The sequence below is a fragment of the Xenopus laevis genome, chromosome 1L, assembly GCF_017654675.1.
Source record: "Xenopus laevis strain J_2021 chromosome 1L, Xenopus_laevis_v10.1, whole genome shotgun sequence".
Lineage (NCBI taxonomy): Eukaryota > Metazoa > Chordata > Amphibia > Anura > Pipidae > Xenopus > Xenopus laevis.
The window spans coordinates 204,618,756-204,688,071 of NC_054371.1; the positions used below are offsets into that span (position 1 = coordinate 204,618,756).

Sequence of the window (69,316 nt, forward strand, 5' to 3'; positions counted from 1 at the left end):
TTTAAAGGACAGGAGAAATAGTTCTCAAACTGAAGGGCTTCAGATTTAGATATCTTTTGATAGCTTTTGAGACATCGAGGCCCCAGCATTGCTTCATTGCCCTAGGGTTTCTTTTACTCTGCCCCTGAGTACCACTTTGATGTAGGTGTATCTTTTAATAACCTATGTATTCATTTCTTTAGCCTAAAACCTGTGCCATTTCGTTTGTTCATAAGATCATTACTCCCCAATTCTCACTCTTGTTTTGTCTGTGGCCCCTGTGCAGCGGTGGTGTTTGTGATTGACAGCAGTCACCGGGAGAGAGTCACAGAAGCACACAGTGAACTTGCCAAGCTGCTTACTGAGAAGGAACTGAGAGATGCTCTGCTGCTAATATTTGCCAATAAACAGGTAAGGAAGTCAGACAGAAACCGCATAGTTAATATTAACTGCAGTTTATGATCAAAGCATGCCTAGGGACATAAATTATCATCTGAATTGGCTGTATTGATTCCCCCAACACCAAAAGACCTTAGTGCTCATTTAGTACAAAACAATTGCCTTGATTTAAACCACAATGCTGCATTGCTTCCCAGAATTAAACTGGCCTTACACTGAAAAATCATTGCGATCTTTCCAAGATATGTCCACCTTGTTCCAAGCTGTTGATTGGCTTGTTAATGCGGTTCACGCCCCCAACAGGATTTTTAAACAAGTTGCACCATTATTTGAATGATTTTCCAGCAAATGTTGTTTGGGCAGGTTCATCTCAGGGGGCCCATACACATTCAGATGAGCTGCTGGCTAGGTTTGAAGGGGCCGAATCAGCAGTTTAATCTATCCCTGTGTATGGCCAGGTCTGGACTGGGAGTCAAAATAGGCCTTTGCATTCCAAGTATACAGAGGCCCAAACAGTTTCCTACCAGCCCACTAAACAGTAACTTTCTATGGAACCATACAGCAGCCCCTCTGGCATTTGCCAGAACATACAGATTGCCAGTCCTGGCCTGTGTATGGCCACCTTTATTGTGTAACTGTAGTCGCTGCAAACTTGTACACATTTTTGAGGCAGATACAGTAGGGGCAGAGACTTGTGCTGGTAAGTGAATAGCTTGCAAGTGGGTGTAATCTGCACCTGCAACATAAGGGGTGGCACACCTGCAGGATACAATTCTGAGAGAACCTGTAGGCGCAAGATACATCTGGAGACTTGTACTTACTGGGGCTCATTTATAAACTTCATGCAGGGCAGATTGGTTCGCACAGTGAATATATTTGCCCTGCACATGGATATATTGGATAAGAGCAATTTTTTGTTTCGCACTGCGAATGTCCACATCCTCATACTTCTTACACATGGCAAAAAATCGCATGGCAACACTCTGCATTTGAGTTCGTCGAGACTTTGGTCATGGAGAAAATTTTCGCAAAACAGTTTTCGCAAATTTAATTATTGTCAACGCTATTTTCGCGCACAATGACCTCGCACAGTGCCTGCACTCACGCAAACGCCCATCTCATTTGTGAGCAGTGCAATATTTTACACTCAGGAAAAAACATGGGCAATATAACCATTTGCGAAAAACTTTATACATGACTCCCACTGTCTGGTCAAGACCAGTGTTAAAGGGGTGATTCACCTTTGAGTTAACTTTTAGTATGTTATAGAATGGCAATTTCTAAGCAACTTTCCAACTGGCCTTTATTAATTTCTTATAGTTTTTAAATGATTTGCCTTTTTCTTCTGACTCTTTCCAGCTTTCAAATGGGGGTCACTGACCCCATCTGTAAGGCTGCAATTTATTGTTGTTGCTACTTTTTATTTCTTATCTGTCTACTTAGGCCCTCTCCTACTCCTATCCCAGTATCTTATTTAAATTAAAACATGGTTGCTAGGGTAATTTGGACCCTACCTATCAGATTGCTGAAATTACAAACTGGAGAGCTGCTAACTAAAAATCTAAATAACTCAAAAACCACAAATGGTAAAAAGATGAAAACCAATTGCAAATTGTCCCAGAATATCACTCTCTACATCACACTAAAACATAACTCAAAGGACTCACAGGACTCCCTTGCACCATAGTGTTCCAGGTGCCCCTTAATCTTGCAGTGCTCTAATCAAAGGGCAGTTTTACGGTGACAACGTTGCTTTAAGTCAGGCTAAGGGTAAATAATAACCACACACACTTTTAGTAGTGATGCATTGTTTTGCTTTCTTTTACCTGCATGCAGGGTATACCTTGGCATTTTGGGCGCTGCATATTGAATGCTCTGTTCTGTCTGCTTCTCTACACAGGATATCACAGGTTCCCTCTCAGTGGAAGAAATGACTGAGCTCCTGAGTCTTCACAAACTGTGCTGTGGCCGCAGCTGGTACATACAGGGCTGTGATGCCAGGAGTGGGATGGGGCTTTACGATGGTCTCGACTGGCTCTCAAGGCAACTGGTGGCAGCTGGTGTGCTTGATGTTGCCTAACTGGAGCCAGTGGCAAGTAACAAGTGTGTGTTTGTGTGTGAGTAGCGGTTACTGACTGCTAACATAAAGGTGGCCTGTTTGAGAATAGCCTAAATCATGTCTAACCAGCCAGTGGCGCTGTGATTGTTGGCCTTCTGGGAGCACCACAGGTTGGTTACGGCCGGTATAAAAACATAACTTAATTGACAGCTAGAAATCATATCTCTTTACATCACTTTGCTAGAGCTAGTGCAAAAACTCTCTCCGGACTTAGTAGTTTTTGTGATGCCTGACTGTGAAGGTTGGAAATACAACTAATTCGCTAGGTAAGAAATTGTTGCTCTTATTTAATATGTATAACAGTCTAATGTTTACACTACACTTACAGTATTAATTTAAGCGACACATTAAAGCCTTTCCCAAACTAGCCATGGAATCGTAACATCGTAGGTTATACGGAACCCACTGCTGCGGCACAGCTTGGCGATGAATGGGTTAAAGGCGGACCCATGACCAGTCCAAATAAGCTGTGTGTGACATTTCCATCCATGCCTCCAGCTGTATCATCATACAAAGGTCTTGGCTACAGAACTCTATGTTAAATGTGTAATACAAACTACAGCATGATAGAGACCTCTAGTGACCAGAAAGAGGTAAAGTTTCTCTATATTCAAATAATAATTTATTATATCATATTAAAATGACAATAACCCCACATGGAGCCTAACGCGTTTCATGCTTACCCAGTGGGATCGCCTATGACTAAGTGCTGGGTAAGAATGATATGCGTTAGGCTCCATGTGGGGTTATTGTCATTTCACTATGATATAATAAATAATTTTTTAAAACGCATGAATATAGAGAAATGCTTTTGAGTCCAGCTGTATCATGTCTTAAAGACACAGTTTCAGTGTAAGTGGCGTAGCGGTAATTTAACGTTCGCTTGTGGCTTAAGCAGTGGAGCGTGTCGCTTACAAGGTGCACAAAAGTGGAGTAGTTGAGCGGCTTTATTTTCTTTTTTCAGCATTGGCTTCTGTGCTGTGTGTGTTGTAGGCACAATGTTAATAGTGAGGCTCCAGCCCAGCAGCTTTGAGGCGTGACTTAGATTTAAATAGATACAACACAGTGGCGTAGCATGGGGATCATCCAGGGTCCCAGTCATTAATATAGATCTAAATATAGATATAAATAAAGCTTCTCTTAATGTGCTTTTAACTGGAACATCCAGCAGCGGCGGCACATGTTCTGATGACTCCGCAACTACATGTCTATAGTGACAGACACTTTATGAAATAGATGAATAGGCAACAGAGCAGCCCATGGACGTGTAATGTGTGGGAACTTGTGCTCTAAGAGCTACATCCAATTATTAAACATGATCTAGAGCTTTTAGTGGCATCATGAGTCTGGAACCGGAACCCTGGTGATTGCACCTGCTCTATGAACATGAGCTCAATGTCACAAGATAATGGAAAGAGAAGAGCTGTGTGCATAAATCATCATCAAATTGTTAGGACACGGGGCTCATTTATAAACACCGGGCAAATTTGCACCTGGGCAGTAACCCATAGCAACCGGCCAGTTATTCAGCTGCAGGTTCTGTGCTCAGCCTGCAGCTGGCTGAAAAAAGCTAATCACTGATTGGTTGCAATAGGTTACTGCCAGGGGGCAAATTTGCCCAGCGTTTATAAATGAGCCCCAGAAAGTGTTGGCGTGGCAGAGAAAACGTAACGTGTGACATTAGGCTCAATATCTGGCAGTGCCCTAGGTAAGCTCATACCCCTATATGTAATAAAAGGCACCAGTAACCCATAGCTACCAATAAGATGGTTGCTTTTAAACAGGTGACCAGTAAACTACCTGCTGATTGGTTGCTAAGGGTTACTGCTCCTGGGCAAACTTAGTGCCTTTTATTACATAACCCCCATAGCGTTGAAAAGAGATAAGAAAAGCTCGTCATACCCGTCCCTATACCCACAGCCGCCCTGAATGTCTCCCAGTGTTCCCTGATACACACAGGCAGTTTTGGGGCAGAGGGAGGGGCACTAAGCTTAATTACATTGTGTATGACATCAGGCATGTCCAGTTTGCAGCCCCCCTGCTATAGTATAAATGTTCCATATACTCAGCCATGGAAACCCACTGTAGTCTCCAAGCTGATCAGAATGAGGATGAGAACATGGTAAGACTTGGTAATGCGAGTGACAAAGTCCGTCCATTGTAATGTAAAGCCATCGCTCCCATCTCTTGTTTTTATCTTGCAAAAAGTGGCAAGAACTGTGAGCTGGATATTCCTGATTGACATTGTTTTTTAAGCAAAGGCCTCGGCCCTGTAGCATCAACAAACGGCCCCTGTTCTTAAAGGAGAACTAAACCCTAATAATAAATATAATTTTATATACTGAACTTCTTGCACCAGCCTAAAGTTTCAGCTTGTCAATAGCAGCAATGATCCAGGACTTCAAACTTGTCACAGGGGGTCACCATCTTGGAAAGTGTCTGTGACACTCACATGCTCAGTGGGCTCTGAGCAGCTGTTGAGAAGCTAAGCTTAGGGCTCGTCACTAATTATCAAGCAGAAAATGAGGTTGGTCTGTAATATAAACTGATGCTACTGGGCTGATTATTAAATGCTGATGCTAATTGCACTGGTTTCTGTGCTGCCATGTAGTAATTATCTGTATTAATTACTAATCAGCCTTATATTGTGACATTTCTATTCTATATGTACTGTATATTGTGAGTGGGTCCCTAAGCTCAGTAAGTGACAGCAGCACAGAGCATGTGCAGTGAATCAGCAGAAAAGAAGATGAGGAGCTACTGGGGCATCTTTGGAGACACAGATCTTTACTGCTAAAGGGCTGTGGTTGCCTTGGGCTGGGTCGAATTTTGAATTGAAAAAAATTCGAAATTCGAATTCAAAAAGAACAACTGAAATGAAGTCAAAGTTTTTTTTTGGGTCGAATAGGTCCATATTCGGCCGAATTCGAATTGAAGGAATTGCGCATTTGATCGAATTCATTTAGAAGTTTTTCCCAAAAAAAAACCTTAGATTTTTTAAAGTCCACCAATTGACTCCAAATAGGTTCTAGGAGGTCCCCCATAGGCTTAAACAGCAATTCGGCAGATTTTAGATGACGAATGGTCAAAGTTGAATTTTTAAAGAGACGGTACATGATAAATTTGATATTTTGAATAGAATTTGGACTATTCCCTAGTCGAAATACACAAAAAATATTGTGAAATTCAAATTTTTTGCATTCGAAATTCACCTCGACCTTTGATAAAACTGCCCCTTAGTCTAGGGATGCACCAATGCTGAATTCTACGATTTAACCCAATACTTAATCCACCACAAGATTCGGCTGAATCCGAGACCCAATTTACAATTAGCCGCCCTCCCCAGTTCTTTAAAAAAATTGCAGCATGCAAAATATATAATTGTCATTGTCAGTCATCATATGATCTAAAGTCAGGGGGTATTTTAGGATTCCGTTTATCCAGGACCAGAGATTCAGCCGATGCCCAAAGCTAATCTGGATGTGGTGCATTTCTGTCCAGACAAAAGAAAGAGAAGAAATCACAAAGGAGAGAATATTTGGGGCGACAGTTATAAAGTTCCGAGAGTTGATTATAGTTCTGTATTGTTTATTAGGTGCTCAGACCTGGGTTATAACCACAGAGGGAGTCTTTGTCGGTACTAAATTTGGATTGGGTTGCATGGGGAGCCTGTTTACTCTATTGTATTAAGAACTTTTTCATTCTGTTGTTTCCGATCTTTTTCTGGCTCTTGTTTTGTACATCTGAGAATTCCTCTTGTAATTCATGTAACGATTTCCTGCTTCTAAGAATAAACGTCTTGTCCTTGCAGCTCGGCTCCACTCATTGTGTTCCCATGGAAGTTCAAAAGTCTCTCCCCCTTATCACAGGGACCCCAAATTAAACGGGTGGTTCACCTTTAAGTTCACAGCCTCGTTGCACCCCCGCCTAATGGTTTTAAAAATTAGTGCTGAGCACAACTTTCCCTCGTTTGTCACCTTTAAGTTAACTTTTAGCATGTTACAATGGCTAATTCTAAGCAACTTTACAATTGGTCTTTATTACTTTTTTTATATATTTTTTTAAATTATTTGCCTTGTTTTGACCCCATCTAAAAAACAAATGCTCTGTAAGGCGACTAACGTATTGTTATTGCTACGTTTTATTACTTGCCCTTCTATGCAGGCCTCTCCTATTCATATTCCAGTCTCTTTTCCAAATCAATGTGTGGTTGCTAGGGGAATTAGATCATAGCAACCAGATTGCTGAACCTGGAGAGCTGCTGAATAAAAAGCTTAACTCAAAAACCACAAATGACAAACCAATTGCAAATGGTCTCAGAATATCCCTCTCTGCATTATGCTAAAAGTTAACTCAAAGGTGAACAACAACCCCTGGGTATCCGCTTTGTGACCCCCAAAAACTGATTTAAAACAAGCTCTGCACCTCATTTAACTTACTATTTGCTATTGTAGGATTCTATGGAATTTCTGTGTCCAATAATGCACGAGCACTCGATTTTAGGTCCTGACTCGTTTTTGTAATTTCCTTTTTTATAGATTTTAAATTAAAGGGGTGGTTCACCTTTACATTAATCTTTAGGGGTACATTTATCAAAATGTGAGTTTAGATTTTAATGAATAAAAACTCTTCCACGTTCTATTCATTCCTATGGGGTTTTTAGAACTGTATTTATTAATTGTTGAGCTCTAACTGTCACCCGTTGATAAACAAAATTTGAAAAAAACCCATAGGACTTTATTAAGCTCTAAACTCATATTTTGATAAATCTGCCCCTTGGTAATGTTATAGAATGCCTGTTTCTAAACACCTTTTCTATTGGTCTTCATTATTTTTTTTTATAGTTTTTGAATTATTTGCCGTCTTCCTCTGACTCTGTCCAGCTTTCAAATAGGGGTCACTGACCCTATGTAAAAAGCAAATGCTCTGTAAGGCTACAAGGCTGTATTGTTATTGCTACTTTTTATTACCTTATATTCAGGCCTCTCCTATTCATATTCCAGTCTCTTATTCAAATCAATGCATGGTTGCTAGGGGAATTTGGATCCTAGCAACCAGATGGCTGAAACTGCAAACTGCAGAGCTGCTCAATAAAAAAAAAAGCGAAAACCCCCCACAAATAATAAAAAATGAAAACTTTATAACTCTCTACATCATACTAAAAGTTATTTTAAAGGTGAAAAACCCATTTAACAAGTTTGACTGCTGATATGACGGTAACAGTTGTGTCTGGGGGAAGAGCTTGATGTTGTCTTATAAGAGACATCTCTGCTCAGTGTGACAGGAGTGATAGAACTGAACATATCTGAATACATTTAAATTGGTACATGGTGGCTTTAAGAATCCATGCCTTTTGGTACACAAGTCGTATTTATTCACGGATGATGTTGCCCATAGCAACCAATCATAATATAATTTTAATATTATATTAAATATATTAAAATAATAATAATATATTAATGGAAACCTCCACAGGTGTTTTTTTGCCCCCTAAAATCCCATTACAGTATGTGATTATTGGGTCCAAACCAGGACAGTGGGAGGAGGCACAGGGGCATATTTATTATGTGATGCTAAAAACAGCAGGATAATACATCTCACACCGCCGTGTAAAAATCAGCATAACATTTTCGAGTGAATTGTGCCGGAAGCAATGTAAAAATAGCGACAGCAAAATCTGGCGTTCTCGTAAAATTCCAGACACGTTGATAAATTGGCCATTTATTTTACACCGCCTTTTACACGATTTTTTTCGGCGAATTTCGTTTTACACAGCATAATAAATATGCCCCGTAGTGTTTCTTAACCAGCTTATTTCAGCATATTTGGGGACAATCTTACAAGAACAAACGGAGGATATAGAATATTTTGTTAATAATCTTATTTGTTTGTTACTGGGGTTTGTTAGTGTCGCTCATCCGACTTCACTGAGCTGATACTGCCACCTAGGGGTGTCATTTTATATGGCAGTGTAGTACAGGGATGTAGTGATGTGCAGGTCAAGAAATTCTTGTGATTTCCCGACCCGTCCAGTCTCCCTCCACCCATGCCTGCCTGAGCCCGACTTCCGGGGTCCTTTTATAGACCCATGCCGGCCTGCCCCTCTGATGACATCACAAAAAGGGTGGAGCAAGCAGGTGCAGCTTCTATAAAATAAGAACCTGAAGCCGGCATTTGACGGTGGTGGGCGGGGAGAGCAGTAGAAGAGCTCAACTCACACCCGCCTGCGAAGAAGAGTGCAAGATCGGCCCAAACCCGTGGGTATCGGGCCAGCCCACACATCACTAGCGCTCAACCCTAACCCTTCCCCCGACCTGCTATTGCCCCCGTTTATAGACCCGCGTCCGACCCACTGTGACGTCACAAAAGGCTGCCTCGAGTCTATAAATATAAGTGCTAGGTCGCAGGGAGAGCAGGAGAAGGGCTTGAGCTGGACCTGCTTGTGACCTAAAGATTTGGTGAAGAAATCGGCCCCCCATCACTGCACTATAGTTTCAGCCAAATACCCAATCCTCCATGAAAGGCCATGAGGGTTTGGCTGCTGGATGCCTAATTCAGCAAAAAGTCTATGTTTGTGAGAGTCACGAGAGGGGCTCCAGTTATTCTGTCCTTAGGAGGATCTCTAGCCATGTGAGCTCTTCTACCAATGGATTGTAGCTGGGAAGAGAAGTATTTATGTCCATGAGGTCTCCCCTTTGATCATCATCACAAGAGAAATGTCCATTTCTGCCTTTGTTTTACCCAGCGCTGGTTATTAGGGCAACAAGAAACACCAAGTTTGCTCGCTGGAGTATATTTCCTAATATAGGTTCTAGGGTGGATCTTACGGTCTAACAGCCCTATCACTTCACACACAGTAGGGCCAATTCTATCAGGAACCAGTTAAGTTGCCTGTGTGTTTAGGAATGTGGGAGGAAACTCAAGCACAGAACATGGTTCTCTACAATACAGATTGTAAATACAGGTATTGGATCAGTTATCCAGAAAGCTTCAAATTACGGGAAGGCCGTCTCCCATAGACTCCATTATCATCAAACAATTTTTTTTTATAAACGATTACCTTTTTCTCTGTAATAATAAAACAGTAGCTTGTATTTGACTAATTAATCCTTATTGGAGGCAAAACCAGCCTATTGGGTTTATTTAATGTTTATATGATTTTCTAGTCGATTAAAGCTATGAAGATCCAAATTACGGAAAGATCCCATATTCGGGTCATAAGCATTCTGGATAACAGGTCCCATATCTGTAAACAGGATTAATGATCTGCTGCTTTGTTTGGGGTGATAGCAGCAGAAAATTTCTCTCACTCTTCTTACAAGTCTAAGGTGGCTACTGATCATTCATATTGGCACCATTATTCTGTGAATGAAAATGCCCAATTGTAGGTACAATTCAGTTGTTTCCAGATTGTTCCCCAGAAATAAAGACTTTTTTTCAATTACTTTCCATTATTTATTTTTTACTGTTTTTCCAAAACCAAATTTGAAATTTAATGTCCCTGCCTGTGGTGTTTGAGTCTGGCCACTCTAATTCAGGCGCAGACTCTAAACTATTACAATTTTGCAATATTTAGTTGATACATTTCTCAGGAGCTTCTCTGGAGTATTAGCAATAGTGATGCCCGCGGGTCGGGCCGACCTCGCACTCTTCCCTAAAAAATGGCGGCTTCCAGGTTCGTCTTTTATAGACGCTGCGCGGGCCGGCCATTATCAGCAGGTTGGCAGGTTCGGGCCGACCTCACGGGTGGCGAAATGCCAGCTTCGTCTTTTATAGACGCTGCGAATGCTCGCCCCGCCCCTTTTGTGATGTCATCAGTGGGGCGGGTCTATAAAAGCAACGTGGAAGTCGGATGCAGGTGGGCGCGGGCCAAGGGAGGGGAGGTTAGGGCCGGGGAAATCCTGACCAGCACATCACGAATTAGCAACTATTGTATCAATTCTAACAGCTGCCTTTAATGAAACCCAGAGATTCTGCTCAGCAGGGACAAAGGTAACTAAATGTTTCAATTTAGAACAGTTTACAGGGTCGACGACCCCCCCTCCCAGAGCTGCTTTAGAAGGTGAAAAATTACACTTCAAATTAAACGTCAATATTAGAAAAACGGGGACACATAGAAAATAGAAAGTAATTGGTTAAAGTCGTTATTTCTGGTGATCTAGCTGAAAACAATTATTTGTTTGAAGCTGAACAACCCCTTTAATTGGGGAGAACATGGTGCAACACAGACTATAAACACAAGTCCTAAAACTAAAAGCAGACGTAGGAACCCACGTTGGCACATATTTATTGAGGAGAGGACGTGTTTCGCATTGTGTCGTTTAGTATAAAATCATGAAAATATGTACAATGTCTGCAGATTAAACACAAGCAGTGACAAGTCCTATTTAACAGTGATGCTGATTATGGCGATATCTTCGTAAGGTTTGTCCGTCTTAGGGTTAACCTTGGAGTTGGAGATCCTTTGTACAACTTCCATCCCTTTTGTTACTCGCCCGAAGACCGTGTGTTTGTTGTCGAGCCAAGGCTGGGAAGGAAGTGAGAAGAATACGTGAGATACTGCAGCAGGGACCTGCACTATAATCCTTTGCTGTATTCTTGTACTAAACAATGAATTCTTGTTTGTCCCTGGAGCATCGTTATTCACAGGAGAATCATGGGGGTGGAATGTCGTCTGAACAAAGATGTAAGTGCATTTCGGGTCAAGGAAAGGCTCAGTTGTTAAGTAACTGGACGACTACTCACAGGCAGGATTCATTGCAGGGGTAAGTAATACAAAGGCTATAACTGCCTGCATAGGACTGTACCTTGTGCTGGTACAGTGGGACCTGTTATCCAGAATGCTCAGGACCTGGGGTTTTCCGGATAATGGATCTTTCCGTAATTTAGGTCTTCATGCCTTAAGTCTACTAGAAATTCATTTAAACATTAAATAAACCCAATAGGCTGGTTTTGCTTCCAATAAGGATTAATTATATCTTAGCTGGGATCAAGTACAAGCTACTGTTTTATTATTACAGAGATAAAAAACCATTTTTAAAAATTTGGATTATTTGGCTAAAACGGAGTCTATGGGAGACAGCCATTCAGTAATTCGGAGCTTTCTGGATATCGGGTTTCTGGATAAGGGGTCCTATACCTGTATAGGCATGGGACTCTCCTGAGATTAGCGCACAATTATTCCACGGCTTGACATCACTTCCTGTTTCACAGGCAACAGGTCGGAATGTAAGTGAACTAAGTGTGGGTGGTTGGGTAGCGGGTCTAGCTAGGCGGGGAACCAGGAAACGTTAAAGGGGAACTATTGCAAAAATGAAAATTTAAAGGGAATGTAAAGTCAAAAAATGTAATTCCTTTAAAGGGTCCACTGTCTAAAAATAAACCTATCTTGTGTATGCTTCCATAAAAAATTCTGTACCTTTTCCATAAAAATCATGATTTACTGCGATCCAGCTCCCCCTTCTCTATGTGCACGGACTTCAGCCTGCAATGAATTCCTCAACACGGCGGGCCGGCCCACGACTGCTTTACTTCAAGATGATAAGAGATACTTCAGGTTAATTTATCTTTTCGTTCCTAAAGCTGACCTCCATGACAACTCCACACGCTTTCCCTGACACTACAGAAATTGGAGGAGGGGGGAGTTTGTTTTGAAGTAAAGCAGCAGTGGGCCGGCCCGCCATGTTGAGGAATTCATGCAGGCTGAAGTCTGTGCACATAGAGAAGGGGAGCTGGATCACAGAAAATCATGATTTTTATGAAAAAGGTACAGAATATTTAATGGAAGCATATTGAAGCATGCAGCAGTTGGGTGTCAGATATTCATTGACAGATCCAATATATCTTATAGGGGGCTTCCTTTCCTAGCACATGTATTAGAGCTCACTCAAATAACTGATTCCAGTACAAACAAAATAACTGCCTTTTGCATGTAGAGAGACTGGTGATTGGTCTGGTGATTTTAATAGAGTGAGCTCTAATACATCTTCTAGGCAAAAGGAGCCCCCCTATAAGATATATTGGATCTAACTGTCAATGAATATCTGACACTCAACTGCTGCCTGAAGACAGAATGAAGAGAAACAGATGCTGAGAGAGGAATAGTGAAGATAAAATCGATTATTTCATAAACAATGCAGAATTTTTAATTGATAATATTTAGAATTTTTTTTATTTCAGTATGCTTAAGCTAAATTTTCATTTTCTCGATAGTTCCCCTTAAATCCTCATACCTTACGCCTACTAGAAAATCATGTAAACATTAAATAAACCCAATAGGCTGGTTTTGCCTCCAATAAGGATTAATTATATCTTAGTTGGGATCAAGTACAATCTACTGTTTTATTATTACACAGAAAAAGGAAATCATTTTTAAAAAATGAATAAAATGGAGTCTATAGGAGATAATAATTCAGAGCTTTCTGGATAATGAGTTTCTGGATAACCTGTACTTAATTTAAATTTTGATGGTGCTAAAATAAATAAAAATATCAGCAGTGTCAGACTGGAGCTAAGACATGAGCCTAAGGCCTGTCTGGAAAGCAAGGCTAGAGGTATTTTGTTTTGTGTGACACCATCTCTTCAATTTCATCTGAACATAGAAAAAACTTCTGCAGCACTGAAGACACATCTGATATCCATCAAACATGACAATTGCAAGTTACTTACTGTAGGCACCACGGTGAAAAAAAACTGAGAGCCATTTGTGCTGGGGCCAGCGTTTGCCATACTGAGAGTGTAGGGACGATCATGTCTCAATGTTGAATGGAATTCATCTTCAAATTCTCCTCCCCATATGCTTTCCCCTCCCATCCCTGTACCAGTAGGGTCGCCGGTCTGAACCATGAATCCCTAGAAAACAAGTTACACTTTTTTTAGAAACAATTATCAAATAGAAGCTAGAATGGAAAATCCAAACCATGTACAGGTATGGGACTGGTTATCCAGAATGCTTGGGACCTGGTGTTTTGCAGATAAGGGATCTTTCTGTAATTTGGATCTCCGTGCCATAAGTCTACTAGATAATTATGTAAACAAACATTAAATAAACCCAATAGGCTGGTTTTGCTTCCAATAAGGATTAATTATATCTTAGTTGGGATCAAGTACAAGCTACTGTTTTATTATTACAGAGAAAAAGGAAATCATTTTTAAAAATTTCGATTAGTCTATGGGAGAAGCACTTTCCAAAATTCTGAGCTTTCTGAATACCAGATAAGTGATCCTATACCTGTAATTAGGGATGGGCGATTTTTTTTGCCTTGTTTCGCAGCAAAAACGACGCCAAAGACACATATGGCGTCGCGCATCAAAAAAATGTTGACACCCATTAAACAACTTTAATGGGCGTCCGCGAAATTTCGATGTTGGGGAATTTTTGGTGAAGCGAATCGGGACAAATTCGCCCAAGCCTACCTGTCATACTAATCAATAAGTCAAAGAAAAGAGACAAAACAGTAGAGTCCAAGCTTCTGATTAAAAGAAAAAGGAGCAGGGAATCTTCTGTACTTTATTTTGACAGTTGCTGTTGCGATTCTTTACCTTAATGATACGATGAAACGTGTGTCTATTGTAATAGCCGTTACGACTATGGACACAGAAGTTCTCCACTGTTTTCGGGCACCTGAAAGAGACAAATGCAAAATATAAGTATCCTAGTTTGTGCCTATAAACCTATATGTACTAGGGATGCACCGAATCTACTATTTTGGATGCGGCAGAACCCCCGAATCCTTTGCGAAAGATTCGGCCGAATGACGAACCGAATCCTAATTTTCATATATGCAAATTAGGGGTGGGAAGGGGAAAACAATTTTAACTTCCTTGTTTTGTGACAAAAAGTCATGCAATTTTCCTCCCATATGCAAATTAGGATTCGGATTCGCCGGGCAGAAGGATTCGCAGAATATGAATCCTGCTGAAAAAGGCCAAATCCTGGCCCGAATAGAGTCCTGCAGCAGGTCGGGTAGACGCGGGTCTGTGGTTCTGCGGGTCTTCTCAATAGCAATTTTGACTCCTTTTTTCTGATCATGTCTACTTCCGATGATGTCACGTCCGGTTAACAATGACAGCACTTCCTGTTTTACTCCCTTTTTGCTGATGACACCACTTCCAGTTTACGACAGCGCTTCCTGATTATGGACGGTCAGCGGGTCGCGGGTCCAGGTTGTGGATAAGGTACTTGTGGGTCGGGTAGCAGGTCCAATCGGGTAAGAATGCGGGATGCAGAATGCGGGTTACAGATTGCAGGTTGCGGGTACGGGTTCCAAAAAATGGACCTGCATAGGACGCTAGCCGAATCCCAAACCGAATCCCAAACCGAATCCTGGATTAGACGCATCCCTAATATATACACCAATACAAAGCAGGTGTGGTAGGACAGGACATTTGCCTCCAGCTCAATGGCCGCTCTACTTTCTACCTCCTCATTTATGCCTGTTAGCCTCTTACTATAGACTGTACAGACTGTGAGGTTCATTTATACACATTTGCATGGAATGGAAGGCACAGAAATACTTACTCGACAGGAAATAATTTGACATGAATATCTCCCATGCTGGTGTGTAGAATAGCACTGTCTGACACACGCTTAGATCCCTCTGCCTGAGTGGCGGCCATCACCTCTTCTTTGGATGGTTTCTCGTTGAATACGTCTCTGTCTGACTCTGCACTTTTGGTGTCTTCTGGTTCCCTTTTGGTGAACTGGAAAAGGATTCCCAATGAATGAAAAAGATATATCCTTTAAACCTTACATTGAATCACCTTTGCAATATTAGCAAACGCGCAAGACATGATTTTATAGTCACTTCCTCTCATCCAAAAGGGTGCCGGCCCCTCCCCAAGCAACCGTTTGGTTGCATCCCCACTACTACTACTGCTGTTTCCCGCATCAAACCAATCTCTCTTTTTCACTCTTGCAATGCCATTCCTGAAACTCTCCGGAGAGAATCCTCCTTCAAAGTTTTTAGATCTAAACTCAAAGGGGAGAATTCATAAAAGTGTCGGTAAAAGAAGTAACCCAGAAGTGTCGGTCAACAAATTCTAAAATGTCGTACGAACGGCAAATTCACAAAGGCAGAGGTTACCGTCTCTGAATGTCTCTTAAGTCCGACAATTTTCTAAATTTTCGTATATCTTTTCGTTGGACAGACGTCAATTTGACCGACATTTTCATTTTGGAGAGCCTAATGTGTCGGAAAAAATTGTCGGCAAAGCAATGAGTTTACGAGCAATTCATAAAAATGTCGGGAAAAGTGGCGCTGAAAAAACCATGCCCACTTTTAACGACACTATTTCAAAAGTGTTGTACACGTCAGAAAATTGGCAGGTAAATGCTCTGTGAATTTGTTGGCTGTTACTACGACACTTTCTACGACATTTAAAAGACATTTTTTCGTTCCCGACACTTTTGTGAATTCCCCCCAAAGATTACCTCTGGGAGCACCTGGATAACACCTGAACTCGGAACTGGCACTTATATGGCAGTGTCACTCATTGTAATCTACAGCTCTGAATATCCCTCAGAGTCCGAATTGTGTCTGTATGTTACCCTCCCATTTACACTGTAAGCCCTACAGGACAGGGACCTCCATCCTTTTGTCTCCTTGACACTGAGCACTTAATTTGTATTATAATTATGTTTTATATTTATGTGAATTGTATTTCCTAATAATGCACATATTATTACTTATTAATGCAGTGTTTGTTTGTTACTACTAAGTTATTGTTCTGCTGTGCAGTGCTTTGCCCTCAAGGAGCGCTATACAAATAAAAAATATAAATACATATTTCCTACACCTAGATTTGGTCATTGCAGCAATAGCAAATCCCCCCCCCCGCCTCTACATTGCCACAATGGCAGCTGAAAACCCCAACATGTGGCCCAGGGAGATCCAACCTATCAACCACGTCACACAGAGACCAACCCATTTTACCACTGACCATATAAAATCGATTCTTTTTATAGGCCGTGCACACGATGGTTGGGTCAGGCTGGATGGACAACAGCACAGGATTCTCGGAGGCTTTCATCTCCACTGTGGAAGCAGCATGGTGTTTCTTTGCTACTCCTTGGAACACGGCAAGTTGCATCACCCTGATGTTCTCCTGCTTGCCCAGAATACGGACACATCTGCAAGAGGAAGACATGGCAGTGAATCAGAATTTAAAAGCAAAGCAGTTTACAGTAGAACAGCTAGAAATACTGAATAACTGGCTTTGCATGGCGCCTGGATGGAAGAGAGATTCCACAAGAGAGATTCTACCCCTGAGCACAACTTCGGATTTTAGTGAATTTGCGTAGCGCTGGCGAAACTACGCCTGGCGAAGTTGCGCCTGGCGCAACTACGATTCTTAGTGAATTTGCCCCCTAGACTCCATTTTATCCAAATAATCCAAATTTTTTTAAATTGATTTCCTTTTTCTCTGTAGTAATAAAACAGTAGATTGTACTTGATCCCAACTGAGATATAATTAATCCTTATTGGAAGAAAAAACGGTATATTGGGTTTATTTAATGTTTACATCATTTTCTAGTAGACTTACGGTATGAAGATCCAAATTATGGAAAGATCACTTATCCAGAAAACCCCAGGTCCCGAACATTCTGGACAACAGATCCCCTACAGCAGTGATTGTTGGGTTTCTTTAAGTTAAGGCCCCTGGAGGACCAGCTTTAGGTCAAGGACCCTCTTACCTCCTAACATACATTTTTACCCCAAAACTCACTCTCATTGACCTCTATTTGGATGTCTCATTTTTCTTCTAATATCCTTGTGCAATATATGAATGATTCTATTTTCATGAATATCTAGGAAAACAAATTGTGATTCATCCCCAGATCTCACCCAAATTGACATTCAGATTAAAGGGGTGGTTCAACTTTAAGGCCAATTTTAGCATGTTATAGAACAGCTAATTCTAAACCGCTTTTTAACTGGCCTTCATTTTTTCTTTTCCATAGTTTTTTCATGATTTGCCTTCTTATTCTAATTTGCTTTCAAATAGGGGTCACTGACCCCATCTAAAAAAAAAACTAATTTAGCAAACGTTATTACTATTTTGTATTGCTCATCTTTCTATTCAGGCCTCTCCTATTCATATCTCAGTTTCTCATTCAAATCAATGCATGGTTGCTAGGGTAATCGGGACCCCTAGCAACCAGATGAAATTACAAGCTTGAGAGCTGCTGAATAAAAAGCTAAATAACTGAAAATCCACAAATAATAAAAAAAGAAAACCAATTTCATATTGTCTCAGAATATCACTCTCTACATCACACTAATAGTTAATTTAAAGGTTCACCCCCTTTAAAGGAACAACCCCTTTAAGTCTCCTCTGCTACTAATCAATGCTCTGAATTGGGAAACCACTGGCCATGAGAGACTCCAATGGCATAACATGCCAAAATACCCAGCAAACAACTACACATTGAGTACACAAACAATAACCATTCATATGTGGCACAAGGATACTAGAAGAAAAAGGAGTCGGCCAAACAGAGCAACAGCAGCAACAACTTCCTAATTCTAAGTGTGCATTGAAAGAGACTGCATGGAACTGGATCAAGAATACAAAGTGAAGAGTACAAAGGTATTCCCTAGTACTACACTCATCTCAGAGAGGACATTTGACCTTAGCATTTATTAAAGAAGAAGGAAAGGTTAAAACTAAGTAAACTTTATCAAAAATGTCTATATAAATACACCAGTAAAGTAAATCTGCTCCGAGTTCTCTGTCAAAAGAAACACAGCATTTCTTTCCTTCTATTGTGTACACATGGGCTTCTGTATGACTTCCTGTTTTCAGCTTAAACCTCCAGGGCTAGGGCTTGAGCATGCTCAGTTTGCTCCTCTCTCCCTCCCTGCTGTAATCTGAGCCCAGAGCTATGAGTGAGCAGGGAGAGACTCAGGCAGGAAGTGATGTCACAGTAAGCGAATATGGCAGCTGCTATACTAAACAAACAGACAGTGTCTAGAGCTGTTTACTCAGGTATGGAAAATAATTTTAAAGAATAAAAATGGCATTCTAGCTTGCACTGTTGTGGCTAATCTATTGGCAATAAACTGCATTGTTAGCTTTTCTTCTCCTTTAAAAGGTAATTATAATAACCGTATCGATTAAGGGAACCCGGCTTGTCATGACGAGGTACAAACCCATGTGGCAGAGAAAGAGCTAATGCTTAGGTTTGTGAGAGATGTATAAAAACCCACCTGTTTGTCTCAACATTGATAACTTTAATACCCAGCATCGTTCCGTACAGTACAAAGTGCCCAGTCTCATCGAAAATGATGTTCATTAGCTTCATTGCATCCACTTTTTCCAGCTCTCTCTCGACTGCCATGCGGCGCCCAAACTCCATGTCTGGAAGTTGTTGCCTCATTTGCTGCAGCTCTGTGAACATCTATCAAACACAACACTTTTAGTTCAATAGGATTCTTTATCTTATTATTTGATGAATATGTACAGTGGTTATTTCACATGTAAATAATATGGCAACTATGGTAACCAATAAAAGTTGATGTGCTTGGTGTCTGAGGCTCTGCTGCCCACTAGTGATGTTCGGGTCAGGATTTCCCGCACTTCTGGGTTGCTTTTATAGACCTGCAACGCCCCGCCCATGACGTCACAAAAGGGGTGGGGCGAGCAGGCGCAGTGTCTATAAAAGACTAACCCGGAAGTCTCCATTTGACAGTGGTGGGAGGGGAGAGCAGGAGAAGAGCTCAACCCGCACCCGCCCACGAAGAAGTGTGCAAGGTCAGCCCAAACCTCGGGTCGGCCCACACATCACGACTCCCCACACCGGTGAGGGCAGTGAGGCCAGCCTAGTGTGGGCAATTAAAATAAAAATAACTATTGTTTTCCCCCAACCAGAATGAAGACAAAAATCAAACATTTAAAAAAATCCATGCTTTGGGGCTTCTCATTCATAATGAACGGATCCACTGCTTGTTGCCTAAGGGGTATAGTTACCAAAGAGTAAAGTTAGAGATCTTCAAAGTCCGCTAGAGTGAAATACCGCCACTCTCCGTTCATTTTGTATGGGATTTTTAAAGGCGTATTTATCAAAGGTTGAAAGTGAAAGTTCACCATTTGATAAATACGCCTTTACAAATCCCATAGAAATTAATGGAGAGAGGCGGTATTTCCCTCTGCGGACTGTGGAGAACTCTAACTTCACTCCTTGATACGTATACCCCTTTGGCTTGGTATATATTTTTTGGGCACCAACTGAGTTAAGATATCTGTAATATATCAAGGCAAAAAAATCAAAGTCTTCCCACATGCTACATTTTTTATTTGTGGTCCCGCCAATTATTAATGCATTTCAATGGGTGCATTTCCCTGATTTTAAGTAATGTTTTCCCGGATTTTACATCAAAATTTTGTCCTGCTTTTTTTCCCCTCTATGAATGTTATTATTTGTGAAATAAAGAGGCTTAAAATACTAACCAGATGTATATTTTGCCTGTAAATGGTCAATTGCAATCAGTCTGCCCCTTATACAGCCCTGCACTAATCACTTATTGCTTTAGGTTGTGTATGTGACTGACAGAGAGTCTTGCACATGTCCCCCATAGTGTAACATTAACACTGAAATGCTTAACCCTTGTTATTAACATAGTAAATATTGTATTTCAAAGTAAAAGGGACTCCTGTGCTTATATCCTTTCAGTACTTGAAGAAAAAGTTACATTTCCCGGATTTTACATAATTTTTTCCTGGTCCCCTGAAAAATGTAAAATTGGGGTTCGACTGTAATCAAACAGGATAAACCTCTCTCTCTCTCTCATTATCAAATCCATATAAAATATCCATGCTGTGGGACTTATTACAGACTCCCATTTTTTAGTTTTGTTTCTATACAGCCTCCATCTGAACTCATTATTAATCAGCTTTGCAGCCTTTATGCTGGAATTATTTATTAAAACAGTGCGTCCGTCCATTTTTTCTGCAGGGGAAGTAATGATCAGCAAGTCGTGAGTACTTACGCTTAAAGATTCATCAAAAACACGCATCAGCTTTCCAGTCAAAAAGCGAAATATTCTAACTTTTCTGTCGGACCCAACAGTGGCCATTTTCTTGCCATCCGAAGAAAAAGAAATACTTGTGAGACAGGCTTTACACTTGGCAAATTCGTACAAGTCAGTGTCAGTCTTGTACTCCCAACTGACATTATTGGGGAATTTGTATCCCCTGGGGGGACCGGTCCAGTATTCAATCATCCCACACTTGTCCGAAGACACGACCACTTTGTACACGGCATTCAGCCGGATGGCAGTTAGAGGGGAAGAGTGAAGCTTGTTGAATACATGCATTGGTTGGTTATCTCCTCGACCGTCGTAAACAAAGATCTTCCCGGTGCTTTTCTCAGAACACGCAACAGCGGATATCGCATCGCCGGGGCAGTAAATCCATTCTGACTGGCCAGGGTGGTAACTACAAGAGAAGCCAGGCAAACACCATTTAGTAGTATGTGCCATTGGTTAATTCTAAATAGAAAATTGCCATTTTAAAAAATAAGGGCCGCCCCTAGGATCGTAGGGTTCACGGTGCACACAAACTAACCATACTTGTTAGGTCACATGAGCCAATTAACAGACAAGAGTTGTGTCTTTTGCTTTCACACTTCTTCCTGTTACAGTTAGAGTTGAAGTATTTCTGGTCAGGTGATCTCTGAGGCAGCACAGAGACCATCACAAAATGGTGGCTCAAGGCAAGAGATGTAAAAGGGCAATATTTACTTAAATATATATACCAGTTTGATAAGATTCTGTAATATGCCACTTAATTTGATATAAACTGTCGCTTAAGTATTCATTTGGGGGTATAGTTTTCCTTTAATGTGTACATGATTTTCTAGTAGACGTAACAAATGAAGTTCAAAATTACAGAAAGATGTTATCTGGAAAACCAGGGTCCAGAGTATTCTGGATAACAGGTCCCATTCCTGTATACTGTATATGAAGAAAATCTTAGTGGCGCATACGCTTTATTTCCCACCAAAGTTGTATCAGAAGGACTACAACATCTATAGTGTTAGTGGACATCAATTATTAGTGGCAGAAATACATACCCAAGCCTCAACATGTTGATCATATCAAAATTCACCACATCAAATACTTTCATAGCTTGGTCATCGCCAACAGTACACAGCAGGGCTCCCTCAGAACTAGCTGCTATACTCTCTATTACTCCTAGAACGGGACCAGAAGAAAAAAGCAGTTACGTAAATGCTACAGGAGATTAAAGTAATACGGATACAGATAAACTCACTGCAATAAGAACGGACTACAGAAATATAACAGTGGGGGGGGGGCAGGAATATGGCAGGCATGGAGGGTGAACAAAGTTATACCCTGGGAAAATGCACCTCTTTATTAAAGGAAGTAGAGCTTGTGCTGATTTAAAGGAGAAGGAAACCCTTTTGCAAAAAACCCGTACCCCCCACCAACGTAGACCCCCCTCCCCCCAAGCTAACAACCCCCCCCCCGGGGAAATGCCCCATACTCCATACTTACCCCTCGCCGCAGATTCTTCCAGCGAAGTTCCACGCGTCCCATCTTCTGGCTCCCCTGTAAGCTGACTGGGAGATCAGTATTTCTGCGCATGCGCAGTTGGAGCAGTTTGCTGGTCTACGACAACTACGCATGTGCGGAATTACACGGAAATTGCCGATCTCCCAGTCAGCTTACAGAGATTGCGGAAGATGGATGCATGCAACTCCGCTGGAAGAATCTGCAGCGAGGGGTAAGTATGGAGTATGGGGCATTTCCCCAGGGGGTAGTTAGTCTGGAGGGATGAGGGAAGTCTATGTGGGTGGGGGGGCGGATTTTTTTTTTTGCAAAAGGGTTTCCTTCTCCTTTAAATTACCAGAGCTCACATAATTCCCATGCATAACAGACTTCTGTTTATATGTGCACCGGGAATCCATCTAACTTGCATGGACCAAGAGCTTTTATTTCCCTGTTTAGCACAAGGAATAAAAAGAACCACAGATTTTTTTGTGATTAAAGAAATACTGACACCAGAAAATAACCTTTTTTTTATATCTAGCATAACATTATCTTTGAATGCTATTTATAATTTTGCCATAGAAGTATTTGCCTAATGCTTTTACATTACCTTCCTTACCCCCATGTTCCTCTATGAGGGGGCTGCCATATTTGTGCAGCAGGAGTCCGTTAGAGACTCTGACAGGTTAAGAAGGGACAGGTTGGCCAAACAGTCAGGTTTAGGAACTTCAAGTAACAATTACTTTTACAAAAGCAGAACTATCAGCAAAGAACGATGTACCTATAGGGAACTTTTTTTGATTTTAGATGTAGATTAATACTTAGAAAAGAAAATTTTTAGTGTCAGTTTCACTTTAAAACAAAAGGCAGAAAGTGTGCTCAGCACAAGCCCTACTCATGCTCAGGTTATGGCTACACAACATTTTTTGTGAAAGAGAGTAATCATCATGTTGGGGAACAAAACATATATATATATAATACAGAACTTATTTTACAGGTGCAAGCAGGTCCAATATACAACTTAAAAAACAACCTCTCACCTAAATTGCTACGGAAATGTTTTACAAATTCTATCCCCTCTTCTATTTTCTTCCAGAACTTGACGTGTCCGTCGTGACTTGCAGTGATGATAAAATCTGTTCTGCGGAGGAAGAAAAAAAAAGGGAAATAGTAGGGACTTATGATACAGGTATGGGATCAGTTATCCGGAAACCTGTTACGCAGAAAGCTCATCTCCCATAGACTCCATTTAAGCCAAATAATCAAAATTTTTAAAGGTGATTTCCTTTTTTTGTAATAATAAAACAGTAGCTTGTACTGGATCCAAACTAAGATATAATTAATTCTTTAACACTGTAAAACACGCATACTAAAGGTTGGCATGCACCAAAATGAAGATTAGTTCTGCTCCTTGAAGCACAAAAATGGGGAGGAGAGGTCGTATATTGGGTGCATTAAGGGATTGGAGGCCTCATAGCCTAATACAGGTATAGGACCTGTTATCCAGAAGGTAGGGACCTGGGGTATTCGGGATAAGGGATCCTTCCATAATTTGGATCTCCATGCCTCAAGTCTACTAAAAAATATTTAAGAATTAATTAAATCGAATAGGATTATTTTGCTTCCTATAAGGATTCATTATTTGTTGGTTGGGGCCAAGTACAAGGTTTTATTATTACAAAGAGAAAGAAAATAAATACAAAAATTTAAATTATTTGGGGCAAAAAAATGGAGTCTACGGGACCTTGCCCATAACTACATGTACAGTACAATTGCTTGGCAAACAATGACATAATAGGGCAAAGACTTTTAAATGCCCATTATTCAACACAAAAACACACTCCGCAGAACAGATCTAGTTATTAAACACTTCTTGCTATGGTGCATTAAAAAGCCAAATGCATTCTGAACTCATTATCAACCATGTTCTTCTTTACATTAAGGAGCAGATTGATCAAGGGTCGGATTTAGAGTTTGTGGGAGTTTTTTTTTTTTTTAAACTCCCATGAACTCGAAATTCGACCAACGGCAATTTATTAAAAAATTCTAATTTCTCAAACTCTGGTGAATGGGATCGACCCGTAAATTCATTTTTTTTTCCTCCAAAAAAACAAACAAACTAGATTTTCAGGAAGGCTGCAAACAACTCCAAATTGATCCCAGGATGTCCCCCATGGGCTAAAACAGCAATTCAGCAGGTTTAAGGTGGCAAATTCGAATTCTGAAAGGGAATTTTGACAGTTTTGGCCATAAAAAAATTGGAATTTTCACTTCGACCTTTGATAAATCTGCCCATTAAAGGTACCAAATATCTATTTCACATTTACAGAAAACCTTATCCTTTTGGTAAAGGGGGTGGGTTTCCAGCCAGTATAAATGATTTATGGCATTTAACGGACACACCAGACTAGGGGCCATACTTACTTTGTGCATACGATGTGGGTGATGATGTCTCTGTGCATGTAGCTGTGTTCATACATTGAAGCACTGGGGAGATTATCCAAGTATACTCTCTCAAATTCAAGAACTGGGTGAGGAAAAAGAACAGAGAAATTGGTCTTTTTTTTCCCCGACAGCATCCTAAAGCTAAAACAATCAATCATATGCGGTAAGCTCAGTTATGTTACTTAACGTGCTGTGCAGTGCTGTTCTTCATTCTGTACAGACACAATACTTGGTAAAACAAGGGTACTGCCACGTCTCATAGAATTACAGTACAAAAGTCATCATACCACTGTTATGTCCACCACTATTTCAGGAGTTTTGTTGGGTGCAGTGACTGTGTAGTGTCCCTAGGTGTCTACCGGCTGAGCTACTCCCTCTCTTATATCTCCCCAGATAAACATTGTATCTCAAGCACAGACAACATGAAAATGATTCCTGCACACACATGTGCTATTGTATCGTTGTAGTGCACGTGCCTGATCAGCCACCCTAAATGAACCCGATGAAGGGAGGCTCATATCAGACAACATACATGACAGAACCCAATGGCAGTCTCTGGACTTGAGCTCAACTGAATAGAAGTGACTGTATCCCTCAGTTTCACTATACAGAATTTAATAATCAGCCATGTAGCATAAGCTTACATTTTACAGCATAACCTAATTTTCACAGACACTTTCCAAGATGGTGACCCCCTGTGAAGTCCTGGATCATTGCTGCTATTGACAAGCTGAAACTTTGGGCTGGATCAGTGTATAAAATATGGTATTTTTATAGATTTGTTTTTAGGGTTTAGTTCTCCTTTGTAAGGCAGAATACGTTGGAGCAACATTAACCGTAACTCCCCTTGCTCAAGTTTATGTTTGTTATACAGGTATGGGACCTGTTATTCAGAATGCTCAGGACCTGGGGTTTTTCAAATTAAAGATTATTTTGTAATTTGCATCAAAATTACTCAAGTCTGCTAAATATCATTTAAACATTAAATATACCCAATATGATGTTTGTACAAAAATACCATGCAGCTTAGTAAGAATCAAGGCACTGTTCTTTTATTTTAGAAAAAAAGGAAACCAATGTTAATAATTAGAATTATTTGCTTAAATTGGACACTATGGAAGATGGCCTTACTGTAATCATTTCCCATGCAGGACTTGAATGGTATGCAACTAAAAAAGGCAATAACTTCTAAAACATGTCTTCCTTCTCACCACTTAAGTACCTATGTTAAACCAACATAAAGGGGCACATTTACTTAGCTTGAGTGAAGGAATAGAATAAAAAATACTTCGAATTTCAAAGTATTTTTTGGCTGCCTAGACCATCGAATAGGCTACTTGGACCTTCGACTACGACTTTGAATCGAACGATTCGAACTAAAAACCGTTCGACTATTTGATAGTCTAAGTACTGTCTCTTTAAAAAAACTTCGACCACCTACTTCACCACATAAAACCTACTGAGCATCAATGTTAGCCTATGGGGAAGGTCCCCATAGGCTCTCTAGCCAATTTGGGATCGAAGGAAAAACGTTCGTTCGATGGATTAAAATCCTTCGAATCGTTCGATTCGAAGGATTTAATCGTTCGATCGATTTTTCCTTCGACCGCAGGAAATGTGGTAAATCCTTTGACTTCGATATTCGAAGTCGAAGGATTTTACTTCAACGGTCGAATAGCGAGGGTTAATTAATTATTCGACAAATAGTAAATGTGCCCCAAAGCGTTAAAGGTTTTAGAACTACTGGCTATTCAAGATTATGAGAATAATAAAGAGCAGTCAGGGCTGGCAATAGAGATCAAGAGGTAATAGATATTGCAGGAAGGACCCCAATCTGAGATGGGGAAAAAAAATAAAGGAGCCTGTCAAAAACAAACAATGCTCCAGCTGTTGTTACAGTACAACCCCCCCTCCCCCGACATACAGGTTTGTCGTATGCAGAGAGTTGCATATTAAAGGGATGCTAAACTGAACCATAAAGGTGTCCCACTACGTCCCCTAGTTCTCTATAGAAATTTACCTATAATTCTGAGCAAAAGCTTAATTACAGATACATTGACCAGTACAATGTGGATCCCCAGTACTATCAGTCATCTTGTTGTTATCTTACATACACAATTTTTTATTCTTTTTTATTGTTTAATGATATTACACTGGGATTCTCATTGGAGAATTGTTTTGCATTTTAATGCAGCTATGGGCCCCGGAGAGCTTGTGGTAGTTTTATTTAGCAACAATACTTTATGAATACAGGTTTGGGACTGGTTATCTAGAAAGCTCGAGATCTTGGGTTTTCCAGATAACGAATATTTCTGCAATTTGGATCTTTATACTAGAAAATCACATAAACATTAAATAAACCCAATAGGCTGATTTTGCTGGATCAAGTGCAAGCTATTGCTTTATTATTACAGAGAAAAAGGAAATCATTTTAAAAAATTGGATTATTTGATTATTATGGAGTCCGTAATTCTGAACTTTCTGGAAAATGGGTTTGTGGATAATGGATACCATATCCGCTACCCTGATGTTGCTGAACTGCCGCTCCAACATGCCTCAAAGGGGTTGTTCACCTTTAAATTAAATTTTAGTATGATGTAGAGAGTAATATTCTGAGACAATTTGCAATTGGTTCTTAATTTTTTTTAAGTTGTTTGACTGTTTTTTCAGCAACTCTCCAGTTTGCAATTTCATCCATCTGGTTGCTAGGGTCCAAATTACCCTAACAACCATGCATTGCTTTGAATAAAAGACTGGAATATGAATAGGAGAGAGTCTGAATAGAAGGATTAGTAATAAAAAGTAGCACTAACAATACATTTGTAGCCTTACTGAGCATTTGTTTTGAGACGGGGTCAATGGCCCCCATTTGAAAGCTGGAAAGAGTCAAAAGAAAAAGGCAAATCATTCAAAAACTATAAAAAATAAATAATGAAGACCAATTTAAAAGTTGCTTAGAATTGGCCATTCTAGAACACACGAAAAGTGAACTACCCCTTTAACCTTGGTATGTTAAAGTATGCTGGGATTTGTAGTCCAGCAACATAAAGTGTGGTTGAGGGTTTTGTGTAAAAAATAAGAACGTACCAGTGACTTATACTCGTTTAGATATAGAACAATTGTGCTTAACAGTAGTGTTTCAGGCTGATTTATTGAACATTTCTGCAAAAACCCTAATAATCCCTCCCTTCTCTCTGAATTCCCAGGCTGTGCAGGGGAGCTGGTGGCTCTCAGCTCACTGCACTGTAGGACAGGAACCAATCAGCAGCTAGCAGGACCTGATAGGGAACTGGAGCCTGTCTGTACTTGTTTGACTGCAGGGCTGTGATTGGCTGTCCCCCTCCTACTGTGCTTCTGGCGAGGACGTTCATTTGAAACACAGACAGGGACCAGTGAACATCTTTAGGGAGCTCCAATAAAGGGGCTATTTTTAAAGAGAATATAAATAGTAGCACGCTAAAAGCAACACCATATATTACTTATCATTGCCTACAAAATTAGGAATTTTCCATTTATCCTATATGTCTCCTTTAACAATAGCAGGACGGCTAACAGTTTGACACCGCTGACCGTGTATTTTGCCTTTCTTTTTCTGATCTTTCTGGTCTAAAATTTCTGTCAAAACAAGTCAGCGGGATTAATTGTTCATGTGAATAAAGAGAATTTGAAAAGAAAGACCATCACTGACCTGCCATTGTATAACAAGCGTTAAACACATTTCTTCCTAAATAGCAGGAACTAGGAAATGTATCCCTTCACAGCTCAATCAGCTGCCTCCTGCTATATTGTTTCAGAGGTCAGAACCAGCAATGTACTGAACAAAACAAAAAAAAAAAGGGGCAGACAGAGGGGCTTTCAATTGCAATTCCATTTACAAACCAGTGTAAAGTTATAATGAATGTATAAGGAGAAGGCATGTAGAATGACAAGTACAGAACACTACATGTATGGGGTTATAATCCACTTTAAGATGCTGTGACGTATAACTCCAGTGTCTCCCAGAATGCTGAGCGGTGTAGTTGAACAATAACTAGAGCAATGCTGCCATTGGGCCACTTCTAACACCCTCATCCTCAACTCACCTTTTCTCTTCTTATTCTGAGAGGCTTCGGCAGGCATTGGGCCCACCCAATCTTCCTCCGGCTCCTCATTCTGCTCGCACCGACGCTTCTCCGGTACTTTATCCTCGCTGCTACTGGAACTACTACTACTAGAGCTACTGCTCCTTCCCCTACGTTTCCTGTCGGACGCCATGTTGCCTCGATTGCGTCATAAACCCACGACGCGCTTTGGGCGCGATACTGATGATGTCACTTTCTTCTAGCAGCCAATAGGATCCAGACGTGCCGAGGAATTCTGAACGGTTTGTACTGAGCGCGGGATCGTGACATCAGCGGACGGAGCGGGAGAACAACAGCCTGTCGCTATGGTAACGTTAGAGTGATTCGCTCTGAGCCTATAAAACATGCGGGACCCTGTGGACTTGTATCAGTGGCAGATGCCCATGTGGTGGCACAATAACAAGTCTACCTGCTGCTGGGCTCTGCCTGCGTCTTATTCTATTTGTCTCAATGTTAAATGTTCTTGTTGTAGTCAGTGAGAGGTTATTGTCTAATAGGTGCAACGTGTGTTACCAATGACATACCTCCCAACATTTTGGAAGTAAAAAGAGGGACAAAATTTTTTTTTCCGCACGTAGCGCAGCAATTTTTGACCACACCCCTTTCTGTGGCCACACCCCCTAATTACCATGTTTGTTTTACAAAATTTGGCAGGTTATGAAAGTTTGAAAATATTTCTCCTTATCTAAACTGTGTTTTTGTATCTCAAAATTGTTACAAAGTATCTTATTTGCACCTGTTAGCTGTTCTGTGCTAAAAGCCAATTAAGTGAGAAACTTTGTTTCTTTTTCTGGCTGTTCAGTGCAGAGAAAAGAGGGACTTTCCAGTACAAATGAGGGACTGCGTGTTGAGCTGTCAAAAGAGGGACTGTCCCTCCAAAAAAGGGACAGTTGGGAGGTATGCAATGAGCAGGTAGCTGGTCGCCTGTTTAACATCAAACATCTTATTGGTTGCTATGGGGAACGGCATCTGGGTAGACATTGTACCTTTTATTACATTTGGGGAATTGCAACACGATAAAGGACAAGTAAATGTTGGTTGAATAGTCCTGGGCAGTTCCAGAGCCTCACTATTTCCCAGTCCTGGACTGAGAATCTAAATTGGCCCTGGTGTTTTATGTACATAGAGGCCCAAACAGCTCCCCATCAGCCCATACCTTCCAACATTTGGGAAGGGACAAAAAAGTTGATGCCTGGTGAGAATGTTTGTGACCACGCCCATTTAGTGGCCACTTCCCTAATTACCATGTTCATTTTACAAAATTTGGCAGGTTATGACAGTTTGAACATATTTCTGAGTTTTTTTTTCCAGTTATTACAGTTTTGCTAATGAAGGTGACTTGCCATTTAAGCTGTGAGTCTAAATTCTCCCAAGGGACCTGTTATCTTTTATTGTTACAATGACTTATTTGCTTATCTAGAAATTGTTACAAAAGTATCTTATATGCAGCTGTGGCTGTTCTGGGAACTCTGCCAAAAGCCAATTTAGTTAGAAACTTTGTTTCTTTTTCTGGCTGTTCAGTGCAGAGAAAAACTGGACTTTCCAGTACAAACGAGGGACTGCGGGTTGAGCTGTCAAAAAAGGGACTGTCCCTCTAAAAACGGGACAGTTGGGAGGTATGTCAGCCCAATAAATAATGACTGTCTATGGTCAATTACAGCAGCCCCTCTGCTATTTGCTTGAATCCACAGATTGCCAGTCCAGTCCTGGTCTAGCCCTTCCAACCTCCCCCACACACACACACTTTTGTGATGGCTGAAACAGCTGGGCCAGTAACATAACTAGCAGGTGGCAGCCCGGGTGCAGGATGTTCTTGATGTGCGGATCAGGTTTTTCCCGACACTAACCTGCCCTTTTATAGATAGGCTATAAAGTTGGAAGCCGGCATTTGAAGGTGGCAGATGGGGAGAGCACCCGTCTACCACCCACGAAGAGGAGTGCAAGGTCAGCCCGAACCTGCCCGACCTGCGAGTATCGGCCGAGCCCCCTCCATAGGCGATTTTCCGGCCAGCTTCATCGGTGCATGAGCTGCCAGAGGGCCCTGAGGGGGTGTGGACCCTGGTCCATCTGCTCCCCCAGTAGTTCCGCCACTAAGCTTGACGCTGGTTTTTAAATACCCTCCCTCGTCCAGTGATGTCAGAGATGGAAGTGGGTCAGCCACGGGTATATAAAATGGTGTGGCGAGCCATGTTGGTATTGAGTTGGGTGCGGGCAAGTTAGGTTTAGCACTAGCGAAAAATATTTCAGCTACATGAATCACTTTAGCCAAGTGATATGCTCTTGTCTAATGACACAGAAAGATTATAAACTCCAAAAATGAATTGGAGTACTTGGAGTGAATTTAAAGGGGTGGTTCGCCTTTGAGTTAACTTTTTGTATATTGCCACATCTAAGTAACTTTTCAATTGGTCTTCGTAATTTCTTTTTAATCGTTTTTGAATTATTTGCCTTCTTCTTCTGACTCTTTCCAGCTTTCAAATGGGGGTCACTGACCCCATCTAAAAAAGCAAATGCTCTGTAAAGCCACAGACGTATTGTTATTGGTATTTTTTATTACTCATCTTTATATTCGAACCTCTTCTATTCATATTCCAGTCTCTAGTTCAAATCAGTTCATGGTTGCTATGGTGATTTGGACCCTAGCAACCAGATTGCTGAAACTGCAAACTGGAGAGCTGCTAAATAAAAAGCTAAATAACTCAAAAAACACAAAAAATGAAAACCAAATGCAAATAGTCTCAGAATATCACTCTCTATATCATACTAAAAGTTAACTCAGAGGTGAACAACCAATTTAATAACATTAAGAGCTGGGGCAGGAGTGCTTTGCTCTGATCACTGTTCTTTTATGCTCAATGGCGGCAGCAGACAAAACCCTGTGTGTGCCAGTAGCCTTTGACATCAGAGTATTTTACAGCTTCCCACTGCCAACACACCGGCTCTATGCCACTGTCATCAGCAGAACCAGGCAAGTAAGTAGGAGCATGAAGGAGAACACAAACTTAAAGGTCATATACCTTTCCTTTGATGGGCACCCTCTAGCTCAACAGTGTAGGCACCCAAATTTAACTGGGTATAAAAGAATAAAGAAAGTCCTACAACGGAGGAAACTATATCCTGGTCTTATAAGCACCCCACCCACGGTGCAATAGACTTGAAATTGAAGAAGTAAAGAAGCAGGAACAGGCAGTAACTAGCTGATTAGGGTTTTATTGGCACAAACACTAATAACAACCAAAAAAGTGCAACTAGAATACTAAGCAACTAGTTACTGCCTGTTCCCGCTTCTCTACTTCTTCATCTTTAAGCAGGGTATATACATCTTAAGGGGTCGCCAAACAAATGGATCTAAGCCTGGTCCTATCATTCAGCTCCTGAATCAACAATTAGACCATCACAAGAGGACCATATCAACAAGAACACCAATGATGGGATTTTTAAACCAGCGCGATAGATATCTGGGGAGTTTTCATAAGGTTTCCGACAGGCAGGCCATTGGCAGGGCTCAATACACAAGCCAGTGAGCTCAGTTTGGAGGGATGAGAAGTTTTGGAGGGACTAGTATTTTTACAGCATTCCTTTACACAATACAGTACAGGGAGTCCTCGAGTTACATACACCTGACTTACACTTACAAACAGAGGCTGTTAAAGTAACATACTATGGTTTGTTTGACATTTATTAGCATTTAGCTTTAATAAAGCACCTGCCCAATCTCCTCTGTTGTCTACTGCGGAGCACAGAAAGGTAAAAATACATATGCACAGAAAGGTAAAATTAAATACTATGTTAAGACAAACATCTGTCTAAGTTGCACTTAATAAGTTAATGTATTTGTTTCAACTTCCATACAAATTCAACAAACCTACAGACCTCATCTCGTACTTAACCCGGAGACTGCCTGTATATAGTGCTTGGGACGACACATTGTTTGCCCCTTTGTGTGGTTTTCTGCTATAGAAAATGCCTCATCCTTTCCCTTTTCTAATGTGTCTTTTTTTCTCATATCCAGGACAAGCAAGATGAACTTCTGAAAGAGGTGAGTTACATATCCAGAGATGTAATGCCTGAGACATATGGTATTGTAGCAGAACTGCTATTGGTGGATTATGTAAGTCACAAGCAATAAAGAAGACAAGGAGAGAACTATTAGAAAGAATTTATATTTCAAATAATAATTATCCAATTGAACACTTAGATTCCTGTGTAACCCATACTTTGCCATAGCAGACGACTATCCATTGTCTTTATAGGCTGATAGGTGGACCAGTACCACAAACACATTTCTTTAGCTGCTTATGTCATTTTGTGAGATTCAAGCCAGGCTTACTGTATATTTGCTTGATATCAGAGTCCCCTAACTTTCTGCTCAGACATAAACTCCTTTCCCTACCCTGAGTATAGATCATAAATGTATGCATACACAGTATCTCTGCTTAGCTACACAGTGCTAATATTATCATAGCAAAAACAGGGCTGTGAAGTCAGTACATAAATCCTCCGACTCACACTCCTCTCTTTTTAAAGGAACAGTAAAACCAGAAACTGAAAGTGTATCAAAGTATTTAAAATATAATGTACTGTTGTTCTGCAATGGTAAAAGCTGGTGTGTTTGCTTTAGAAAGACTACTATAGTTGTTATAAACAAGCTGCTGTGTAGCCATGGGGGCAGCCATTCAAGCTGCTGTAAAAAAGGAGAAAAGGCACAGGTTACCTAGCAGATATCAGATAAAACACCATTGTATTTAAGCTCAAAAATATAAACCATATCCTTTGGTAATTCTAAAACAAAATCTAAGTTAAACTACATAAACCAAACACAACTGGAAAACATAAAACAACTTATATATTAACTGAACCTGGCGTAAAGCTGTAGATTAGCTGTTAAATACAATCCAAAACTAAACTATTGTTCTTAGAAACAGAATTGCTTCTGCCATATCCTCCTTCATAGAAGCTTTAAAATCTGATTTGATTATTTTCAGTGCTTGTATTTAAAGTTATTAGGAGACTGTACATTTTTGATGACTGTGACTCCAGATACCCAAAATTGCTCCTGACTCCATGTTCCGACTCCACAGCTCTGAGCAAAACGTGACCAGATTGTTTACTTTTGCTTGATGTTCTAGTTGTGCTGAGAGAATCTCCTGTATTTTGTTCTAAAATACCAATTTGATTGCAGGCAGAGACACTGGCTCGCTATATGTCAGGATATCAACATGAGCTCCCACCCAATATAAGCAAAACATCACCAGCTCCAGAGGAAGCCAGGGAAGAGTTGTTGCAACAGTGTGAAGCGATATGGAAACAAATGGAAGAGGTCAGTGCACTTTTCTAGAATTAAACTGATAATATGACCTACAGAGCACTGCATTTCACCTAAAACATAAAGATATACTGCAGTACTGACAAAAGAAATAACAGAACGTTCATTTTCTAGACATGCATGCTCTCTACTAGTTCTGCTTTGCTCTTTTCTAAAGCTCTTGTTTATCGAATTAACTCTCCGTAGGCAGAAACGGAACTAGAAGGGGGCGGGCCCTGGCGCAGGATGCGCAGCCTGCCCCCCGCCCCCCTCCGTAAACCCGGAACTGGCCGGAATATGCATGGCGCGTGGACTGCCGGGGGGCCCTGAGGGGGTGCGGGCCCTGGCCCGCTCGCACCCCCCGCTCCCCCGGTAGTTCCGCCCCTGTCCGTAGGTGTGCCCCAACGCAAATTTCCTATTCACGTGCTCTGGGTCACATGATACCCAGAAGGTTAATTTGTTTTGTGTTAATGTATCACAAGTCTTGCGCACCTTGTGATTTTACTCTGCGCAAGACCTGCACTAGGAGAACGTCCTAAGTCAGTGTTAGTCTTAAAGGAAAACTAAACCCTAAAAATGAATATTGAACTTACTGAACCTGCCTAAAGATCCAGCATCTCTGTAGTATTAATCCAGGCCTTCAAAGTTGTCGCAGGAGTTTCCCATCTTGGATTTTTGTGTCAGTGACACTCACATGCTCAGTGTGCTTCGAGCAGCTGTTGAGAAGCTAAGCTTAGGGTTTGTCGCAAATTATCAAGCAGAAAATGAGGCTTGCCTGTCATATAAGCTGATGCTATAGGGTTGATTATTAAATTCGATTATTAAGTTCTGTTACTAATTTTGCTGGTTTCTGAATTATTTGTGTATTAGCCTTATATTGTGATATATATATATATATATATATATATATATATATATATATATATATATATATATATACACACACACAGTAGAACCCCCATTTTACGTTTTTCAGGGGACCAGAAAAAAATGGTATAAATCCAGGAAAATGTAAAATCAGGGGGAAATGTATTGTGCATAATAATAAATAATAGTTTATAGAGTGAGAACCATGGATCAGGATGGAAGAAGCAAATACTTTCAATAGCAATACTGGCAAAAGCATTTTGATATATATGTGACAGTTACTTAGAATTGCATCAACTTCCATTATGTAACAATCAGATTTTTGGGTGAAGTTCCCATATTTCTTTTTATTCTGGAATTGTAGTGCTTGATAAAGAATATGCCGGTGAGTATAGCGTGATGAGCTAAATATATGCAATATATAGGTCAGCAGTGCTTATAGTATTATAAAGTGAAACTGTATTCTTACTGTAACCATTATGTTTAAGTGTTTATTAGACACATGTGGCTAATTAAGAATAACTATTCTGTCTGCTCTGCAAACAGTGCCAAAGCAAACTGACAATGTCGGGACCAGAAACGCTGCCTGAGACAGATGTGCAGGTGAGATTGTTCTTTCATTTATAAATCGGCAGTAATGGACAACCACCTTAGAAAGCAACAGAAATTCTCAGTTAATGATCAGCTCTTTCTGTAAATGAGCAGTACTTTCGTTATTAAACAGATGCGTTTAGCTGCTGCTTATCAGTTTTCAGCAGAGCTTACAATCGGTTTTTGATACCAGGGACTTGCCCAGGGTCACATAAACTTTATACAAAATCAGGCTATTCTAAAGCTGTCCATACACAGGTAACCAATTTATCGCAGTGTTAAATGGTTATCGGACCCCCTGCCTAACCAATATCTGGCCAAAACTTAACCAGGTTTCTAGCAGTCAGGTTTAAAAATCAGGTAAGGAATGCATTTCTCCACAGGTCATCAAACTCGTATTTTAACCCTTTGCTTGCTAGCCAGGTTACATGGATGCTAACATGTAAACTGAAAGTGTAGAATCTACGGCACTGGCATGTTAGTACTTCCGTGTCAGCACTGTAGCTTACAGCATGCAAAGGGTTAATGTAAGGGCAACATTATTTCTTGCAATGCCCATGTTTCAACACACGCCAACTGCTGAGCACAAAGGATATCACTAAGCACTGATAGTGCTGTATTGTAAAGCTATTAGAATACAAAGAGAAGTTCCATGACCATACAGTATATGGTGTTTTTACACAGGTCATGAAATTTAAAGGTTACTTAGTGATGTCATCATTTATAATTGGTGCTTACTGTTCTAGGTTACACGAATCACTGAAACTTGTGTATTATAATATATTATATGTGATATATGAGGATATTAGACGTCACCGAGTAATTGCATGACCTGTAAAAAATCACTTGTCCTCTGGCCTCATGCTTTTATATGGTCATGGAACTCCTCTGTGACTTATATTATCCTTACATTTTAAAATATGGGGTACATTGTTCACTGTATGATACACAAGAGCCACAAATATCCTGTAAATAATATCCTTATTAACGGCGCTTAGTGATGTCATCAGTTAAAAGTGATGTCATTTTTGTCACATGATTCACTTAAACTTGTTTATTATGAAAAAAAAGTACCCCTGATCTAAAATATGGGGGTATTGTAAGCATGCTTATAATAACCTCATATTTTACGATTGGGGTACTTTATTTACACTAATGCGCATGTTTCAGTTACAGCTTATAACTGATCACATCACTAAGAACAATATACAAAATCCAGGAATATTCTGCAAATTCTGTCCTTGTAAACAGTGCTTAGTGATATCATCATATGACTCATGCAAACTTGTGTGTTACAAAAAAAATGTGCCTCCTGTTGTAAAATGTAAGAATATTAAAAGTCACAGAGAAATTTGATGGTCAAAGTCAGGAGGCTGAGGGCCTACAGGGATGGAGTGCCAAACGAGATATATTTTACAATATGCTATATATTACTCCCTATATATTTTAGAGAGTATTTATGGATATAATCTATAGTGATTATTTATTTTTATAATCTAGACTTAATGTGCACAGTTTTTTTTTAAAGGTATACTTTATTGATTTCAACATTTCAATTCCTGTCGCTAAGTATTTTCCCCAGGCTGGTGCAACGAACAGGAGCTGTCCAAGTAGAGCAGAACTAAGGGGCAGATTTGCTAAAGGGCGAAGTGACTAACGCTGGCGAAAATTCACCAACATGACATCATTCAGGCACTTCTCCGATTTACTAACAGGCGCAGTCGTAACTTGGCTAGCGAAAGAGACAGGCACTAGTAATCATTCACACTCTATCGCCTGGCGAATAGACATAACTCCGCAGATTTTACTGGACGTTACCTCTTTCGCCAGACTTGCCTTCGCCAGCTCAGACCAGGCGAAGTGCAATGGAGTGCATAGACCTTCCTCAATTTTTAGTGGAAAACATTTCTAAGTCCCAAAAAATGCTGGTGTCTTTTCCTTTTTTCAGAGTGATAGCCTGCAAAAGTCCTTTTTTTTTGGGTAACTAGGTTCCCCTATATATTTCCTAACATATGGAACATAAACTATACAGTGGGCTCATGTGTAGGGCATTATAACAACTATATTTTCTTTATAAAGGTTCCCTGGACTTGTGTAATGTAATTTGTAATGTGTATTTGCTGCAACATATACGTCCATTCAACTTTATCATTTCCCGCCATATGCAAATTAGCCAACGCTAGAGCATCTTCACTTTGATTGCCGAAGTAACGCTAGCAAAAATTCGCCAGCGTTCGTCGCCCTGGACACAACTCCGCATTTTAGTGAATTAGCGTTGTTGTAGCGAATTTACGCTTGGCGAAGTGTTGTGATCGATGCAAAGCTGTTGCTGGCGAATTTTCGCCGGTTAGTGAATTTGCCCCTAAGTGTGTGAATATGATAGCTAAATGCATTTTATATAGGGTAGCAGGCATCTATATCATAGTAATAATAATGAACATGAAGTTAATTGTGCCTTATGAAACAGTGAATGTAACTTTTAGGCTAGATATACAGTAAACACATGGAAAGGACTCCACCATTGTAATGATTGGTTTATATTTCTTTTAGCTGTACTTGCTGATGATGCAGGTGAAAGCCCTCACTGCTGAATATGAACAGTGGCAGAAGAGAACACCTGAAAGTAAGTGTGAGAAACTGTAGTGATGAGCATCTGTGTAAGGGGCAGCATTTTATTACTCCATCTGAATGTCATCAGATTACCATTGGTTGGTCCATTGCATTGTTACAATTACATACGTCAGAATAGTATCTCTCAGTTTGGACTCTATTATAAGGTTATTTTCTCCTAGCATTCATCTATCCAAACTCTTTCCCAAACCTTGTATAATTCATATGCATAATTTCTTGTTTATAGCATATGAGTGCATCTCTTCTCCTTCCCGTTTACTCTATTCAACATTGTCACCACTATATATTTTGTAGAGTCCATCCTGCTCTCTCTGTACTGATTTATCAGTGTGTCTCTAACTTAATCTATCTCAATCCTTGCCTGACTTCTCAATTTTTCTTTCTCATTTATTCCCATATCTTTCTCTGCATTCTCAACTTGTGTTTTCTCAAATTTCTCCCTCCTCGTTGCTCTCATTTGATTACTTATCCCTCTATAAAACATTCTTTAGCTCATCCCCTGACTCACACACATTTTTTTTGTAGGCTGCTTTTTTTATTAGGTAGGATTAACCAGCACACAGATAGGAAATGTGCAGTCCTTGTGGACCCCCTGAACTCTCTGCTATAGGGTATTGAGACTTAAAGGAACAGTAACACCAAATAAATTGAAGTGTTTTAAAGTAATAAAAATATCATGTAGTGTTGCCCTGCACTTGTAAAACTGATGTGTTTGCTTCAGAAACACTACTATAGTTCATATAAACAAGCTGCTGTGTAGCAATGGCAGAAATTGAAAAAAGGCTGTATGGCACAGGATAAATAGTGGATAACAGATAACACCATTATATTCTACAGAGCTGATCTGCTGTGTAACTTGAGCTTTTTATTCCCTTGAATGGCTGCCTCCAGGGCTACACAGCAGCTTATTTATATTAACAATAGTAGTGTTTCTGAGTAGTAGTATTTCAATCACTTATGGGTCCCTTGAGCTCTTTAACTCAAATAAATGTGAGTCCCCAGAGTCTTGACATACTTAGATCTATTAGCTATAAGCCAAGTGTTTCCCTTTAGCTCCAATGATAAGTTATTGCCAGGATTTTTTCTTCCCAAGTTGGTGAGCTTCTATATTTCTATATTTGAGAGGGGTCAAGAAAATCTTTGTAAATCACAGGTAGGGTTTGATCATTTTCTAATGTTTGGAAGTAGAATGTGACTTTACTGTTTCATGTTTTGCCTTTTTAGAGCAAGTAATAACAAAAACCAATCCATATTTCTTAATTTGAACAACAGATACAAAGTACGTTCAGTATGTTTTTCTATTGGACCAGTGATTAAAAAAGGGGGGTACACTGCCCCTTTAACGAGTTCCTTTGGAATGGAATAGTATGGTAGGTCCTATTTGTGAATCAACAAAAACGTGAAGATAAACAAGGCTCCCTGGGCAGAATAACCTATGCCAGTATGTTGTACTGAATATTTCTAAAAAAATGAAGTGACTGTAAATAAGGTGATCATTTTATACAGGGACAGAAACAAATCTTATGCATTTAGCTTCTCTTTTTTTTAAAAAAAAATGTAATTGCAAATGAGCCTAAACTAGACAAATATATTGGTGAAGCTGAAATAGCCTTAACTGCCATGCTGTTTGTATGCAAACATAAGTAATAGCACGGTGAGTTCTCATTGTGGGCTTATTCCTAACACATGAAGTGGAAACTACCACCGACAAGCCAGTCATTTAGATATCTGTATATCTTTTGGGGTCTGAGGCCTTGGACTTTGGAAAAACGGAAGTGAATTTTCCATCCCTCCTTACGGCATTGGATTAACTGCTCACAGGAATGAGACAGGCCACCTTTTTATTCTTACTATAATATAAATATATACATAAGAGAAGAAACAGACTTGCAGTGTTCTAAAAAAAAAATGAAAAGTACCACATAAATACATATATTTTGCTGCAAATTATAGATCCTCCTTAAATAATTCCAAAATATTTATTCTGATGTAAATATACTATCGCTGTCCCAAAACATTCTGAATTCTTGGTGTTAAACCATATAAAACTGTATTCAGTTCATCCTGGTATCATTCTCATTTTATTCACATGTTTTCAGCCCTTGCACCTCCAGTGTATTTTCATAAACTGCAACCGTAGTGAATGTGTATGTGTGTGTTTGTGTGTGGAACCAAACATAACAAATTTTGTAAAGTTAGTACAGGTATAAGATCTGTTATCTGTAAACCAGTTATCTCATAAACTCTGTTTTATCCAAATAATCTAAAAGTTTAAAATTGATTTCCTTTTTCTCTGTAATAATAAGGGTGGTGGCACATTTGACTACTTGAGATTAGTTGCCCAGTGACAAATCGCCTCTTCTTCGGGCAACTAATCTTCCCGTTGGCTAGAATGTAAATCGCCGGCAGGATGGGACTCGGATCCTTTCGGCTTTCCGAAATAGCCCAAAATTTCCTTGTGAGGCAACTACGGCGATTTCGGGACCTGGGGTTTTCCAGATAATGGATATTTCCGTAATTTGGATCGTCTTACCTTAAATCCACTAGAAAACCATGTGAACAATAAATAAACCCAATAGGCTGGTTTTGCTTCCAATAAGGATTCATTATATCTTAGTTTGGATCAAGTACAAGCTACTGTTTTATTATTACAGAGAGAAAGGAATTGTTTTTAAAAATCCGGATATGATGGAGAGACGGCCTTTCTGCAATTCGGAACTTTCTGGGTAACAGGTTTCTGGATAACGGATCCTATACCTGTACTTACTCCCTGGCCAAGGAAGGTGTTGGCAACAAGGTTACTTTAAATGATTTTCCAGCTGAGGTTGGAGGTAATTCAAAGAAATTGCAACTTTGTGCCAAGGGTAGGGGTATTTATATGATGGAAACTATAACCTGGGGGTCATTTCTAGCAAGGAGTAGGAATACTGTACCTCTAACACCACTATCAAAGGGGAGGGAGCTTTTATAAATGTTTTTGTATTTAGCATATTGTAGAGCTTTTGAATGTTCACCTTCTACTAAGGGGATTATTTATCAAAGGTCGAATGAACTCACAACTCGAAGTGGTAAAGGTGGCCATAGACTCAAAGATCCGCTCGTTTGGCGCCAAACGAGCGGATCTTTCCCCGATATGCCACTAACGGCATGGCTATATCGGGGGTAATTCGAATGTTCGGCCGATTACGATGCGCCAAGGGGCTCCGACGGGTCGGTCGGTTAAAAATCAAACCTTCCCGATCGATTTCGTGGCCAGATATTGATCGGGAAGACCCGTCGGAAGCCCCCATACACGGCAGATAAGCTGTCAAATTGGTCCAAACGACCGTTATCGGCAGCTTTATCTGCCCGTGTATGGCCACCTTAAGCTTTATCAGAAAAGTCTATATAAATACACTAGTAAACCCTCAAAGTAATGCTGCTCCTCTGTCAAAAAAAAAATCACTTTTCTCTGCTTCTGTATCAGATTTCCTTCTTTCAGCTTAAACTTCCAGGGCTAGGGCTTGAGCATGCTCAGTTTGCTCCTCTCTCCCTCCCTCCTCCCCTCCCTGCTGTAATCTGAGCCCAGAGCTATGAGTGAGCAGGGAGAGACTCAGGCAGGAAGTGATGTCACAGCAAGCAAATATGGCAGCTGCTATTCTAAACTAACAGTGAACGTGTCTAGAGCTGTTTATTCAGTTATGGAAAAGCATCTAAAAAATAAAAATGGCATTCTAGCTTGCATTGTTGTGGCTAATCTATTAGCAATGAACTGCCTTGGTAGCTTTCCTTCTCCTTTAATAAATACCCCCGAAATGTATGCTTTTTAATGATTTTCGTGGATGTTTCAACCAATTTTCCATTCTGCACCCATCCAGTTAACACATAGTATTGGAATGTTGGGCGTGAAAACACACGTTGCCTACTAGCTAACATGACGTAACGCTGGAAATCCTATATATTTGCTCATGTCCAACATTGTGGCCGGTGCAGTCATTGTTGGCATTGGTCGCTGTTCTTCATAGACACTCAGGAAATGAGGAAGATTCCTTTTGTCCATTTGTTGCCATGGCCACCAAAACATTAACCACTATTTATTGTATTTTTTTTGTTTCTTAGTAATATCTGACAACCAAGATGTTCTGCTAGCTGTGGGGAAAGAAGAGGTAAGCATCTCCCGGGATTGCCCATAAGCGCAATATGTCACTGGCAAGATGGTGAATGTGACCCAAGCTCTCACTGCTGAAACACTTATTGATTAGTCTGGCTTTTCCACAGAAACCCTTTTATACATCTCCCCCTGTCATACATTAAGCACTTGAGCTCCTTCTTTTCAGATCCCTGTTTTATGCTTTAGTTCTAAATTTAACATCCCGTGGAACATGTTGCGCCATTCATATGAGAGGGAACTAAGCTTGTTTTAGGCTGTGGGGGGAAATGGTGGAGCAGAGAACATCGGGTTTGTCATCTTTCCATGAGCTCATGTCACAGATCATAAAAATAGAAATGGATTACATGACCTGCTCCATTTTGAATGATGAAAAGCATAAATTAGCATTAAGCTGGAAGCACTGGAGGATTATTTTAACTGTAAGCATCACGAGCACAAAGCAAGGTTATATATATATATATATATATATATATATATATATATATATATATATGTGTGTGAATGCAGTTTGGGGAGCCGTGTGCTTAAAGGGGTGGTTCGCCTTTAAGTTAACTTTAATATGTTATAGAATGGCCAATTCTAAGCTCCTTTTTAATTGGTCTTTATTATATCTTTTTTTTTATAGTTTTTGAATTATTTGACTACTTGTTATGGCTCTTTCCAGCTTTGAAATGGGGGTCACTGACCCCATCTAAAAAACAAATGCTCTGTAAGGCTACAAATATATTGTTATTGCTACTTTTTATTACTCATCTTTCCATTCAGGCCTCTCCTATTCATATTCCATTCTCAATCAATGCATGGTTGCTAAGGTAATTTGGACCCTAGCAACCAGATGACAATAATTGCACACTGGAGAGCCGCTGAATAAAAAGCTAAATAACTCATAATCACAAATAATAAAAAATGAAAACCTGTTGCAAATGGTCTCAGAATATCACGCTCTACATCATACTAAAAGTTAACTCAAAGGTGAACCACCCCTTTAAAGGAATGACTTTTAGAATACCCAGTTCATAGCAACTTTTCCTTAACCTATTCATCTTCCCGACTCTCTTTCGATCGACTGCCTGGTTGCTAGGGTAAATTGTTTCATAGCAACCAGATAGAGACCGGGATTCCAAACTGGAGAGCTGCTGAACAAACAGCTAAACTATTCAAAAACCAATTGCATGTGTCATTGCTCTAATTCCCTTTTATTAAACCTATACAAGGGGTCGGTAGATAAAAAAAACTTATTGGTTAATCTTTTTTTTTTTTTTGCTTTCTCTTTTTGTCATTGTTTTGTATTTCTTTCTTTTATGAAACCTGTGTGAATGCCTATGGCTTTTGCCATATACAACTGATGCCTAAAAACCTGAAATTTTCTTTTGCATTTTTGCCTGAAGTTAGAGAAAATAGCCCGAGAGCTTGAGATGGTCCTTTCATCAGTCCAAGCAAAGAACAAGAAATTGAAGAAAGACCTGGAGAAGTAGGAAATCTATTAATATTATATGAAATATATCACTGGTAGCTGACATAAGCATAACTTTACATGGTGGTATCTCTTCAATACCATACATTCTTTCTTATGTGGGCGTCAGGACATACTAGATCCTTTTTCTTTGTTTCTACCTCCCTAGAAATGCAGGGAAGACCGCCCAACCTGAATTGTTTGACATGTTTAATGCCTGTAAATGACATACAGCTGCACAACAGAACTACCTGTAAGAGCCAGTGGAACAGTATCTGATTCTCACTTGCACTTCACATTATCTATGTTATAAAGGAGATAACTGTAGCATAATATATACATGTAGTATTTTAGTGTGCTGTGTAAGTATTTACATGAACAAAGCAAAACAAAGAAGCCGATATTGTTTTATACAGGTATGGGACCTGTTATCCAGAATGCTCGGGACCTGGGGCTTTCCAGATAACGGATCTTTCCATAATTTGGATCTTCATACCTTAAGTCTACTAGAAAATCATGTAAACATTAAATAAACCCAATAGGCTGGTTTTGCTTCCAATAAGGATTAATTATATCTTAGTTGGGATCAAGTACAAGCTACTGTTTTATTATTACAGAGAAAAAAAAAATCAGTTTTACAAATTTGGATTATTCGGATAAAGCGGAGTCTACGGGAGACGGGCTTTCCATAGTTCGTAACTTTCTGGTTAATGGGTTTTCTGGATAGCAGATCCCATACCTGTACATCTAGTTTGTCATAGAGCTATTCCTCCTGTGCCCATCAAAGTGATACTGACACTAAAAAACTACTCTTCAAAATATTCATGAACATCAAGAGGCCATTTATCAAAGGTCGAATTTGGAATTCATGTGAATTTTTTTTTTTAATTCAAATATAATTTCGACTGGAAGGTTATTTAAGAAAAATTTTGAATGTCTAATATTCGATCAAGTGGTACCGACCCGATAAGTCAAATCATATTTGATTCGTACGATCGAGTTTTTCTCTTGAATGTCAGGAAGGTTATTAACATCTCCAAATGGCTCAACGGACCTCTGACGATGACTTGTACATGAACTCGGCAGGTTTTTGGTGGCGAATATTCGAATTAGGACTGTTTCCTTGGTCGAAATGTGATAAATCTCGCATTCCAATTTGCATTCATATAGGGAATTTTAAAACTTCTGATTTATCGACCCTTGATAAATCTGCCCCCAAAATTTACCTATAGGCCATGTTGCTGCACAAATATGGCAGCTCCCTCATAGAGGAACATGGGAAATCAGATGGTTAATGTAAAAGCATCAGGCAAATAAATAGTTTTATGTGCAAAATTTTAAATAGCATGAAAAGACAATGTTATGATCGATGTAAAAAAAAAAAAAAAAGATTTAATTTCTGGTGTCAGTATCACTTTAACCTGTACTGAATGTACCAGGCAGCCAGAGATATATTATGTATGACATAGCCATTACGATTTTTAACAGGGAATTTGTATTACATGTAATACACAGCCCATATGGCCTCCATACTGTATAAGTAGCATAATCTTTGATTTATTTAAAGTAGTATTATCCTGCTGTCGTATCACATCTCCCCCCTTAAGGTTCTAATTACACAGTTGCTCTGCAGTCTACCATTACACTACTAGTCAGTCAAAGTCAGATCTTTTACTCCACAGTATGTAAATGCTTTTGCCTTTGAGACCTTAATGGGAAGGTACTTTTTACCTTAGATCAGATTCCCCTAAAGGTAGAGGCTCGGGCAGTCAGCCAGATTGAAGCACGCTGGTGACAGTTTAAAGGAGAACTAAAGCTTAACTAAAGAAGTAGCTAGAAATGTTGTACATTATGTTTTGGGCTTCTGTACCAGTCTAAGGCAGTAAAGGTAGTAAAGATCTGTGTCTCCAAAGATGCCCTAGTAGCTCCCAATCTTCTTTTCTGCTGATTCACTGCACATGCTCTGTGCTGCTGTCATTTACTGAGCTTAGGGACCCACTCACAATATACAGTACACATAGAATAGAAATGTCACAATATGAGGCTGATTAGTACATGGCAGCACAGAAACCAGTGCAATCAGCATCAGAACTTAATAATCAGCCCTGTAGCATCAGCTTATATCACAGGCCAACCTCATTTTCTGCTGGATAATTAGTGCCGACCCCTAAGCTTAGCTTCTCAACAGCTGCTCAGAGCCCACTGAGCATGTGAGTGTCACAGACACTTTCCAAGATGGTGACCCCCCTGTGACAAGTTTGAAGTCCTGGATCATTGCTGCTATTGACAAGCTGAAACTTTAGGCAGGTGCAATAAGTTTAGTATATAAAATATGGCAATTTTCTAGAGTTTAGTTCTCCTTTAAAGGAATTGTTCAGTGTAAAAATAAAAACTGGGTAAATAGATAGCCTGTGCAAAATAAAACATGTTTCTAATATAGTTAGTTAGCCAAAAATGTAATGTATAAAGGCTGGAGTGATTTGATGTATAACATGTCCGTCAGAACACTACTTCCTGCTTTTCAGCTCTCTTGGTTTACACTGACTGGTTACCCTGGTTACCAGGCAGTAACCAATCAGAGACTTGAAGGGGGGCCACATGGGTCATATCTGTTGCTTTTGAATCTGAGCTGAATGCTGAGGATCAATTACAAACTCACTGAACAGAAATGTACCATGTGGCCCCCCTTCAAGTCGCTGACTAACTCAGAGTTATAGAACTGAAAAGCAGGAAGTTGGATTCTGGCTGTTTTATTAGACATCTGTTCACTCCAGCCTTTATATATTACATTTTTGGCTAACTAACTATATTAGAAACATTTCTTATTTTGCACAGCCTATCTATTTACCCAGTTTTTATTTTCACACTGAACTATTCCTTTAAGGGAGAGACTGTGGAATAATTAACTTGTACCAATTCCAAACAGTGCATGGAAAGAGTAAGGTCTTCATTCAGAAATCAGAGGCAGCAGAGAATAAAGGATGAGGCATGACATAGTGAAGGATGAAAAAGTGTTTATAGAATCAGGCACTAGTATAAGATAAGAGTGAAGCACAGTGAAAAGGAATCTGATCAATGTAGCTGCCAGACCCCATATATGAAACAATGCTATTTTCTTTTGTTTCAGAGAGCAAAACTGGTTGGATGGTCAACAGAAAATAGTTGATGCTCTTACCTCCAGACAAGATGAGCTGAAAAACCAACTTACTGCATTTTCAGAGAAAAGGTAGTTTTATACAATTATATATATATAGTGAATAAAGTACCCCCTCTTGTAAAATATAAGGATATTAGAAGTTACAGAGGAGTTTTATGACCATATAAAAACACGAGGCCGAAGGCCGAGTGTTTTTATACAGGTCATGGAACTCCGAGGTAACTTCTAATATCCTCATATTTTGCAGCAGGGGGACTTTATTTATTATAATACACAAGTTTTAGTGAGTCATGTGACAGAAATGACATCAGAACTCACCGTTTATAACTGATGACATCAGAACTCACCGTTTATAAGGATATCATTTACAAGATATTCATAGCTTTTGTGTATTATATATACACACACACACACAGAGTTATATAGGTGCACGGCACATACAGAGTCTGTGACCTGGGTGCCAAGTGAAAAATGAAAAGCAAAAGGTAAAGACTGGAACACTCAGGGTTTGTATATAATGCAAAAAAGGAGAGTTTATTCAATGTTTCGGTATTAAACCAGGACCTTCGTCAGAAACAGCAAACAAACTTTGTTGCTGTACCTGTTGAAGGTCCTGGTTTAGGACCACCATTTTCTGGTTTCAGTGAGCAAGTAAAGTGATGTCAGGGAAGTGCCATGGGGCAGCTATGTACAGTCCAGAAAATGAAGTATACTGGGAGGGGTGCCTGGAAAATTGGCACCCATAGTGAATTCCCTTTCCTTGTCCTTTAAAGGAGTAATTCACATTTAGTTGTAGTATGTTTTATTCAACAGTGCTTCAAGGCAGTTTGCAATTCATCATTATCTTTTGTTGTCTTTACTTTATTTACAGTTATTACATTTCTTACATCTTTGGTGCACCGCAGACTTAGAATTGTAACTGCTTTGTGGTAATTAAGGCTTATATGTAGGTAACACACTCTAATATCTGTAGTTCAGTCTTATGGCTCACTGACCGTCAAAGTCATCCAATGAAGTCAGTATGGAAGATGAATATCACCCTAGCACCCAGGCACCAGGCTAAAAATCTGCATGGAAGATAAATAGGAGAGGGCCTTTCAAGAAAGTTCAGCAATAAATAATGAAAATACTGTACCATTAAAGATTGAGCTCAAAATTTGGCATTTTCCCGGCTAAAAAAAGTCAGAAGAGAAAGGCTAATTATTCACAAACCATACAAAATAATTCACAAAGACCAGTTAAAAAGTTGCTTTCGAATAAAACATACTAAATGTTATGTAACATGAACTTATGATATTTAAGTTCACTAAATAAACTGTTGCCTTGTTTAACTTATTTCTGTATTCCTTAAAGGGTTTATCAAGACATTGCAGGTAAACTTTATAAGGTGAGAGCTCACAAAGAGGAACTCTTATCAGCACTGGGGGATTTTCTAGAGGAGCATTTTCCCCTTCCTCAAGAACAGGAGAACCAAAGTAAAAAGAAAAAGGTACTTTTAGCCTTTTCATCTATTCCGCCTCCTAATATTTCTCCCTGACTCTTAATTCCACAGTGTATAGTGCTGGTGAAGTGTATCGCACTAAAAAATGTCATTCGGCTACACCAGCCTATTTTAAGGATTGCAGGAGCAATGGACTACGCTGTGTATCATAGCTTTTATATGATCCTTATATAATATGATCCTTGTATTATATGATCTTTATATTATATGATCCTTATGTTATATGATACTTATATTATATGATCCTTATATGATGTGGCCTTTCAGAAATGTGTACTTTTAAATATGGCAGAGGATTTCTGGTCATACTCTGGAACAGTGCTTGACAAAAAATTTCAGTTTGAGCCCCCACTGAAGGTCCAACCTATTGTCAGGACTTCAATTGGTCAGGGCCCCCCTAGCTCATGAAATATTCTCTGCAAATATAACCCTTACCCACCTTCAAGCTGGTCTTTCAAGTGTACAGTATCTAGGACAACAAATGATTATTCACCCCAATTCTCACTCTCAGCCCCACCCCGACATTGCTCCATGGTCTGTAGATAATAAATGGATTAAAGGAGAAGGAAAGCTACCGAAGCTGTTTATTGCCAACAGATTAACTGCAATAGTGCAAGATTTAACACTATATTTATTCTGCAGAATGCTTTACCATACCTGAGTAAACAACTCTAGAAGCTCTTTGTTTGTTTAGGAGAGCAGCTGCCATATTAGCTTGGTGTGACATCACTTCCTGTCTGAGTCTCTCCCTGCTCACTCATAGCTCTGGGCTCAGATTACAGCAGGGAGAGGAGCAAACTGAGCATGCTCAAACCCTAGCCCTGGAGGTTTAAGCTGAAAGAAGGAAATCTGATACAGAAGCCCATGTGTACACAATAGAAGGAAAGAAATGTGGTGTTTCTTTTGACAGAGGACTCAGAGCAGCATTACTTTGAGGGAAATATCCATATAGCCCAAGCAAGGTACCTACAATTGGTAATGGCCAAATAACGGCCCGCATAAAGGAGGTGTCCACATTTAATTTATATTGACATATTTACCCACACTGATATGGGACTTATCCTCCAAATGCGATTAAACAATATTAGATAGCCAGGACCATGCAATTTAAATTAAAAAGCGATATTTATTAACACCATGCCAAAATTACTAAAACCATTTAAAATAAGCAGCGCTGCTTGGGGGGTGGGGTTCCCATTCCTCCTAAATATGTATTAATAAACAGTCCAATGTAGTATGAGAGGCTGCGTGCACGCTTTGAATCCGAGCCTCCACTGAGTATCAATTGTAACCCGCTTCTAGTCAAAAGCGCCCATCCATACGAGGACCGTGGTTAAACTTTCATATGCTGAGGAGAGCAATAGATCATCACAACAGCTGAAATGAAACACCAATGAAGTGCTTAGTTCGATGGAGAAAAGGAGATTAGTCCAGTTCAAGTTGTGGATAACAAGTGTAGAGCGGCATGTGAGGCGGAACCGGTGTGGGGTTAACACATTGGTGCCCAAAATAGTACAGTTCTGGATAACAAAGACGTGGGCTCTAGAGAAGGGGATATCCCCTAAATACATCCGGTGGACATTTGGATTCCAATGGTATGGTGGTATAACAATTACTATGTAGCTGTATGTGTCCCACCGCTCTGCAGCGATTGCTGCACCGAATAAGAAAATTACTGACCGTAGCAGATCACCTCCCACACCGGTTTGTGCAACAGTCCATACTCACATCCGTCTTCCGATATCACTTGTACCTCTGGTGCGCATCATCCCCACCGGGAAGGAGAGCAGAAGAATTCCCCTGGCAGCGCTGTACCTCGACAGCTGTTTCGCCGCTACCCGCGGCTTTGTCAAGAGGTTTTAGTAATTTTGGCATGGTGTTAATAAATATCGCTTTTTAATTTAAATTGCATGGTCCTGGCTATCTAATATTGTTTAATCGCATTTGGAGGATAAGTCCCATATCAGTGTGGGTAAATATTACTTTGAGGGTTTATGGTGTATTTATATAGACCTTTCTGATAAAGCTTACTTGATTTTAGCCTTTCCTTCTCCTTTAAACAACCTTTACATATGTACGGCTCCTATTTACAAGTTCTGTTGGTGTGTTTGCTCTCCCAGGCAAATGAGGAGCAACACAGGCATTGACTAGCTGTTTAGTGCATGGAAAGAAATGTTATATATATTATATATCACACCCCCATCACTTCTGTAAATTAAAGGTAACCAAACACATAGGTTACGTCTCATATCCTATTTTATGTTATAAAGCCGGTGACTGGAATGCAACAGTATATTGAAAAATATTGTGTATATTGTTCATTTGCTTTTTCTGTATTTTTTAGGGCCAATCTGGGAAGAAATCTGTCCAGCTGATGACGTTACATGAAATTTTAGAGGTATTCTCACCCCTAGATGGTTCCTGATAGTCTGTATGATTGTGTTGTCTACTCAGTATTTGTTGGTTAATATTCTTTCTATTCTTACCCATTTCTTTTTAAAGGCACAATAGACCTAATAATACAAGTTTATCCAATATAAAAACCATTTAGTAACATTCACAACTATATCCTGTATGTTAAAGCTTATACTCTTCACTGCAAACTATTGTCCCCTTGGCCTTATCCATTTTCAAGTGATAATCGCCTGACCTGCATTTACACTGGCCCTGTCAGCTCCATTAACATTATCTACAGACGGTCAATATTAAATGTTTTGCCATCCACCCGTCAGCTAGAAATCATGCAGGTGGAAAAACACGCCATGCACCATTACTCTTAGTCACGCCACTTTGTCTTTAGTCATTGTTATGCTGAAAGGCAGCAAGTACATTCCAGATACAGCGGCTCTTATGAAGTTGCTCTGCTTAAAAAAATAAAGTTACTGAGCAGAGAGGAGTCATCTGATGTTTCTCTGAACCATTGCCTTGGTACACAAGTAAGGAATACGTATAGCACCTTTGTGAATACTGTGTAATCAAGTGCAAAATTGAGTCTGATTCCTGCTTTGCACATTGTATTCATACAATAGCCATGTCTCAGTATGGCTTTGCCTTGAAATGCAGAAATCAGACTGATCCCTACAGCAGTTGCTCAATATATCCTGCAGTTGTGCGAATTATAATCCTTGAGCATTGTAGGGCTCAATGAAGAACGCAAGGGCACTGTGCTAAAATTAATGCATAAATGATTGTCTTTTGATGCTATACACTTGCACCTTGGAACTAGGGTTGCCACCTGGCCTGGCCGGTAAAAATGATGGTTGATCCCAATGTTATTAATAGGGAAAAAGGATAAATATATAGGAAGGCCGGTATTTTATTCTAGAAAAGGTGGCAACCCTACTTGGAACCCTGACGGCTGGTGCTGTAATGAAGCTTTTTTAATCCTGTTCCACGAGTGGGGGGGTTAAAGGAACAATAACATAAAAAAATGAGTGTTTTAAAGTAATAAAAATATAATGCAGTGTTGCCCTGCACTGGTAAAACTGATGTGTTTGCTTCAGAAACACTACTATTGTTTATATAAATAAGCTGCTGTGTAGCAATGGGGGCAGCCATTCAAAGGAGAAAAGGCTCAGGTTACACAGCAGATAATCTCTGTAGAACATAATGGTGTTATCTGTTATCCACTATTTAACCTGTGCCATATAGACTTTTTTTCAATTTCCCCCATGGTTACACAACCATTTTATATGAACTATAGTAGTGTTTCTGAAGCAAACACATCAGTTTTACCAGTGCAGGGCAACACTACGTGATATTTTCATTACTTAAAACACTTTCATTTGTGCTGTTACTGTTCCTTTAAGCTAGATTTAATACTGGCTCAGCTAATCTGCAGCATTTGACATTTAAAGCACTTAGGCCAATAAGACTTGTGCTTGGTCACAGCATCAGACATGCAGGGATGTTTCTTCCAAACTGAACCTGACAACCGATAAAGATGCTGAAATCGGAGCCGTTGTCTTGGTAAACTGACTTGGGCTGGAACCAATTGTTTCTCCTTCAGGGCGAGTAGCCAAACGTCAGGTCAGTGCGACCCACAGAGGCTGCACTGAGAGTCACAGGGACCTCACTTTTCTCAATGTCCTGATATAGAAATGATCCAAACTAGTCCTTATAATATACAGTAGGATCATTGTAAACACAAGAGCAGTGTTTATGCCATGGGATGTGCAAGCTCTGCTATTTTGGCTGTTGCAGAACTTCAATATCCAGTATTCTCAAATCATTGTACATTGCTGCTGCATACGCTGGCGCTTTTTACATGAACTATAATAACAACAATCTTATTGTCATTCCTCTTTTCTATCGCAGATCCTCATAAACAAACTGATGACCACTCCACACGATCCTTATCTTGTCCTCGAACCACATCACTGGCCTCCGTACATTGAAATGCTCCTGAGATACGGCATTGCCCTGAGACACCCAGAAGACCCAAAGAGAATCCGTTTAGAAGCTTTTCATCAGTGACTGACAACTGCACCACTCATACGGGCATTCCGTTTCCATGACAAACGTTTTAGACCAAGTTGGTCCAAATTAACGACGTTATATTTAATGTCTATTTAGGCAGTTTGTGCCTGAGCCAGTTGGGGGGGGGGGGGTGTTCCCTGGTTCATGCTAGACTGTGACAGCCTGGAGTTCCCTCAGCCTATCACAGCCTTGTAGTCCTTCATTTCACTGTGCACTGGTCAATGGACTCCAGGAGCAGAGAAAGTTGTTGAGCTCAGGTAGCAGTGGGAAGGGAACGGGACATTATATCACATGTTCAGGGGCCAGATTATTATAAAACACATTCGCATGGAGATGTTGAACATGGGGCATAATAATCTCATGGAGACCTGTGGTCTCCACTTTGACAGCCCTGTTATGTTTTGAGAATATTTTCAGCCGAGTTGAATGAAGAAACAAGTGGTCACCATATGTACTCCATTTGGTAGTCTCCAATAGTAGTTGCCATTTTTCCCACTGGACCCTTTCCACACCAACAAAGTATTCTTCTGTCATGTACCAGAAAAATACAAGTTCAGCATGAACATCATTCACCTGAGAAACCATGATACCTAGGGACATTTCAATTGCTATTCCTGTTTGTATATAATTAACTGCACTACTTTCCGCTTAGAATTGTAAATATGCCAAATACTTTTTGCCATTAAATCCCATTTCTGATTTTCCAGGGGAAAAACTTTTTAGTCTGTATTTTTAGGTCACGTTGCCTGTTTCATTTAGGGATGCTATTTTGGATGCGGCCGAACCCCCGAATCCTTCGCGAAAGATTCGGCCGAATACCGTACCAAATCCGAATCCTAATTTGCATGTGCAAACATTTTATTTAATTCATTATTTTGTGACATAAAGTCACGCGATTTCCCTCCGTGCCCCTAATGATTCGGTTCGGCCGAATCCCGAACCGAATCTGAATAGTTTCATTGTTGCTTTATGGGCTATTACATGCTCAAAAGAACTGAAAGTACATTGAATATATTTTAATTAAGTTGGTCCTATCATGTTCAGCCATAATGAGCATGGCAGCAAAAATGGAATTAAAACAATTCAAAAGAAGGGACTTATTTTCCTGGGGGCGGACCGTCCCATCAGTGCAGATGTCTGAGGTTAAAGCTGGTCACCTCTGGAGGTGTAGTGAGGCTATTTAGTTAGGGGGAACGTGTATTTTATGCATCAATCACATCTTGTATACGGCTTTAAACATGCATTGCGGACTCACCATTCTTTGGGTATGGGGTATGATTTAGAGGAGTAGTTCACCTTTAAAATTAACTTTTACTATGATGTACACATTGATATTCTTTGACAATTTGCAACTGGTCATTATTTATTATGGTTTCTCAGTTATTTAGATTTTTGTTATGCAGAAAATCTTTGCTGGGGGTCTTATTTACCCCTAGCAACCAGGCAGCAGTTTAAATGAGAGATGGGAATATGAATAGGAGAGGGATGGCATAGAAAACAAAAAGTAACACTTAACAATAAAATTGCAGCCTCACAGAGGAATCGTTTTTTTGGTTACCGGAGTCAGTGACCCCCATTTGAAAGCTGGAAAGAGGCAGTAGAGGAAGCCACATAACATAAAACTATAAAACAATTAAATAATGAAAGCAGATTTGCTAGTAATAGTAATAATAAAAACAGTAATAAAACTAAAAGTTAACCTAAAGGTCAACCACCCTTTTAAGATACGTTATTCATATGGACACTGTAGCCACAATTTGCGTATGGATGGTGATACAAGATGGAGAGTTTCCGCACATTTCCATTTATAGGGCAGGTTCACCCGCAGTACCAGTTATCTGCAACTTCCCTGGAGCCTCTGGAAAAGCCAGTTATGGAATTTGGCCAATGGAAACACAACAGTGACTACATTCAGTGATGTGCTGGCTGTCAGGTATTGCTGGGATTCGAGCCGGGGACCTTTGGGTTTCTGGCTCGATACCTTAACCATTTGGCCAGGTGAGCAGCCTGTAGGGTTGCTCTCTATGTGTAACCTGGTCTCTGCAGTCCCAGCCCAGCTGCCGCCTGATTGGCCTCTCCAGCCCCAGCTCAGCTGCTGCCTAGTTTAATCAGCCAATCAGGGCTGACTCTTCCCTATTTAAGGGCAGCACTTAGACCACTCCTTGCCAGAGCATTGCATGGTTTTCCTAGTACTGCGGCAGCGCCCCTAACTAGGTAGTTCTAGCTCTTGCCCCTTTTCCCTTATGATTCCGCCTTGCCTTGTCTGCCTGTCCTTGTCTTGCTTTATCCTATCTTGTACCTTCCCAACCTTGACCTGACCCTGCCTTGCTTGTTCCTGATTTATGCTTCCGTTCCACCTTGTATCTTGCCCTGACTTCACCTTGTACTGACCTTGTCTCGCCTGCTCCTGATTCTTGCTTTCCGACCCTGCCTTGTACCCCTCTCTTGCTATCTTGCTCCAGTCCTCTCTTGTTATCCACTCTTGTCTCCTTCTGCTCCTGTCTTGCTATCCGCTCCAGTCTCCCTCTGCACTCTATCCCCAGTTTGATCTGATCTACACCCGCACCGTCCTGTCCCATCCGCCCTCTCCGTCCTGCTCTGCACCTGATCCAGACTCTTCGCCCTCATCAACCTGTTCCTGCTTTCCCTTCAAGTGTTCCCTAGGCACATACAGCTCCTGCCCCCTACCTAATCCTTGACACTGGCCATGTCAGTGGAGACGTCACTGGTTACTGAATGTAGCACCAGCTTCTCTTTGTTTCTGCCATTTTTAATAGTTTGTGCAATAAAAAGTGTCTATACTGTGTGCGGCCCCTCATACACTTACCAAATCTGCCTGTGTAAGCATGTCCAGTTGCGTCTTTATATAACCTTTAAAGGAACAGTTCAGTATAAAAATAAAAACTGGGCAAATAGGCTGTGCAAAATAAAACAAAAATAAAATATCGTTAGTTAGCCAAAAATGTTATGTATAAAGGCTGGAGTGACTGGATGTGTAACATAATAGCCAGAATACTACTTCCTGCTTTTCAGCTCTCTTGGTTTTTACTGATTAGTTACCAGGCAGTAACCAATCAGAGACTTGAGGAGGGCCACATGGGTCATAACTTTTGAATCTGAGCTGAATGCTGAGGACCAATTACAAACTCACTGAACAGTTATGTCCCATGTGACCCCCCTTCAAGTCTCTGACTAACTCAGAGTTACAGAGCTGAAAAGCATAAAGTAGTGTTCTGGCTATTATGTTACACATCAGTCACTCCCAGTGTCAGACTGGCCCACAGGGATACCAGGAAAAGTCCCGGTGGGCCCACGTGTCAGTGGGCCCTCATGCTGCTAAACATTTGGCCTATTTCATGGTCATTTCCCATTTCTATGAGAATAATAGGCTAAATAGATGGAATAACGGATTATAGTATTTAAAGAAAAGAGAATAGGAGAATAGAGGTTGAGTGAGGAAAGGAAGAATAATAGTACTCAGAGTGGCCCCTGGTCTAAGGTTTTTGGGTGGGCCCCTCATGTTCCAGTTCGACACTGGTCACTCCAGTCTTTATACATTACATTTATGGCTAACTAACTATATTAGAAACATTTTTTATTTTGCACAGCCTATCTATTTACCCAGATTTTATTTTTACACTGAACTGTTCCTTTAAAAGTTCAATCTTCAATGGTTTTTTTAAGTATATACTTTTTTTTCTTAAAGGAGAAGTGACCCTAACTGAAAAGCAGCCTTTGGTTCTGGTCTAGTGCCGATGCTCCAGGTCACTGATCACCAAGGCTGGGGAGTGACACTTTAAAAGAGTCACGGCACCAACAGCACTAGAGAGATGTGCAGTTTTGTAGGCACAATGGAGCTAATGTGGAGCCTGTGGACTGGAAGGGAAAACATTTGCAGGGGGATTTCTTTCTTTTACTGCTTTAGCTAAATTTCCATTATTTTATCCCCAACATCAACCTCACTCTGGCTCTTGACAGGAAGCTTTCTAAATCGGATAATCCAACAATGATAACTGGCAAACAATGCCAAAATAGTGACTCTCTATGTCTCCTACACTGTATAAGGTACCAAGGGATCTAGCTTTTTAGAAATGCATTAAAAAAATAATAAATTCTCAATTCAGCATCTGTGAGCATTTATTTTATGCTGGTTTATTACACATAGGTGCCTGTATGATGGCAGAACGTGTCCCTTAACATGTTTTCATATAGAGAGCCATAGGAAAGCATTGCTGATGAACTGATGGCTTAGGAAAGAAGTTACTACTTCAGCACAGATGGAAGTCTTGATGTTCACAAATATTTTCCGGTATTGATTACGTTTGAAGATTCAGATGGATTGAAATGGGCTCAGTTCCTTGACATGCCCCAGTAAATCTTACTGATGGGGAAACATTATGGGAGCTAGAGAAACATGCATTTCCACAGCGGGGATCCGGCTCAGCATCTGTGCAGCCTTTATACCTGATAGTGAGACAGTTATAGTTACGAGACAATTGTATCAACAAATTGTTGCACTAAAAGGAAGGAGAAGTGGGACCCAGTGGAGATTGTTGGAATTCTGATCGTCTGCTGAATAGACATTATTTGCTGATGTACTGCACAACGAGGAAGGAAGGAGAATCTGCATCTAATCTGTACAGCCCAGGAGAAAAAGCTTAAAAACCATGATTTGTAATAACTAAAATGGATGGAAAATATTTAAGGATGTTGAATAATTAAACCTGAGATGTAGGGAATTTATAAAGAAATCCTGTTTTACCTTTGACACCCTTATACTGTATATTACCAACTTGATCTAAATTATACACACTTAGGGGGTTATTTATCAAAGGTCGAATTTTAGAGTTACATGAGCTTTTTTAGCCCTCGAATGAGCTCACAACATGATTTCTAATTTAAGAAAAACTCGAATCAGCAAGTTCAGGGTTAACAACCCGAAAACTTGAATTGATCGAGTTTTCAGCAGAAAAAACTCAAATTGATCGAAAAAAATCAAATCTTCAAATGGTTCAGAGATCTCTGCCATTGACTTCTACATGACCTCGACAGGTTTAAGATGGTGTATTTTTGAATTTAAGCTTTTCCCACGGTCGGGATATAATAAATCTCGGAAATTTCTATTTTTTAAAAAACAAACTCGAAAAAAATTAGAGTTTTTTTTTTATTCAAAAATACCCTTGAAAACTCTTTTCATGGAAAACACAAGACCTTTAATAAATCTGCCCCTTACTGTATGTCCACCTCCCTAGGAAAATGAAAGGGACAGTATTCCCCCCTAAAGACACATTTTACTTCCTGTTCCTAAAGAGCAAAGTCAAACAAACCAGCACCCTATTGAGAAGCCTCTATGTTAACCCCCTCCTACCCCCAGCTACAGCTTATTATTTTTATATAAAGAGTGGCTCATTGGACAGAGGCTTCTGAATGGGCTGCTGATTTGTTTGGTTTTGCTCTTTGGGACCAGAAAATGGGGCTTTAGTTTGATTACCAAATTTTAGAGCACAAAATTTAAAAAAATGGAATTTCTTATTAAAAGGCAAAACTTATCTTAAGTACAAACTCTAATCTTTGAGCCAATGTTGACAAAGAAGGTATATTGTCCCTTTAAAATTCCAGGTCAGAAATTTGCAATTATGACTTTTCTGAAAAGATAGAAACTTGATCAAGTTCTCACTATGAATTTTTGAGATTTATGAAATTGGATCACTGTACTTGTACAGTACAGGTACGGGACCTGTTATCCAGAATGCTCAGGACCTGGGGTTTATCCAGATAAGGGATCTTTACGTAATTTGAATCTTCATACCTTAAGTCTACTAGAAATTCATTTAAAGTGGACCCGTCACCCAGACACAAAAATCTGTATAATAAAAGTCCTTTTTAAATTAAACATGAAATCAAATTTCTATTTTGTATTAAAGCATTCCTAGCTGCTGTAAGCTCATTTAAAAACCTCAGCTGTCAATCAAATATTGTCTGCCCCTCCTCTATGCCATGTGCATAGAGGCGGGGCAGACAATTACTTTCACTTTCCATTCAGCACTTCCTAGATGTCACTGCTCTCCACACATTCTCCCCCGTTCTCTTCACCATTTAATTGTGTAAACAGTGCATGGGGATGGACATCAGGTCCCCCATTCTGGTGCACAAACAAGATTCTGAGATGATACAAGACTTGCCTTAAAAACAGTGTCCACAAAATGGCGCCTGCCTGCTTGTTATAATTATGAATTCCCAGACTGATGGAAACAAGATTCAAATAATTTATATAGTGTAATTAAAGTTCATTTTGCTTTACTAATGTAATAAAATAGGATTTTGAATAATTTTTTTGGGTGATGGGTCCCCTTTAAACAATAAATAAACCCAATAGGCTGGTTCTGCTTCCAATAAAGATTAATTATATCTTAGTTTGGATCAAGTACAAGGTACTGTTTTATTATTACAGAGAAAAAGGATATCATTTTAATAAAAGTTTATAAATGGAATCTATGGGAGACAGGCTATCCGTAATTTGGAGTTTTTTTACTGAATGACTTGGGGGGGGGGAAGTCCTTATGTTATCTGACAAGCCTGACCTGTTGCACTTGGGCATCACCTATGTACTAGTAATGTGCGGGTCAGGAAAAACTCAACCTGACCCCAACACACATCCTATCCCTAAATGTAGCCAAAGACGCACCAATTATATCGTACAAAACAAATTTTCATACGCTATTCGGTGCGTGTATGGTGGTAGACAAGCCAACCGTTATCGGCAGAAGACTTGGATATCGGTCGGCTCGTCGATCGGCCCAGGCAGAAAATTTGGATTAGGCACCTTTGAAGGCAAATGAACATCGGCCATTGTTAGTGCTGAATCATCAGATACAGGTAGAATTCTATTGTTTCTACCTGTATATCTGACAATTCAGCTTGTGTGTATTGAAACAAACTATCTTTATTGGAAATATCTTTTCCAAGAAAGATCGTAATTGTTACATCTATGGCCAGCTTTACACAAAAAATGTTACCATTGTAGGACCCGAGGCCAAAATGTACCCACGTCTTCTTGCTGTGTATGCTACTACTGTGCACAACTCTGGTCCCAATAATCTTCGGGAGCAGTGGAGGATTTTACTTCCCCAGTCTGACCTGCACCCAATCCTAAGTGGCAATGGTTGGACAAATTTCAACCGAAACATAACTTTCATATAATTGCTGTCATGTTTTTTTTATTTTTACTGCTTTATTTAATCTGAATCTGGAATCTGGTTAATTGTCGATCGTTACATTGAAACAAATGATCTTTCCTCGTACAAATAATAAAATCTCCACATCTATGGCCAGCTTCACTTCCAAATGGGGGCCCACCACATGCCAGTTGGAATGCAGGAGTGTAGACGTAAGTCTCTGCAGCACTACCAACAGGAAGGGAACCCCAACGGAGAAGAAACATCTGGGTGTACAACTAGCCATGTAACCAAAATAACCAGTATCATGAACAGCCGTGGTGGACCAACAATGTTGACAGACAAACAGGCAACAGTAGGAGGGAAGACTAAAGTATTTAAAGGCAAAGAACAGGGTGGTCTCTAACAATGAGGTTCCTCTGTTGATTAGTACAGTGCATCTGATCCTAAATTAGCAGAGCTGCGGCAGCTAAAGAACATAGACTGCACAGGTAAACACGGTGACTTTAGTAGTACAAAATGCTATATTGTAGCACTTGATGTCATGTGACCCGGTGGGCCCCCGGCTCTTGTGGGCCCTGCTGGCCCAGATCCGCTCCCTGATGAATCTTCCTGCAGAATCTCCCTGCTGCGACCTCCTTTTATTGGGCTGGTTGTGACAGCGCATGTGTGGTTGTGGCGGGGGGCCCTGCAACAGGTCCCAGGCCCCCCAGTCCAACCCTGCCCCTGGTCACCCCTGATGACCTTTGCTCAAGATCTTCCAACTACCAATAAGAAGCCACCATGCCTTCCACCTGCACTGTCCCAATGACATCCACCTGTGGCACGACCCAGGGTAGCAGGGACCACTAGGATGAAACCCACTGTAATTTACTTTTGGTAACTCTGTGGGCCAGTCAGATCCTGAGTGGGAAAATACTTTTGTCAAATAATGTATTGTGTATTACTGTATAATCATCCAGGTTGGTATAAAACCAAAGGAATCATCCATAAACCACAGCACCTACTCATCTCTTTTATTGCAATTTTATATATTTTATAGTTGCTGTTTTGCACAGAAACTGCCCATTTCACGGTGTCCTCCACAATTAAAACCAGTGTTCTCCCGGTGTTTCCGGTGGGCAAGAAACCAGGGCTGATGAAATGTAGCAGGACAAATCAAATATAATCCAAGCCTTAGCCAAAGCCACTCTGCTTGGGAAGAATGTCCGCGTTGCTCTCATATTAATGTGAAAAACAAATTCCAGACACAAGCAATATGGATTGATATAAATCTCCAGAAACGCTGAGACCTCTGACTACTATTTCTAAAGGAAAAGGCTCCTGCAGGTGGGTTACATTTCAGTACTCTGAAACCAGCCCCGAGAAGCACAGCTCTTGTTTTGTCTGGGATTGTCAAGCTGTGAATGTTCTGCATTAAGCAAAGCGTAACTGGTGCAGCATGCAAGTTACCTAATGGAGACCAGACCCCGGACTGGGCCTTGGCATTCTGCACGTCAGTACTTAGAAGCTGCTGTTAGACTTCCTTGTCTGCAGTCTCCAGCCCAACCTAATTGTTCAACATACGGACATAAAGGGAATGTTTGTCTGGAGAGACCTTCCATGGTCTGCAGCTTGTTAAGAAGACCCTTCCTACACGAGATGAAACAGCTGAGAGATTTCCCATCCAAGTACAGAGAGAGCAGACTGCTCCTTACTGTGTAATAAATGTCTTTTCCACCTTCTGTTATATCACTTGAAGACTAAAAAAATCCCCCGTGTTCCAGTTTCACTCCTCTTGTGATGGCTGATGCAAGATCTACAGATATTTGAGTGTAATTTATTTTGTACTGAAGTCATTAGGGGACACGTGTGTTGTCCCTCTCAGATGGCAACTGTTCCATGTGGAATGGAAGGAATGGAATATGAAATACCAATAATTTAGGAATTCACGTGCATTCCATTCCACATGGAACAGTTGCCGTCCTAACAGTTCTGTTTCACTTGATTAGGTTTTATAGATGAATCAGCATAAAAAACTAAGACTAGCACACACCTAGTCCAACCTGGAGTACCCTGAATAGGTGAACGTAAAATGCAAAAAGTATGTTGTATTTAAAAAAATAGGCTGTTATTCTTGTTTTTTCACTAATATAAATATATTTTTTTTAACCGCACCACTTTGTCTCTATGGATCAGTTTTGTGCCAGCCTGGTTACCAAATCTAAATTTCCTGAAATCTTGCCATTTAGTCCACCTCCTCCCATTCCACTGGCATCACTATATTTCAAGTTACATCCCACCAAGAAGACCATCCTTGGGGACCCTGATGCTCAGGGAAGTCGACTCTAAATTAGTGGTCACTGGGGATTCTTATGAACTGGCCCTTTACTTGGGATAAAGTAAATAACAGGCTGTAAAAGGTTTTGAATCATCTGTTATGTATACACAGGATCCTGTGGCATCTTTCAGCACGTAGAAGGAGCCTCTTCATCCTTCATCTCCAACTCTCCCTACACTGCCCTCAACATATCTTACAACAGGGGTGCCCAAAAGATAGATCGGGATCTCCCAGTAGACCTTTAGCTGGTGATCAGCAGATCTCAAGAGACTGTCAACAAACAGCTTGTCTAAATTACCCTCCTAATTCATGATTTTCATTCAGATATTTATTACGTTAAGGTTACATAAGAAATAGTTGTTTGTTAAATATAACAATATACATTGTCCCATAAATCAGTATTTAAGTAATATTTTCCATGGAACAGAATGCTAACAAAGCTTTTATGGATGTAGATCATAATGGGACAATATCAATAAAAGTAGACCTCACATTAGTAAAATACAGGCACTCCTGTCTTACAGACGTATGGCATCACCACAGCAGATACTCTTAACAATGACTTTACTGCAAACCAAATAATTAAAATAAAAATATTTTTTGTGTGACAAGTTTCTGAAATATCCCCTTATTTTTCGACGCCCGACAGTCCTCGTTTCTCCTCGAGTGAAACAACAGCAATTGAAAATTCAAATAGGTCACCGCTAATCAAAGCTCAGGGGAAAATATGAAGAAAAAGAGAAAAAGTATAATGTAGTGTAGAACTTAGTTAGTTGTGGAACTACAACTCTCTAACTAAGTACTACACTATATTATACTTTTTCTCTTTTTCTTCATATTTTCCCCTGAGCTTTGATTAGCGGTGACCTATTTGAATTTTCGATTACTCTTTACAATGAAACAACTGGTACTCGCAAACTCCAAAATATTGGCCAATAAAGAAGATGTAAAGCTCTGTAATTGGTCCATTGTTATTCTCCCTATACATTCTGTCTCATCTGTATGCTGATGATATCCAAATATATTATCAACCCCTTCATTAACAGCTGAGACTGAGACTCTTTTACTGCCTCCTAATGATCTCTACCTGGATGAACCAATGATATCTTACCTAACACAAACTGAACTAATCATCTTTCCAACTAAACCTGGTCCTTTTCCCCCTTTTCTCCCTGTACTATAACTACTGATGACATTTTTATTAATCCTGTCAGCATTAACCATTGGAAAAACATGTCACTCTTCTAATACAATATTACCAAAATGTGTTCCTTTCTTTCACAAGTAACGCTTTTGAAATGCCCTTATCCTATAATGTCTGCACTAATGCAACTTGCTACTAACTGGACTCTCTAACTCCAATTTCTCCCAACTTCAGTCTGTATTAAATACTACTGCAAGAATTCTCCTCTCCTCATCCAAGAGAGAACAGCCCCTCTGTTGCTGAAATTCTTATCATGGCTTACCATTAAAGAAGAACTAAACCATAAAGTTAAAAAAAACTCTACCCCTCCTACCCTACTTAGACCCCACACCCTCCTCCCCCCAGCCTAGCTGCTACCCCGGATGAATGCCCCTAACGTTTTACTTACCCCTTGGTGCAGATTCAGGCATCGGAGTTCTCGGGCCCCATCTTCAGCTGCTTCGGTAATCTTCTGAATGAGACCAGCGCTTTGGCAATTTCTGTGGATTTCGGCGCATGCGCAGTTTTCACGAGACAGAAAATTGCTCCAACTGCCCATGTGCCACCATGCCGATCTTCCGAAGATAAGAAGATGGCGCCCGTGAACCCAGATGCCTGAATCTGCACCGAGGGGTAAGTAAAACGTTAGGGGCATTTGTAGTAACACTTAGGCAGGAGGGATAATATATTTAATAACGTAAACTCCTTGTCATGTCTTTCAAAGCCCTATATTCCTCTGCACCTCACCTCTATTGTGTCTCCATAAAGTCATGACCAACTTCTCCACTGTTACACTATTACAGATTTTAATTTTATAGAACACTAAGAAATACTCTTAGTTTGTATGATCGTTTGTATTTGTATAAATTTTTATGTTCACGTTAGGCTCTGCCCTTCCTGATAACGGCTCGAGTCTAAGAGCCGAAATGTTGAATAAACCCATTTTTTTCATCACAAAAGACCTATGAGTGCAGATTTCTTTGCTATATATATATATATATATATATATATATATATATATATATATATATATATATATATATATTATAAACTGAGATTGTTCCTCAAATACTACTGTATATGTAGTGCATGGTATAATTTGTAGATACTATGGGGCAAATTTACTTTCTTCCAAAGTTGAGCCAGCGTTGGCTTCGCCATACTTCGCCAGGTGTAGATTCGCCAGGGCTGCGCACATTCACAAAAATCCAAAGTTGCGCACAAGTTACCGATCGTTTGCGAAGTTGCGCTAGTGATGTTAAGATCAATGGTTCGAAGTTACGCTAGCGAAGGCAAATTTGCATACGGCGTGCAGTTAAAGTCCAATGAGGGTATATGTAGCAGAAAACCAATTACACTACACAAGGCCAGGGAACCTTAATAATGTATTCTAATGCCCTACACATGTGCCACTGTATAGTTTAGGTGCCATATGTTATCAAATGTAGGGGGGAAGGAATTTAAAAAAAAATCTTTTTCAGCCTATCACTCTATAAAAAGTAAAAGACGCCAGCGTTTTTTTGGGACTTTTTTGAACCATTTTTTGAACCACCTATTGCACTTTGCCTGGTCTGAGGTGGTGAAGTAAAGTCTGGCGCAAGAGGTAACGTTCACGAAAATCCGCAAGTTAGTGAATTAGCCTTGTTACGTCCCTTCACCAGAACGCAACTTCGCATGGCATAAGGGTGCGATGTAGCGCTAGAGTAGGTCCACTTCGCTAGCGAATTTACACCAGCACCCGTTAGTAAATCGGCGAAGTGGCAAAATGACATCATACTGGCGAATTTTCGCTAGCGTTAGCCACTTCGCCCTTTAGTAAATTTGCCCCTATATGTAATTGATACATACATATGTATAGGTATTTTTTTTATAATGCTTCTAATGAATTGCCTACATATACTGTACCTTCTCCCTGTCCTTCTTTCCACAGTAGCAAATCCGAAGGGACCGGTGACAACCAAAAACCATAGTTTTTCCTCCTCTTGCTTTTTAGTTTTGTTATTTTAATAAATGTATTTTTCCATTATTATTTTGCAGTATGAGGGGCTGATTTATCAATATTTAGGTGTTGGCTCAAATTGCCTTTTAGGTGTTGGCTCAAATTGCCTTTTCTGGCAACGATTAGTTTTTTCTTGCGTTTTTTTAATAAAAATTAAAAGTTTGCCAGGTTTTAGGTGCTGCAATTTTTATTTTTAAAAAACCATGATCAAACACTCTAAGGAGAAGTGACAGGCACAAAGAAGCCCTATGGCAGTTAGTAAGGGCAGGGGTGCCTTGTACCCACCAGTACTGGACTAGGCACCACAGACAGATATTCTTGCATTTGGATCTGGGGCACATGTAAAAGATCTCTGCAAGTTGCAACTTGTATAGTGCAAAATTCTTATGCACATCATCATGGTTTTAACCCACAATGCTGCTTCACCCCCCAAAATGTATTGTTACCTCTACAGCTGTTTGTGTGCATTGCACCTACAGTATAGAAATGCAAATTGGAAATTCACTTGCAAGACATTTTCTCCCCTTCATTTCCACTCAAATGATTGCTGCTAACCAATACATTTTTACTTTACTTGTTTCAAAATCAGCAGCTTGCAGCAGCCCACACCTTGTCAAATTACAAGTTCGAATCTCTGGAGCGTTGTATTCCCAGTCCAGCGATCACTAGGGCTCTCCTCTGCCCGCGAAAAAGACAATATCCAAGATCGGATTGCTGTATACCTCAAAAACCACAGAATATTGAGGGGAAAAAACAGAAAATACAAATAATATAGTGTAGTATTTTATAAAAAAAAAAAAATGTGACACCCTTGGTGCTTCTTACATATTTAATTTGTGCTTAGTCAGCTACAAAAATATCCTCCATAAGTAAAAAAATCATATGGTGATTTTAGTAAGTGAATATAAAAATTGCAAAAAAAAATGAAAAATGGAAAAAATGGAAAACAATAAAAAAGGAAAATTACAAGAATTGAAAAAAAGAAAAAAATTAGAAAAAAAGTCACCACCGGGAACAGTGCGGTTTTAAGTTCTGGTTTTCACTAAATTACAATACAAGCCTTCGGTAGCACTGTGAAGTGTGGATCCTATTTTGTCACTTTTTTTAAAAAAAAAAAAATTTTTGTAATTTTCCTTTTTTATTTTTTTCCACTTTTCATTTTTTTTTTGCAATTTTTTTATTCACTTACTAAAATTACCATATGATACTATTTTTTCACTTATGGACAGGCCCCGACTGGCAATCTGTGGGTTCTGGCATTTGCCAGAGAGGCTGCTATAAGGTCCCATAGAAAGTCACTATTTAGTGGGCTGGTGGAGGCTGTTTGGGCCTCTGTGTACCTGAAATGCCAGGGCCTATTTTCATTCTCAGTCCGGACCTGCTTATGGAGGATATTTTTTTAGCTGACTAAGCACCAATTAAATAGATAAGAAGCACCAAGGGTGTCACAATTTTTTTTATATAAAATAGCTCACACCTTGTGTCTTGTTAATCATGAGCTTGGGCTTGTACACCGACACTACAGTTGCCATCCATCTGCAAATACGGTGCTGCTACTGGGACTAAAGGAGATGCTAAATACATGCAAATTGATTGGACAGGAGAGGCAGGCATGACAACATCTTAAAGGGTTGGTTCAATTTTAGTATGTTATTTAGTATTTTATTTATAGAGCACATTTACACATCACTTTACATTATACATCATTCCCCTGCCCCAGTGGCGCTTACAGTGTAAGGTCCATATCACATTCCTACAAAGTAGGGTCAGTTTTATTATAAACCCGTTCAACGTGTTTTTGGAAGTCCGTTTATTGAGATGATTTGTTCGAGGAGTTTATAGAATGTTAAAACATTGAATTCCCCTTTCTGAGAATGTAGAAGGATTAGGCTTTGCTCTCTCTCCCTCTCAGATATGGTTTCATTGTGCTGGGAGAGCTGTAGGTAAGGCTAATATGTCATGGATATCCCCTTCATATTGTGGCCTGCTTCTCCTTTACATGATCCCTATCTGTGCTAAACACTCACAAATATGCCAGATAATCTTTCCTGGCTGCAAATAAAACCTAGCTGACATACCTATAAAGCCTGCATGTGCCCAATAAACATGTCTAGACCATAGACCTGTTTTTATTGGTTTTTCTGCTACATGGAAATGCTCCATCCCAATAAAATCAGCAACACGGTGAAGAAAGCACTTTATGGCCACGCTGTGCTACAGAGTCGAGCGCAGGGTCTTTTTTTTTAAATGCAGTATCTTCACAGCTTGGGGAAATTCTCCCCCTCTTTATATACATCGAGGGGCAGATTCTCTGACAGGTAACGTCCTGAAACTGGAAGCCGGTTTTATGTGTGTAGTTTGGTATTTACAACTGGGCTCAATTGTTAAACGTACTTTACCTTTCACTCCCTTGTTAATCGTCTCTCTCGGCTGAAATCAGTCACTCGGCTGGCCAAGAATGTAGGATTAAGAAAGCGAGATTTCCAAACTGAGATATTTATACTAGAGGTCACAACTGAAACAAATATACTTTATGTGGTACATTAATATTATTATTATGAACATGTATTTATAAAGCGCTAACATACTATGAAGCGCTGTACAGGTAGAGGATTCGTTATCTGGAAACTAGTTATCCAGAAAGCTCTGAATTACGGAAAGGATGTCTCCATTTTATCCAAATAATCCAAATTTAAAAAAAAATATTACCTTTTTCTCTGTAATAATAAAACAGTAGATTGTATTTGATCCCAACTAAGATATAATTAATCCTTTTTGGAAGCAATTGGTTTATTTAACGTTTACATGATTTTCTAGTAGACTTAAGGTATAAAGATCCAAATTATGGGAAGATCTGTTATCCGTGAAAGCCCCAGGTCCCAAGCATTTTGGATAACAGGTCCCATACCTGTACAATAAATTGGTGTATACACTAAACATAACGAATTACATACAAAGCAACCAATAACTTATACAAGAGATGAACAGGGCCCTACCAAAAGAGCTTACAATCTAAAAGGAAAAGGGGTTGAAACCCAAGGTGTGGGGAAAGGCAAGATCAGAAGGTGAGAGATGTAATATAATGTATTGCAATTAGTAGCACACTCAAGTTATGCTAAACTAAATTGGGCAAGCTTCTCTAAATTGTAAGATAAATATTTATGGGGGGCTTATTTAACAATGGTTTAGGTACAAGATTATTTTGCCTAGTGCTCATTTACCCAGCACTTCGGCAGGTTTAATTTGGCGAAGTGTTGAAGTCGAAGTTTTTTTAAAGAGACAGTACTTCGATTATCGAATGGTCGAATATTCAAACAATTTTACTTTGAATCAAAGTCGTAGTCGTAGTATCCTATTCGATGGTCAAAGTATCCAAAAAATTACTTCGAATTATGAATTTTTTTACTTCGTAAGTTCCCTCGAATTCACTTCAACCCTTGATAAATCTGCCCCATAGTTAACTTTCAGTATGTTATTGAATGACTAATTCTAAGTAACTTTTCAAGTGGCCTTCATTCAAATGTGTTATTGCCATTTTTTTTATTATTTTCATTTTTTCTATTCAGGCCTCTCCTATTCATATTCCAGTCTCTAATGCAAATCAATGCGTGGTTGTTAGCGTAATTTGAATCCTATCGACCAAATGTCTGAAACTGCAAACCTGGAGAGCTGCTGAATAAAATGATAAATAACTCAGAATCCACAATAATAAAAAAAATTAAAGCCAATTGCAATTTGTCATAATACTGCTCTCTACATCATATTAAACGCTAACTCAAATGTGATAAACCCCTTTCAGTTCACTTGGTCTACTTGCCCCGATAGACTCCACCTTTATTCCAGCTTGCTCCTTGGAAGTGCGGCCTAGAGATGTGCCTACGCCTAGATCCAACCCTGGGCTCTGATAGTGGTGCAAGGTATATAAAAC

The 69,316-nt window shown here is 39.9% G+C and overlaps 3 protein-coding genes across 3 annotated transcripts in view; 2 read left to right on the forward strand and 1 right to left on the reverse strand.

Annotated features, from left to right (window-relative positions):
- trim23.L (tripartite motif containing 23 L homeolog) overlaps positions 1-4,768 on the forward strand; it is a 23,628-nt gene extending 18,860 nt beyond the window's left edge. Inside the window, exons 10-11 of the mRNA XM_018265745.2 lie at positions 266-390; positions 2,279-4,768. Coding sequence (XP_018121234.1) covers positions 266-390; positions 2,279-2,458 — 305 coding nt within the window. The 3' untranslated portion in view covers positions 2,459-4,768. The remainder of the gene's footprint in view (positions 1-265; positions 391-2,278) is intronic.
- A 6,000-nt stretch (positions 4,769-10,768) lies between these two features.
- Positions 10,769-28,710, reverse strand: ppwd1.L (peptidylprolyl isomerase domain and WD repeat containing 1 L homeolog). The gene is made up of 11 exons (XM_018265756.2): positions 28,539-28,710; positions 24,436-24,538; positions 23,052-23,152; positions 21,573-21,693; positions 20,488-20,935; positions 18,709-18,899; positions 16,439-16,628; positions 15,018-15,199; positions 14,039-14,120; positions 13,166-13,348; positions 10,769-11,024 (listed from the first exon to the last, which is right to left on the reverse strand). The coding sequence occupies exons 1-11, from the start codon at positions 28,708-28,710 to the stop codon at positions 10,881-10,883; spliced, it is 1,917 nt and encodes a 638-aa protein (XP_018121245.1). The 3' UTR covers positions 10,769-10,880.
- A 120-nt stretch (positions 28,711-28,830) lies between these two features.
- On the forward strand, positions 28,831-53,426 carry cenpk.L (centromere protein K L homeolog). The gene is given in 11 exon segments (NM_001094884.1): positions 28,831-28,885; positions 32,590-32,616; positions 33,760-33,897; positions 35,296-35,352; positions 37,891-37,963; positions 42,070-42,116; positions 43,510-43,592; positions 46,702-46,800; positions 48,085-48,220; positions 50,577-50,630; positions 52,550-53,426. Coding segments are annotated over 11 exon segments (876 nt in total). The 5' UTR covers positions 28,831-28,882; the 3' UTR covers positions 52,709-53,426.
- The last annotated feature ends 15,890 nt before the right edge of the window (positions 53,427-69,316 follow it).

Excerpts from the sequence above, each read along its gene's own strand:
- ppwd1.L (XM_018265756.2), bottom strand. The coding sequence starts at position 28,710 with ATGGCGTCCGACAGGAAACGTAGGGGAAGGAGCAGTAGCTCTAGTAGT. Across the intron at positions 24,539-28,538 it reads TCAGAATAAGAAGAGAAAAG|TTCTTGAATTTGAGAGAGTA; the intron begins GTGAGTTGAGGA and ends TTCCTCACCCAG. Across the intron at positions 14,121-15,017 it reads GTCAAATTATTTCCTGTCGA|GTGCCCGAAAACAGTGGAGA; the intron begins GTAAGTATTTCT and ends TGTCTCTTTCAG.